The sequence below is a fragment of the Prionailurus bengalensis genome, chromosome B4, assembly GCF_016509475.1.
Source record: "Prionailurus bengalensis isolate Pbe53 chromosome B4, Fcat_Pben_1.1_paternal_pri, whole genome shotgun sequence".
Lineage (NCBI taxonomy): Eukaryota > Metazoa > Chordata > Mammalia > Carnivora > Felidae > Prionailurus > Prionailurus bengalensis.
This window is the reverse complement of record NC_057358.1, coordinates 109,205,557-109,277,645: the sequence shown is the minus strand read 5'-3', so window position 1 is coordinate 109,277,645 and position 72,089 is coordinate 109,205,557. Positions and strand designations below refer to the sequence as shown.

At 34.1% G+C, this 72,089-nt stretch overlaps 1 long non-coding RNA gene and 1 pseudogene across 1 annotated transcript; both read right to left on the bottom strand.

The window, feature by feature from the left end:
* Positions 1-37,108: 37,108 nt before the first annotated feature.
* On the bottom strand, positions 37,109-37,321 carry LOC122474205 (annotated as a pseudogene).
* A 3,183-nt stretch (positions 37,322-40,504) lies between these two features.
* Positions 40,505-42,030, bottom strand: LOC122473031. Its single transcript, XR_006294580.1, has 2 exons — positions 41,901-42,030; positions 40,505-40,610 (listed from the first exon to the last, which is right to left on the bottom strand). It is a non-coding gene; the product is annotated as an uncharacterized LOC122473031 (long non-coding RNA).
* Positions 42,031-72,089: the final 30,059 nt, after the last annotated feature.

Here is a 72,089-nt window from a genome sequence, read left to right as displayed (position 1 = left end):
AAGCAAGAAAGTAGGGGAAACAGGATGTGTTTTATAAAATCCCTAAAAAGGAGAATCCCCGAATATACATTAATGACTTGTGAGCCTGGTATGCCTCTACTGTGGCTTTTGTAGTTCAGTGCCTTTTCCCCCTCTCACCCAGATGCCCCTGAAGCTCTTAATCATTCCTGTTCTTCCCTATGGTCCTTAGACATGTTGGACCCAGGTATCTCCTCCTGAGGGCAGGCAGGGACCAAATCTTTGTGTCTTCAGTGCCTGACACTCCAACAATATTACAGCCCTTCTAGATACATTTTTATGTGTTTTTGTTTTTAATAATTTATTCTCAAGTTAGATAACATACAGTGTATACAGTTTAGTCTTTGCTTTGGGAGTAGATTCCCATGATTCACACTTACATACAACACCCAGTGCTCATCCCAACAAGTGCCATCCTCAATACCCATCTCCCATTTTCTCTGCCCTCTCAACCCCCCACCCTTATCAACCCTCAGTTAATTCTCTATATTTAAGAGTCTCTTATGGTTTTCCTCTCTCTCTGTTTGTAACTTATTTTTCTTTCTCTTCCCCTATGGTCTTCTGTTAAGTTTCTCAAATTCCACATATGAGTGAAAACATATGATATCTGTCTTTTTCATATGATGGCACTAACATGACTGACTTATTTTATTTAGCATAATACCCTCCAGTTCTATCCACATTGTTGCAAATGGCACGATTTCATTCTTTTCCATCACTGAGTAGTATTCCATTCTATGTATATGTATCACATCTTCTTTATCCATTTATCAGTTGGTAGACATTTGGGCTATTTACATAATTTGACTATTGTTGATAGTTCTGCTATAAACATTGGGGTATATGTGTCCCACAAATCAGCACTCCTATATCCTTTGAATAAATTCCTAGTGGTGCTATTGCTGGGTCATAGGGTAATTCTATTTTAAATTTTTGGAGGAATTTCCACACTGTTTTCTAGAGTGGCTACACAAGTTTGCATTCCCACCAACAGTGCAAGAGTGTTCCCTTTTCTCCATATCCTCATCAACATCTTTTGTTTCCTGAGTTCTTATTTTAGCCACTCTGACTGGTATGAGGTGATATCTCACTGTGATTTTTTTGTATTTCCCTGATGATGAGTGATGTTGAGCATCTTTCAGTGTGTCTATTTGCCATCTGGATGTCTTCTTTGGAAAAGTGTCTATTTATGTATTTTGCCCATTTCTTCACTAGATTATTTTGGGGGGGTTATTCAGTTTGGTAAGTTCTTTATAGATTTTTGATACTAACCCTTTTCTGGTATGTCATTTGCAAATATCTTCTCCCATTATGTTGTTTTCCTTTTAGTTTTCTTGATTGTTTCCTTTGCTGTGCAGACGCTTTTTATCTTGATGGGGTTCCAATAGTTCAAAATGGATGAAAGACCTAAATGTGAGACAGGAAACCATCAAAATCCTAGAGGAGAAAACAGGCAACAATGTCTGACCTCAGCTGCAGCAACTTCTTACTTGACATCTCTCCAAAGCCAAGGGAAATAAAAGAAGTATTCTTTAAATGTCAATTAGGGGTGCCTGGGTGGCTCAGTTGGTTAAGCATCCGACTTCAGCTTAGGTCATGATCTCACAGTCCATGAGTTCGATCCCTGCATCAGGCTCTGTGCTAACAGCTCAGAGCCTGGAGCCTGCTTCAGATTCTGTGTCTCCCTCTCTCTCTGCCCCTCCCCTGCTCATGCTCTGTCTCTGTCTCAAAAATAAATAAAACATTAATTTTTTTAATCTTATAAAAATGCCAATTAGATTTAGCTGATGATGGTACTGTCCATAACTATGTCCTTGGTGATTTACTGCCTGCTGAATCTGGAATTACTGAGAGATTGGTATGGAAGTCACCAAATATAGTAGTGGTTTCACCTATTTTTTCTTGCACTTCTAACATTTTGGTCTCACATATTTTTACTCTCTGCTTTTAGGTTCATGCACATTGTGAATCTTTAAGTCTTTTTGGATACTTAACCCCTTTATGTTATGTAGAGCCCTTTCTATATCTGAAAATTTTCCTTGCCATTAAGTTGGATTTGTCTTAAATGAATATATTTTCTACAGATTTCCTCTGACTAGTCATAGCATGGTATATGTTTTTTCTTTCTATTCCTTTACTTTTTATCTATTTTTTCCTTTCATTAAGGTAGATTTCTTATAAACAACATCTAGTTAATTCTGTTTTCTTCTTCTTCTTTTTTTTTAAATCCACTGTGACTTGTCTCTTTTAATTGGTGAACTTACATCACTGGCATTTAAATGATTATTGATATAATAGGTTTCTAACCTATTTTTAAACTGTATTCTGATTCTTGGCCCTTTTTATCCCACTATTTTCTGTCTCCTCTAATTTTAATTTGGTATTTTATATGACTCCACTTTTTTTCTCATTTCTTATCATCTCAGTTATACATCTTTCATTATGGTTTTTGTTGCCCTAGTATGTGAAAGATACATTTACAACTAATAATTTCACTTTTGAATATTACTATACTATTTCATGGATAGTGCAATTACTTTATAACTGTTACCTCAGTTTCTCCTCCTAGTCACTTAAAATTGCTGTCATTCATTTCACTTAATCTATAAACTGTAATCACCTAATACATCAGTGCTGTGATTATTTTGAGCAATCATGGTTATGAAGAGTGAGAAGAGTATTGGGTATATAAAGCTCATTTGAAGTCTCAAAGAAATTGAGTAGCTTAACATCTGGTCTAGCAAACAAATTTATTACTACAAATTAAACTTTTATATACACTTTTATCATAGTCATCACTCTATTCAACAACATCAAGCATCAAAAATCATCAATAGGATTTAAATTAAAAAAAAAAACAACCTCCTGTTCTCTTAGGATATTCGTAGGAGCATTAAAAAGCATACAAGGTTTTTTTGTGTACCTCAAATTATCACTTTTGATTTTTTCTTTAAAAATAATTTTTTTAGCATTTATTTTTGAGAGATAGAGAAAGACAGAGCACGAGTGGGGGGAGGGTCAGAGAGAGGGGGTACACAGGATCCAAAGCAGGCTCCAGGCTCTGAGCTGTCAGCACAGAGCCTGATGCGGGGCTCAAACTCATGGACTGCAAGATCATGACCTGAGCTGAAGTCAGGTGCTTAACTGACTGAGCCACCTAGGTGCCCTTTGATTATTTCTTTTTAAAACAAAACATGACTTTTCATAAAATAGCAATAACACTTCTGATAAGAGTATTAATAGTACTGATTTTAGTCATATGTAGTGGAGTGGTGAATTTGAAATTAGTTACTAGTTTTAAAATTTGGTAACAGATGCTTGAAGTGCACTTGCAATTAAGGTCAGGTGTGATTCTCAGGCATCTGTGTGATAACCTACTTTTTTTTGTTTGTTTTTATGGTCATAGTATGAACATATCAATCAAGATAATCGAGAAAATGAAACCCAGAAAATGGTCACAAGTTAGGAACAGTTCATAGAATCCCTAACTCTATCAAATAATCATTTCAGTATCTATTTATATTTTATTAGCACCTGATAGGTTTTTTCTGAGATATTTTTCTTACAGATGATTGGAAAAATTTTTTTTCTGGTTTGTATATAAACCTTACAATCCCAGATGTAGACAGATAATTTCCAAAGAAACTTTAAAAAAAAAATATGTATGCTTTTCACATTCTGATTCAAGTGAAATGCAGTGCAATCTTACCCAGAAAATATGCAAAAGAGTTAAAGTTTTTGGCAACCAAATATTAGAGTAGAAAAAATGTTATGTAACAACCATTTTTTTTAAGTTTATTTATTTTGAGTGGGAGAGCAGGGGAAGGGCAGAGAGGGAGACACAGAATCCTAAGCAGACTCTGTATTGACAGCAGAGGGGCTCAAACTCACAAACCCTGAGATGATGACCTGAGCCAAGATTGAGTCAGATGCTCAACAGACTGAGCCACCCAGGTGCCTTCCAACTGTTTATTTTTAATTTTCACCTGGCTTCCCTAGCTGAGAAACCATTTCAGAAATCATTAAGTCTTTCTCTTTTAAGTTCTAGCTTTCATTTGATTTATAGGGATGGTACTTCTATTTCAGTGTTAGGTCACTGCACAAATATTTATTATGCAGGTAAATATCTCATAAATAATTCTGTATAATTAACCCTAATGGTAGCTTTAGATGTATGTTTTAGCATGTCTTTTGGTTTCCAGATTTTATAAAAGGAGTAAATAAAATAATGGCAACAAGTTTTGTCATACTTTTGAATACTGTGGTGATTATTTAACAAACTATGATGCAAGACCCAACTACTGTGAGCCAAGAACATAATGTGTCACCAGGGAGAATTATGGCAAATTAATTACATAGTAGATTATAACTTTACAATAAAGAATAATTATTGTTTTATTCCTCTGGTCCATGACTCAATATTAGCTCATAAAGTGGGGCTCTATTGAGTGTAAAATAATGTTTTTGTTTCTTTAATAATAAAAATCCATTTAGAATAATATCTCATGTAAATTAAATAAGATATAGGAAAATGCTTAACACAGTAATGTCCACATTCATATTCTGTAACTACAACTGTTTAGTGATACTTTATTAGAACACTTCAGCTTTTCATTGAAATATGTTTTTTCCCAGATTTTTATCCATAGTAAAAGAAAATTATATTTTCAATATAAAAAGATAATCTGGTCATTGAAGAAATACCAAACTAATTTAGTACAGAAGAAAAGTATTTTATAATTCATGAATTTTAACACCATTTTGAAATGTAGAAGAGGAAATTCTCCAGTCTACTCTTTCAGAGCTAATTTTGCTTTCCTGAAAGTTTTAGTGAATAGAGCACTTGTGGTTTATCGGTTACATTATCCTTGTTCTTGCCAAACATATCCAGTATTTTCAGCAGCATTACTGCCTTGGAAATCTCGGAAAAATGTAAGTCACACCTTATGCATATGGTTTTGATTTTCCTGCTCCTTTTGTTTGGTGTTTGTGACAAAAGAAAAACCATGTTTTCTCCGAACATATTTTGTGTTTCTCCTGGGCAAACAGGAACATTATATTTACCAGTCTCTACCCTTTCTTTTCATGGAGTTAGGCAGTATGTGACCAATGTCACTTAACAGAATGTGGAGAAAAGGGATGTGTAACACAATGAAATTTGGATTGTGATCTTTTTGTTTTCTGTCACCCACTCTCTGCTAATACCTTGTGGGCATATGTTAAGGAGGTCACCTTCACAAGATAAAGAGACAAGGTATGATTTCCTAATGGCAACCATATTGGATTTTGAGATATATTGAAAGTTGAGTAACCAACTCTCAATGTTAATTCACTGAGATTTGTTTTTCTGATATAAAAGTTTGCATTATGTACACAAATCCTATAAACCTCATTAATTTATATAACATTTTATATTCAATATAATAGGATGTAATGCACTCAGTGTGTTTAGGAGACGTACTTTAAATTGAACTTTAAAATTATGTGTTGCAAGGAAAGTTTAGTTAAGTATAAAAACACCTAGTTTTTGGTCAGTACTATAACACAAAATACATGTTATCCTATAATTATAGTATTACATGTATCTGTTATATAGTGAAGCTATGCAAACACTGTACTATGACCAAAAATTCTCCGTATGTGTAACTCAAAGATAAACACAGATTAAATTTGCTGGTCTGCTTCTATTTTAACTAAAGGAGAGGTCCTTTTAAGGATTATAAAATAGTTAAATATAAAACTACATCTTATTCCTATAATTTTAATAAATGGATTAAATCCTAATATACAACCTTGGAAACATTTTTGGTTCGTTTTCAAAGCTTAACGTCCTCAATAATGAAGAATTAGAGTTATTTTGTATACTTGAATGCTATCTTTAGCTTACCAATTTATTTACATAGATAAGTGTTACTAACAAATCAATTGTATTTATGTTTGAGATACCATTGATAGGTCCTCAATTTAATAAATTTAATGTAAGGCTTAGGGGATTATATAATATGGGCATTTCGTATGAGAAATAATAAATTTACCATATATTGTAGAAATAAATCAGAGATAGGTAAGTTTTAATGGCAGTAAAAGGGCTAGCTATTTCAGTAGGGATTTTCTTACCAGTAAATGTGAATTTTAGTCTCAATAATTCTGTATAGGTAATAAATGTAATCATCAATGTAATAAAATATATTTTCAATAAAATAAATGTAAAAATCAATGTAATAAAATATATTTTCAATTTTATAATGTTTATAGAGAAAATACCAATACATTTAGTTGTATGTCTGTTTAGGCCATAATGCTGTGAATGTTCATTATGCAGTGTAAGCTGCTCAGCCACATATCGTAGGTCCAATATATATATATGATACTGTTCAATATATTATCAATTATAAATACATACATAAAATCTTGTTAGTAAAGGCTTACCAAAATTAACAAATGGGTATATTTCTACAGCCAATTTTGTGCTGAGCAGGCCAAATCATATTTCTGTCTTAATTAGATAGAAGAAGGGACAGGATGTGCTCTGATTTAAAAACAACATTCTCTATGGAATAAAAAAAGGATCTTGCACCAGGCAATTAGGCATATTTCCATCACTGGAATGGCTCTAAAAATTGATCTGGGGTACTGGTAAATGAAAATTCTTCCACATAACATCAGCTAAAAAAACCCTTTAGTTACAAATAATACAGACACTAAAAGCTATGTCATGTCCATATTTATTTTCCAAAAAGTTACGTAGTTTTTTTTCACAAGGCAGAGACACTGTGTAAAAAAGCTTTTTCTTTCACACTTTACCATGAGTATGAAGTCTAATTATAATATTGTCTCTTTTTCTATTTGAATGTGTCAGTTTTCATATTATGACTTTCACACCTGTACTAGCTAAGATTAAACAGCCATGTCATCTGAGACCACCCGACAACTAAACTGTGAAAATTAATTTCAATTTCACCTAAGCTCAACCTCATGCTGTTTTCCCATTATTCCCATACCAGGATATATGTGACTTTTGCCTACCAAATGGCTTACTTATTATTATAGACAATACTCTAAAGACTTGTAGTGATGAACTCTATCTCATAATTCTGTATAACTTTAATAAACACATTTTATGTTTGATGGAAGCATATTATGAAAGCATTATTCTTGTTTCTCATTGACAAATATTTAACTGAAAACCTCCTAATGATAAATATTAAACTCTAAAAACTGTTTAGGCTAGCTGGTAATATGTGTGATATTATTATAAAATAAACATATAAATGACTTATCTAAGTAGTGTTTTGAGAAAGAGTTTAAAAATAAATGAAGTAAACACTGAAAACACCAAAAGAAAAAGTAGAAAAGTCTAAAATCACAGTTGGAGATGTAATATTCTTTATTAAGTCATAGAACAAAACAAGACAATAACATTACAAGGAAACTACAGCCTGATAGTGTGTGTGAGTATGTGTATGAATATCTATGAAGATTTTATAAAAGTATTAGCATTTAGAATCTACCGATGTACAAAAATGGTATTACATCATGATTAAATAGAGTTTATCCCTGGAATTCAAGACTACTTTAACTTTGATAACAATCAATGCAATCTGTCATATTGATAAAATCCAAAAAAAGTCATAATTTCACTAAAAACAGATAAATTATCTGACAGAATTCATCAATATTCATAAGAATTCTCAGATAAGAAAGGAACTCCCTCAACTTGAGAAAATGTAGCCTAAAAAATGAAGCTAACATTATACTCAGTGATAAATATGAAATTCTGTCCCCTGATGATCAGGAGCAAGTCAAGGATGAATGTCTTCACACCATTTCTAATAAATTTGCACCATGGTCATAGACAATACAATAGACCAGGGAGAGGGAGAGGTGGAAAAAGAAAGGGATGGAGGAGACAGGGACATTAAAGAAGATGGGAGACTGAGGGAGAGAGAATGGGAAAAGAGAGAGAGAGAAAAAAGAGACAGAGCATGCAGTTTGTAACAAAGCAGTAAATTTATTTACAGGGGATATGATCAAGTATATAAGAAATCTAAGGAATATACAAAATTGTTGCTAGATTTAATAAACTCTAATATGAGTTTACCAAGTCATAAAATGTTAGTTCAGCATATCAAAAGCAATTTTTATGTATATAAACAATTGAAAATTGAATTTAAAAATATCATGTAGATTTTAATGATATGATATATTTAGGAATATATATATATACACATATATTTAGGTATATATATATATATACACACACATATATTTAGGTAAATATATATATATATATTTAGGTATATAGGTATGTATATATACACATACATATATACACACATTTATATGTGTGTGTGTGTGTGTGTGTGTATATAGTTCTGGAAACTGGAAACTACAAAATACTGTTGAAAGAAAGTATACACATACACATTTAATTTTATACATTTTAAATTATATGTATACTTGTATCCTCTATTTAAAATCTTACAACTTAACAGCACAACTAAGTTATAAATAGACAAATGCTTTGAATAGATACTTGATAAAAATGGATACATTATTAGCTAATGCTTATGAAAAAACTCAATAGTTTTAGTCATAGGTAAATGCAGATTAAAATTATAATGACATAAAACTATAAACCTATTAGAATAGCAAAAATTAAAAAGATGGGCAATATCAAGGGTTGATAAGGTTATGAAGTAACTACAACCTTTGAAACCATTTGGAAGTTTCTTTTAATATTGAATATACACTTAATATTAAATATACAACCTAGTAATTCTGCTAGATATTTATTCAGAAGAGATGAAAATGTATATCCATAAAAAATGAACACATACTAGACGACTCCATTAATGTAAGTTTTAGAACTGGGAAAACTAATCTATAGTAATTGAAATGAAATCACTGGTTTATTGGCCAAGGAGTTGATGAGTAGCAAGGCAGGGTGGTAGGGAGTGGGGTGACTAGTCTTAAAATGGACAAGAGGGAATAAATTATTTGAGTTGATGGAATTCTTTATATGTTGATTTTGGTGATGCTTGCTTGGATATGTAAATTTGTCACAACTAAATGTATGTGCAAATGCGTTCATTTGACTCAGCCAATATATTATATATGTATGAAATACCAAAGTGAGAGCAGACTTCAAAGGTGATTTTCAATGAAACCAGTTTCACAACTTTTAAACAGTAAAATTTACACACACCAGAAAGGAATGAAGAATATCGAGTAAGAGATGATTTTATTGGGAAGTGTAGGAGTAGAAAACTTTCTCTTTCTTTCATTCTAGGTTCTTAGACATGTCTGATAACTAAATTGACATAACAGATTAATAGGAGAAAAACAAGTTTTGTACATACAGGAGCCCTATAAAAATATGAAGCTTTTTAGCAGTCAAGTAATGGAGACTTAAATACCATCCTGACCTAAGGGACCTAGGTCTCAAAAGGCAGGAAGAAAATCCATAGGAAGATGAGAAGAGCAAATGTTTGGCAAACAAATGATTGTCATGCCCTGCAGATAAGTCTGTCTGATATAAAGAGTTATCCCTGATAATAGTTGTCTTGCTGGGACAATCCCCCTTTCTAAGTTATTTTAGGCAATTAAAGGGAGGGTAAAAGCACTTCTTGAGTCTGTTGGGCCTTGATTATCTTCAGCTTGAAATAATGCACATACCAAAGTGGCACATTCTGGGGTGGCATAGTCTGCTCCCCTTGAAATTATTTAAAGGAAATTATTCCTATATTGTAAGCCCCTCTCCTACCACCACATCCACACACTAAGGAGAAAATAGGTGGTGTGAGTGTTTGTAAATGTGGAGGGAAGGAGACCATTTGAAGAGCTTAGTTAGATGTTGTTATGGGTTGAATTGAGTCTCCAAAAAGTTATGTTGAAATCCTAACCACAGGTACTTATGGGTGTGACTTTGTTTGAAATAGGGTCTTTTGCAGATGTAGTCACATTAAGATGGGGGTCATGAAGGTGGGTTCTAATTCACTGTGAGTGTTACCTCTATATGAAGTGAAGAGGGACATATGGCCACAGGATGGAAGACTGTCATGTGATAACACAGGCGGAGATTGATGTGCTGAAGCTGTAAGTCTGGGGATGCCAAGGATTGCTGGCAAATTATCAGAAGGTAGGAAAAGGCAAGGATGGATTGTCCCTAAATGTTTCAGAGGGAACATGACCCTTCCAACACCTCAGTTTCAGAATTCTATCCTCCAGAGTAGTGAGACAATAAATTTCTATGGTTCTAAGCCACCCAATTTGTGGTGCAGTGTTCACTAACACTAGGAAACTATTAGCAATAATCGCACCTTGGATAAACCTCATTGGCTACAATACTGCCACTGTGCAAAGCTAACACTAGGAAATTAATACAGATGTTTTCATTAACCAAGATTGTGACTTTCAAAAAGGAAAATAGAGAATGAAATATTTTGGCTAGCTTTTCCAATGACTGGAGTAAGGGACAAGATGCTTCTGTGTTGCATTTAGCCTGTGCTCTCTTATTTTCTCAGGCCAAAAATTGTATAAATGTTTCCTATGGACCACATGTAGTCCTTTTGGGAGATAGCCAGGATGGAATTAAGTCCTACCCAAGCCAAAAATATTGTCTTCAGGGAAGACATAGAAATTGTGTGGAGTGGATTGCTAGAAAGCCACACTTGGGAAAAGAATTGCCAGCTGAAGGACCATCATGGTCAACATCAGGTCAATGGAGTTTTAGTTGATAGGCCCAGAGTGGATATGTGAGAGGAGTGAACTTTGCCAAGCACACAATGTGCTAAGCTTTTTCACAAGAGGAGCTACCAAGTAGAAATTTCCCTATGTCCCTTTACTTTTCTTTCTCGTTTTTGCTCTGATCCTGGAGGGTCAGAAATAGCAGCTAATGAGTGGCAAACAAAGAAAGCAAGAAAGAATGAAGGCTCCAAGTATTTGCTCCTTTTAAAGGGCAGAAAACCTGCCCTTTCTTACTTGCACTAGTTAGGAGAAGGACAAAAAAATAAGTCTAACTTGTTCAATTCGGATTGAAGAGCTGAGTAATAATATCAAAGTGTATATAAGATTATTTCTAAATCAAGGCTGTGTTTTCTGACATAAAGTGATAGAAAATTCTAAATTCCTTAAGAGGATACTAGAAAATCATGAGATTTGCTCAAGTTTTTATCCAGGGGCAGAGGAGATATCTACAGAATATTTTTAAAGAATGTGACAGAATGAAAATAAAGGTTCTGCTATGATTACATCCCATGGGTCCTCATTTTTTGTACACAAATCTTAGAGACAGAGATCAAAACTTGAATGAAGTCAGGCATTTCTGGTCTGCTTATTATATCGTGACAAGGTATCTTGTGAAAACAATGTATTCAATGGCGATTTTTAACCCCATCAGATACTACCTCTGGAGGAATTTAAACAAAAGAGGTGGTGTGGTGCTAAGAGAGTCATAGGTGCAGAAGTCAAAAATTGCAGTTATTAGTAAGCACAATCTGTACGGTAGGAAGATAGAATTGGTAATAGGATTTAACATATGTGAAAACTGTGGAATGGCTCTGTGTCTAGATAGAATAAGTAGCAACAGATTTCTTTAAAGTCTTGAATGCTCAATTTCCTTTTGGGATACAGGAGTTGTCATTGTATTCAGAATAACAAAGAACAATAATCACTGTCTGGAGACTCAGGTTGTGTTACCAAGGAGAAGCTCTGTGTGTGTGTGTGTGTGTGTGTGTGTGTGTGTGTGTGTGTTTACCATGATGTTTTCTTAATATCAGCTTTCATCTCTAGAGATAATCTCCCGAGATGGCCCAGTTTTTTACATTATACATACATAATTTAACCACTTATTGGTAAACAGTATATAAAAATAACATATTTATATTGCTTATCAAAATATTGTTTTCTAATCTCTCTCTCTCTCTGCATACACAGAGTGATATTTGTAAACACATATCTTTAGCAAAGGTGGTGAATGCATAATATACCAGAATTTAATTAGCAATTTGTTTTAATAAACATTTAAATTGTTTCCAATTCCTTTGTTATTATCAGCAATTGTTCACAGATACTTATACATAAATATTTGTACCTGTTACTTTTTTTCATGAGACATATATAGAGAAATTGTATTACCCCAACAAAGATTCTCACAGAAATTGTAACCAAACTCAAGGGGCTCACAACTTGGGATACATCAATTTTTTCATGGAAGTTTTGAAAGCAAATAACTTTTTATTACTTGTTACAAGTGAGGAGATCAGGAGATATCTCTCAAAGTACTGTCTCCCTGTAGGGTTAGTATAGGAAGCTTTTATTCAGAGTTATACTAGAGGGCAGGGGCAGGAGGCTTGCACAGGCATCTTGGTTCAATTGTGCATGCCTAGCATGTCAACATGCTGGCACATACATCTTCTGTTCAAAAAATGGCAGAAAACTCTGCCCATAGGAGGAGATCATAATATTATAATGAGCTATAAGTAACTTCAGGACAACTGTGAAGGGGGTTCTGTGTAGGTGTTCAGCACCAAACCACCTCAGACTGGTTGGAACTTCTGGTTGTGCAAAATGAAACACATTCTTTCCCTGCTTTTGTCCCTTCCTTTCCTCCCTCCTGCTGAGAGCTTTCAGACCCCTTAGAAGTTGTGTAAACTTCCCCTTGTGACCTAGCTAACAAAATGGTGGAACAGTTGGCACACACACTAGTAGATTCTTATTCTCTGAGAACCTCTGTTTCTTTAGCCACATGAAACTGTATGAACAGGGGCAGCTGGGTGGCAAGATTGGTTAAAGCAACTGACTCTTGATTTTGCGTTAGGTCATGATCTCACAGTTGGAGCCTGGTATCAGGCTCAGCTGACAATGCAGAGACAGCTTGGGATTTTCTCTCCCTCTCTCTCCCTGTCCCTCTCCCACTTGCTTGTTCTCTCTCAAAATAAGTAAATAAACTTAAAAAAACAACAACTGTGTGAACAAACTTATATAAAGTCACACCATCTAAAGTTTCAGATGACCTGAAGTGGTTACAAATAGTAAAAATAAAATAAATACATTACTAATAAAAATATTTAAAACAAATTAAAAGCAATGTAAATCAATTATATCTAGTACAAAGATCATATAAATGATATTCTATAATCAACATATGACATTTGGGCCTTAAAATTCTAATTGAAACTGTATTTGAGAAACGATGTATTTGACAAATAGATTATAATTATGTAAAATTCTAAGTAACCTTTATATTTCATAGTCATATTTAAAAATATGTAAATAATAACTCACCTTTAAACATGTTTGACCTATAATTTAAAAGTATTATGGAGTCAAGATTTTATACTCCTGGGTAATTTGAATGCTCCTTCCCTTTTAGGTACAAGAACTAAAATTAGAAACTTTTGATATTGTATTATTTGAAAGAGCATCCCTAGAAAGTGTTGAGTTGGAGTGTAACATATATACACACACAAATTGTGCAGGAAATAGTCACACAAACAACAACGTAATACACACAAAGATAAACCTTTGCCTTAATTGCACTTTTCAGTGACTAAGAAATATATAATATTTGCACATAAATATTAACTTTCTATATTTCTGTTATGAGTAATAGCTTTTATCTTGGGTAAAACATTTAGATGAGAAAAACAAGTTGTTAGAACACCAACTTGGTACATCTTAAAGTTATCTATTCATAGAAAAATATATTCTGATATGAATCATAGACACATATGTATATGTATATGAACACCCTAAAGTAGTCATCTTTCCATATTTTAAAACTTTTGAGGGAAAGATGTAGGGTATGTAACTTAGGAGTCTCAGTTGGATTAAGTTATTTAGAGTTAAGAAGTTGAGTTATTTACTTTCTAAGTGCCTCACTTTTATGTGTTGTGATAGGAACTAAATACAAAAATGACTTGGTGGTAACCCAAAATGGAAGAAGTCTAATGCTTTCTGATAAATGTAAGTTTGATTTGCTTTTAATTGATTTATCTCGTTCAATATGGAATCTTTGCCCAAAAGATCTATACACTAGAAAAATATAAAAGACTTAAGAAGGTCTTATCCATATTAAAAGTAGCATTTCCTTTTGGAATATTAAAATAGGATTAATATTTACTAAAATTCAACTAGCTTTTTCCTTTGTGACTTTCATCCTCCCTTCCCTTTCTTTCCTTTTTTCTTGTCAAAAGAGAGGATAATGTGATATATTTGAAAGAGAACATATATATAGGCATTGGTCTTAGAACAAAATATAACATATTTTTAAATATTGTTATATACTTGCTAGAAAACAAAAAGTAAGTAGCCTCTCCACCAAAAAAAAAGAGCAGCTCTAATTGAAGTTTTAAATCATTTTATTTTAATTCTTTGACCAGATGTGCTGAGATTCAGAATCCTCTCCCTTGACTTCCTTGAGTTACGTGCGATTTTCATTTTAATGAAGTTACAACTATTTTGTCTTAAGAGGAAGTGTTCTACATTATACATTTTTTAAGTGTCAGAAAATTGGGGGGTAAATGAGAGAAATATCAGTCTTTCCTAAACATACCCAAGATTCTTACAAGCCAATGAACTGCCATGTATATTTCCAGGTAGCTGTATGTTGAATTGCTGGGTTGACCAAGAGGATCCTATTAACTGTCAATGAACACAGATAAATTTTCATAGAGTGAGCCAATAAAATTAGAATGATTGGTGCTATAGTAAACTTTGGAGAGAGAGGAGGAAAAAAGTATATACACAATAAGCATGGCATGTTAGTGTAAATACCATAATTTTTATTTTAATTATGATAGCTTATTTTTATTTTTTAAAAGTTTATTTATTTTGGGACACCTGGGTGGCTCAGTCGGTTAAGCGTCCGACTTTGGCTCAGGTCGTGATCTTGTAGTCCGTGAGTTCAAGCCCTGCATCGGGCTCTTCGCTGACAGCTCAAAGCCTGGAAACTGTTTCAGATTCTGTGTCTCCCTCTCTCTCTGACCCTCTGTCTCTCTCTGTCTCAAAAATAAATAAACATTAAAAAAAAAGTTTATTTATTTTGAGAGAGAGAGCAAGCAGGGGAGAAACAGAGAGAGGAAGGGAGAGATAATCCCAAGCAGGCTCCGTGTTGTCAGTATAAAGCTCAACATTGGTCTGGTTCTCACAAATCTGAGAGATCATGACCTGGGCTGAAACCAAGAGTTGGACACTTAACAGACTGAACCACCCACGTACCCCATTTATTTTAATTTTTTAAATGATGACTACTATTTATTTTTAGTTCATATTAAGTTCCAGCCCAATTGGATAGATGCTATTATTGTCCCCATTTCATAGGCAGGAAAACTGGGAATTGAAAGATTAAGTAACTTGTCTAAGACTACATAGGGAGAAGAGCTGGGATTCACACCAAAGCAATATACCATAATTTAATTTAAATTTTTTTTCTCAGAAATATCTTTATCTTGATAGATAAAACAGTTTAACCCAAAGTGGTGCAACTTTAGAGTTTGATATCTAGATTTTTTTTAGCTTTCAGAGGTACATACATAAATAAATATTAACTTTTAAATATTTACTTATTTGTTTTTGAGAGACAGAGAGAGAGCAAGAGCAAGAGTGAGAGAGAGCGAGAGCACACATACTGGGGAGGGGCAGAGAGGGAGACACAGTATCTCAAGTAAGCTCCATGCTCTGAGCTGTCAGCTCAGAGCCCAAGAGGGGGCTCAAACCCAGGAACCATGAGATCATGACCTGAGCTGAAGTCATTTTCTTAACTGACTGAGCCACCCAGGTGCCCCAAAATTCACTTTTTTAATTGTAGAGTTTGATTCTGATCATTGTATCCAATTAAATCCTCTCCATAGAAAAATGCTTGAGAGGTATTATCTCCCTAAAAAGTCTTCCCCAATCCCTTTGAAATTGATACCCCACTCTGATGAGCTGAATTGTACCTCCCCCCCAATTCATGCATTGAATGATGAAGTCTTAAATCCCAATACCTCAGAATGTGATAGTATTGGACATAAAACCTTTGAAGTGGTAATTAGGTTAAAATGCACCCTATTTTATAGGCCCTAATCAGATATGTCTGGTGTCCTTAAGGAGGATGCCAGATGGGATGAGCACAGAGAAACATACAGAGGAAAGACCATGTGATGAAAAGGGAGAAGGCAGATATCTAACAAGCCAAGAAGAGAGGACTCAGAAATTGATTCTAGTGACAATGCCTTGATCTCACCACTGTCCTACCTTCCAAACCTGTTAGAAAATACATTGCTGTTGCTTAAGAGTCCCAGTCTGTGGTACCTCATTATGGCAACCCCAGCAACCTAAACTATCCACTTTCGACTGAAAGCTCAATGAATAATCTACATGGTATAATTTTGACCTTTCTCAAATTTCATATAAATGGAATGATCCAATGTGTAACATTTAATTAAGCATTTGAATTTTTTTTTACTTACCATAATATTTTTGAGATTTATCCACGTTGTTGCTGTATTTACATTTTGTTCCTTTTTTATGACTAAGGAGTTTTCCATAGAATGAATAGAATGTAATTTCTTCCTCTAGTGGATGTGGTGTTATGAAATAATACCCCTGTAAACACTGATATATGTTCAGGTGCAGGCATAGAAAAGTACCTAGAAGTGGGATGGCTAGATTCTATAATAACTAAACTTATAATGTACTGGCCCTCTGTGCTCAGAAGTTGGTATCTGTATCATTTTGCATATCGACAGCAAGACAGGAATTACTGTTACTCACCGTTCTTGTAAGCACATGGTTGTATTGCTCATTTGGTCTTAACTATTCTAGAGATGTGTTGGGTATGTTATTGCAACTTTAATTTGAACTTCTCTGATGACTAGTGATATTTGCCATCATTTTATGTGCATATTTGCCAGTCTTATATCTTTTATTATGAAGTGAATATTCAAATTGTCTGGCCCTATTAATCTAGTTTCTTGTTTTCTTATTGATGAGTTTTGAAACTTCTTTATGTATTCTGTATACAAGTCCTTTATCTGGGATATATTTTTAAAAAACCATTTGAATATTTTCACAGAGTCTGTAGTTTGTCTTTTATTTTACTGAAAGGCTGAAGGTTTTAAATCTTGGTTAAAACCTATTATTATTATCATTACTATTTTTATTTCCAGGCTGACTTTTTTATATCTTATTGGATAATTTTTTTTCTAAATCAAAGTCACAAAGATTTTGTTCTGTTCTCTTTTAGAAGGTTAACAATTTTATTTCTGACATTTTCATAGTATGATCCTTTTGGATTTTTGTTTTAATGATATAACATATATGTCAATTAATTTTTTTTAATTTTATTTTTAATTTAAAAAAAATTACATCCAAATTAGCATATAGTGCAACAATGATTTCAGGAGTAGATTACTTACTGCCCCTTACCCATTTAGCCCATCCCCCCTCCCACAACCCATCCAGTAATCCTCAGTTTCTTCTCCATATTTATGAGTCTCTTCTGTTTTGTCCCCCTCCCGGTTTTTATGTTTTATATTTTTGTACTATGTAATATATGTTTATATATTTTTGTTTTCCTTCATGTTCATCTGTTTTGTCTTTTAAAGTCCTCATATGAGTGAAAACATATGATTTTTGTCTTTATATGACTGACTAATTTCACTTTGCATAATACACTCCAGTTCCATCCACGTAGTTGCAAATGGCAAGATTTCATTCTTTTTGATTGCCGAGTAATACTCCTTTATATATGTATACCACATCTTCTTTATCCACTCATCCATTAATGGACATTTGGGCCATTTCCATACTTTGGCTATTGTTGATAGTGCTGCTGTAAACATAGGGGTGCATGTGTCCCTTCAAAACAGCACACCTACATCCCTAGGATAAATGCATAGTAGTATAATTCCTGGGTCGTAGGGTAGTTCTATTTTTAATTTTTTGAGGAACCTCCATACTGTTTTCCAGAGTGGCTGCACCAGCTTGCATTCCCACCAACAATGCAAAAGAGCTCCTCTTTCTCCACATCCCTGACAACATCTGTTGTTGCCTGAGTTGTTAATGTTAGCTATTCTGACAAGTGTAAGGTGGTATCTCATTGTGGTTTTGATTTGTGTTTCCCTGATGATGAGTGATGTGGAGCATTTTTTCATGTGTCGGTTAGCCATCTGGATGTCTTCTTTGGAGAAGTGTCTATTCATGTCTATGGCTCATTTTCTCAAAGGATTATTTGGTTTTTGGGTGTTGAGTTTCATAAGTTCTTTATACATTTTGGATACTAACCCTTTATCTGACATGTCATTCGCAAATATCTTCTCCCATTCTGTCAGTTGCCTTTTAGTTTTGCTGATTGTTTCCTTTGCTGTGCAGAAGCTTTTTATTTTGATGAGGTCCCAATAGTTCATTTTTGCTTTTGTTTCCCTTGCTTCCAGAGACGTGTTGAGTAAGAAGTTGCTGTGGCCAATATCAAAGAGTTTTTTGCCTGCTTTCTCCTCGAGGATTTTGATGGCTTCCTGTCTTACATTTAGGTCTTTCATTCATTTTGAGTTTATTTTTGTGTATGGTGTAAGAAAGTGGTCCAGGTTCATTCTTCTGCATGTCGCTGTCCAGTTTTCCCAGCACCACTTGCTAAAGAGACTGTCTTTATTCCATTGGATATTCTTTCCTGCTTTGTCAAAGATTAGTTGGCCATACATTTGTGGGTCCATTTCTGGGTTCTGTATTCTGTTCCCTTGATCTGAGTGTCTGTTCTTGTGCCAGTACCATACTGTCTTGATGATTACAGCTTTGTAGTATAGCTTGAAGTCTGGGATTGTGATGCCTCCTGCTTTGGTTTTCTTTTTTAAGATTGCTTTGGCTATTCAGGGTCTTATTTGGTTCCATACAAATTTTAGGATTATTTGTTCTAGCTCTGTGAAGAATGCTGGTGTTGTTTTGATAGGGATTGCATTGAATATGTGGATTGCTTTGGGTAGTATTGACATTTTAACAATATTTGTTCTTCTTCTCCAGGTGCATGGAATCTTTTTCAATTTTTTTGTGTCTTTTTCAATTTCTTTCATAAATTTTCTGTAGTTTTCAGTGTATAGATTTTTCACCTCTTTGGTTAGATTTATTCCTAGGTATTTTATGGTTTTTGGTACAACTGTAAATGGGATCAATTCCTTTATTTCTCTTTTTGTCACCTCATTGTTGGTGTGTAGGAATGCAACCGATTTCTGTGCGTTGATTTTATATCCTGCAACTTTGCTGAATTCATGAATCAATTCTAGCAGTTTTTTGGTGGAATCTTTTGGGTTTTCCATATAGAGTATCATGTGATCTGTGCAGAGTGAAAGTTTGACCTTGTCCTGGTTTATTCGGATGCATTTTATTTCTTTTGTTGTCTGATTGCTGAGGCTAAGACATCCAATACTATGTTGAATAACAGTGGTGAAAGTGGACATCCCTGTCTTGTTCCTGACCTTATGGGGAAAGCTCTCAGTTTTTCCTCAGTGGGAAAATGATATTAGCATCAGCTCATTCATATATGGCTTTTATGATCTCAAGGTTTGCTCCTTCTGTCCCTACTTTCTTGAGGGTTTTTATTAAGAAAGGATGCTTTATTTTGTCTAATGCTTTCTCTGCATCTATTGAGAGGATCATATGGTTGTGTCCTTTCTTCTATTGATGTGATGAATCACGTTAATTATTTTGCGGATATTGAACCAGCACTGCAACCCAGGAAAAAAACTCACTTCGTTGTGGTGAATAAAATTTTTTAATGTATTGATGGATCCAGTTGGCTAATATCTTGTTGAGGATTTTTGCATCCATGTTCATCAGGGTAATTGGTCTATAGTTCTCCTTTTTAGTGGTGTCTGTCTGGTTTTGGAATCAAGATAATGCTGGCTTCATGCTGGCTTCATAGAGTTTGGAAGTTTTCCTTCCATTTCTATTTATTGGAACACCTTCAAGAGAATAGGTGTTAACTCTTCCTTAAATGTTTGTTAGAATTCCCCTGGAAAGCCATCTGGCCCTGGACTCTTATTTTTTTGGGAGATTTTTGATTACTAATTCGATTTCCTTACTGGGTATGGGTCTGTTCAAATTTTCTATTTCTTCCTGTTTCAGTTTTGGTAGTGTATGTTTCTAGGAATTTGTCCATTTCTTCCATATTGTCCATTTTATTGGCTTATAATTGCTCATAATATTCTCTTATTATTGTTTGTATTTTTGCTGTGTTGGTTGTGATCTCTCCTCTTTCATTCTTGATTTTATTTATTTGGGTCTTTTCCTTTTTCTTTTTGGTCAAACTGAGTAGTGATTTATCAATTTTGTTAATTCTTTCAAAGAACAAGCTTCTGGTTTCATTATTCTGTTCTACTGGTTTTTGTTTTGTTTTGTTTTGTTTCCATAGCATTAATTTCTGCTCTAATCTTTATTATTTCCTGTCTTCTGCTGGTATTGGGTCTTATTTGCTGTTCTTTTTCCAGCTCCTTAAGACTTAAGGTTAGGTTGTGTATCTGAGACCTTTCTTCCTTCTTTAGGAAGGCCTAGGTTGCTATATACTTTCCTCTTATGAACGCCTTTCCTTTGTCCCAGAGGTTTTGGGTTGTGGTGTTATCATTTTCATTGACTTCCATATACTTTTTAATTTCCTCTTTAACTTCTTGGTTAGCCCATTCATTCTTTAGTAGGATGTTCTTCAGTTTCCAGGTATTTGTTACCTTTTCAAATTTTTTCTTGTGGTTGATTTTGAGTTTCATAGTGTTGTGGTCTGAAAATATGTTCGGTATCTTTTTGTATTTGTTGAGGGCTGATTTGTTTCCTAGTATATGGTGTATTCTGGAGAATATTCCATGTGCGCTGGAGAAGAATGTATATTCTGTTGCTTTAGCATGAAATGTTCTGAATATATCTGTTAAGTCCATCTGGTCCAGTGTGTCATTCAAAGCCATTATTTCCTTGTTGATTTTTTGATTAGATGATGTGTCCATTGCTGAGTGGGGTGTTGAAGTCTCCTACTATTATGGTATTACTATCGATAAGTTTCTTTATATTTGTGATTATTTGATTTATGTATTTGGGTTTTGCCACATTTGATGCAAAAATGTTTACAATTATGATATAATGCCCTTTTTCATCACTGGTACAGTCTTTATTTTAAATTCTAGATTGTCTGATATAAGTATGGCTACTCCAGCTTTCTTTTCTTGACTATTAGCATGATAGATTGTTCTCCATCCCCTTATATTTAACATGAAGGTGTCTTTAGGTCTTAAGTGGGTCTCTTGTAAACAGCATATAGATGTGTCTTGTTTTCTTATCCATTCTGTTACCTTATGTCCTTTGATTGGAGCATTGAGTCCATTGGCATTTAGAGTGAATACTGAAAGATATGAATTTATTGTCATGATGCTTGTAGAGTTGGAGTTTCTGGTGGTGTTGTCTCGTCCTTTCTAGTCTTTGTTGCTTTTGGTATATATATTCATCTTTTCTCCCCTCAGACAGTCGTCCTTAAAATTTCTTGCAGGGCTGGGTTAGTGGTCACAAACACTTTCAATTTTTGTTTGTCTGGGAAACTTTTAATCTCTCCTTCTATTTTGAATGACAGTCTTGCTGTATAAAGAATTTTTGGCTGTATATTTTTCTGATTCAGCACATTGAATATATCCTGCCATTCCCTTCTGGCCTGCCAAGTTTCTGTGGATAGGTCTTCTGCAAGCCTAATCTGTCTTCCCTTGTAGGTTAGGAATGTTTTTCCCTTGCTGCTTTCATGATTCTCTCCTTGCCTGAATATTTTGTGAATTTGACTATGATATGCCTTGTTGATGGTCTGTTTTTATTGAATCTAATGGGGGTTCTCTGTGCTTCCTGGATTTTGATGTCTGTGTCTTTCCCCAAGTTAGGAAAGTTTTCTGCTATTTCTCTCTCTTCCTCTTCTGGGACTCCTATGATTCTGATGTTGTTCCTTTTTAATGTGTCACTGACTTCTCTAATTCTTAAATCGCACTCTATTGCCTTCTCTCATTTTTTCTGCTTCATTATTCTCTATAAGTTTGTCCTCTATATCACTGATTCTCTGTTCTGCCTCATCCATCCTTGCCACCGCAGCATCCTTCCATGATTGCAACTCAGTTATAGCATTTTTAATTTCAGTCTGACTAGTTTTTACTTCTTTTATCTCTGCAGAATGGGATTCAAATCTATTTTCGACTCCAGCTCATATTCTTATTATTGTGATTTTAAATTATGGTTCAGATATCTTGCTTGTATCTGTGTTGGTTAAATCCCTGGCTGTCATTTCTTCATGCTCTTTCTTTTGGGGTGAATTTCTTCGTTTTGTCATTTTGAAGGGAGAAAAGGAATTAATGAGGTAGAAATATTAAAGTTAAAAAAATGTTAAAATTAAAAAATTAAAAACACACACACACAAAAATCAAATAAATGATGCTAGACCCTAGGTGTATTTTGGTCTGGGTGTTGAAAGTGGTTTGACAGATTAGAGAAAAGAAAATGTGGAATAAAAGAAAAAAAAAGGCAATCGTTTGAGAATTTGAAAAAAATGAATACACTAATGTAGACTAAAATGAGATGATGGGAGTAAAATAGAATTTGAGGAAATATACACAAAAGTAAAGAGTATAGTAGAAACAAGCTAAAGAAAAATATTTTTAATAAAAATTGAAAATAACAATGAATTTTTCCCCTTTGGTATTCAAGAAGAAGAAAACAAATGAAAAAGAAAAGGAAAAAATAAAAGGAAATTGTTTGGAAATTTGAAAAAGTGAAAACAACTAGTAGACTCAAATAAAATGATGGAAGAAAAATCGAATTTGAAAATATAGTAAAAAAATAAAATATATAGTGAAAATTAAAAAAAATATAGTAAAAACGTAGTAAACATTTTAAAAATATAGTAAAAAGAAAATTAAAAAATATAGTAAAAAATTAGAGAAAATATATTAATGGAAAGTGAAAGTAAAAATGAAGTTTTTCTCTTTCTGCATTCATGAAAAAGAAAAGAAACGGAAAAGAGAAAAAAAAAAAGAAAAAAAAGGAAATTGTTTGAAAATTTGGAAAAGTGAATACACTGAAGCGGACTAAAATAAAATGATGGAAGTAATATGAAGTTTGAAAAAAATTACACAAACATAAAAAATATAGTAAAAAAATTACAGAAATTTATTTTTAATAGAAGTTGAAAATAAAAATGATTTTTTTTTCTTTCTGTATTCAAGAAAAAGAAAGTGAAAAAGAGAAAAAAAAGAAAGAAAATTGGATAGACCTGTTAACAAATGGAAATAGGACTGAAATTACTGCGTTTTCCCCTGGAAGTCAGACTATGAAGGACTTTATAGTCCATAAACTAAGTAGGTGGTGAGACTTGTGTTCTTGAAGAGCGAGGTTGTCCCACTTGGGCGGGGCTCGGTGTAACAGCTCCGTTCTCCACTAGATGGTGCTGCTAGCCTACTGGGTTGGAATGTTTGGAGCTCCTAGGTGAATATGCACATGCGCGGGAGCAGTGAAAATGGCGTCACCCAGCTACCCAGTCTCTAGTATGAGAACTCTGTTCTTCCCAATCAGCAATCGTGCACCTGTCATCTGTCTTCAGCTTTCATCCAATCCCTGCTTTTTCACTGTCTGTGACCAAGCCCCAGGCAGTACCTCTCACCTGAGTTTTGTCTCAGATACGGCTGTTTTCCCCGGCCCCTTACTTCCGAAGGACTGCGGCTTTGACCCGTTCCGCCCCTCTGCAGGAGGTTCTCACGGAGCAATGGCCGAATGAGCAATGGCTGAATGTCGGCGGCAGCCAGGAACGCTTGCTGGACCCTGTTGCTTCCGGTGTCCCGAGACTGCGGCCAGGAGCCAGCCCGCCCCAGAAAAAGTTGGTGAGATAGTGTAGCAGAAGCATTTCAGGGATTATGGAAAATCACAACACATATCTGGCACCAGGCTTCACCCTTAATGACCTTGTTCCAGCACCAGTGAATGTCGCTGTTTTCTGGGGTCTGCTGGGACCAGGTGGCTTCAACAGTCTCTACCAAATGTCCTTCCAGCAGTGGAACCGCTTTTCCCCATGTGGCCTGAGAACCTCCCAGCTCCCACTCTGTTTCTGGGGATTTGCCCTTTCCACCAGAGTGCCTCCAGGTATTGAGCTGCGGAGTTGCAGACTTTTTGCTCCCCTTGTTTACAGTCTTAATGGAATTTAAACCCTCTCCTTTCTCCTTTCTCCATTTTTAGTTTAGTCCCTATGGCTGTTTCCAATTTTCTACTTTCTCTCCAGCTGCTTTTGGGGAGGGGTGCTTTTCCTGTATTCTTCCCCCCACCCTGTCTCTGTCCTCTCTCACCCACAAAAGCATCTCCCTTCCCATGGCTTCTCGCTCCCCAATTTTACCTCTCCTCACTGAGTACCTGCTGAATTCTGTGGTTCAGGTTGTGCAGATTGTTGTCTTAATCCTCCAATCAGTTTTCTAGGTGTGCAGGATGGTTTAGTGTTCGCCTGGCTGTATTTCATGGATGCAAGACACACAAATAACTTCCATGCTGTTCCACCATCTTGGCTCCTCCAGTGTCAATTAATTTTTATACACACACACACACACACAAACACAATTATATTCCAGTTGAATAACTTTGGTACTTTTGTCAGGTCAATTAAGCAAAGAAGTGTAGATTTATCTGAGCTATTGTGTTCCATTCATCCAACCTTACTCTAATATGACAATGCTGCTTTAATATAAGTCTTGAAATTAGAAATATTAGTTTTCTATAATTTTTCTTCTTTTTCAAGATTTTTTTCTTGGTCTTTTGCCTTTGCATATAGACTTTAAATCAGCTTTTCAATTTACTAAGGAAAAAAATCTGCTAATATTTTGATTGGAATTGCATTGAATCCAGAAAAACTAGAGGAAAATTATAATCTTAATAATAGTGAATTTTCCATTTAATGAATTCAGTGTATCCCTTGATTGAGGCTTTCATAGAAATGTCTTTGTGATATTTTGTAGTTTTCAGCATGCAGGTCTGTACCACTTTCTTTTCTTTTTTTTTTTAATTTATTTTTTTTATTGAGGTAAAATCAGTATGTAACATTATATTATTTTCAGGTGCACAATGCAATAATTTGATTCTTGTACATATTAATTTATGATCCCATAAGTCTAGATGCTATCTGTCACCATATAATTGACTCTCTCACCTATTTCTCCAATCCTTACTCCTTTTACCTCTGATAAACCCCTCTAATAATGACCAATCTGTTATGTGTATTTATGTGTGTGTGTGTGTTTCAATTCTCATATAAGTGAAATGATATGATATTTTTCCTTGTCTGAGTTATTTCACTTGACATAATGCCTTCAAGGTCCAATAAGGTGGTTGCAAATGGCAAGATTTCCTTTTTTGTGGCTAAGTAGTATTCCATTGTATGTGTGTATGTATGTATGTATGTGTGTGTGTATATATATAAATATATGTGTGTATATACATATATACATCCCATATATTCTCTATCCATTTATCTATCAATGAATACTTAGGTTGTTTCCATATTTTGACTATTGCAAATAATGCTGCAATGAACATAGGTGTGCATATATATTTGAATTAGTGTTTTATTTTCTTTGGATAAAGAGAAGTGGGATAGATGGATCATATGGTAGTTCTTTTTTTAATTTTTTGAGGAACTTCCATAATGTTTTCCATATTGGCTTTACCAATTTACATTTTTACCAAGAGTGTGCAAGAGTTCCCTTTTCTCCGCATCCACCCCAACACTTATTATTTCTTGTCTTTGTGATAATAGCCTTACCTGTGGGAGGTGATATCTCACTGTTGTTTTGATTTGCATTTCCCTGATAATTAGTGACTATGAGCATCTTTTATGTGTCTGTTGGTCATCTGTATGTCTTCTTTGGAAAAATGTTTTTTTAGGTCCTCTGCCCATTTTTAAATATTATTGTTTCATTTCTGTTGTTGAGTTTTTTGAGTTCCTTATATATTTTAGCTATTAACCCTTTATCAGATACATGGTTTGCAAACATTTTCTCCCATTCAGTAGATTGTCTGTCCACATTACTGATGATTTCCTTCACTGTGGAGAATCTTCTTAGTTTAACATAGTCCTATGTGTTTATTTTTGCTTTTGTTGCCATTGCAAGGCAACAAGTAAGGTCTAAAAATTCAACATCAAGGCCTCTATCAAGGAGATTACTACATATGTTTTACTAACTATTTACTAACTATTACTACATATGTTTTATATATTCAGGTCTTAAATTCAAGTCTTTAATTCATTTTGCATTAATTTTTGTGAATGGCATAAAATAGTGGTCTAGTTTCATTCTTTTGTATGTGGCTGTCCAGATTTCCCAATGCCATTTAATTGAAGAGACTGTCCTTTCTCCACTGTATAATTTTGGCTCCATTATTGTAAATTAATTGACTATATATGTGTGGCTCTCTATTTATTCTTGGGCTTTCTATTCTGTTCCATTGATATATGCATCTATTTTTATGCCAGTACTATACTGTTTTAATTACTATAGATTTGTAGTATTGCTTGAGATCAGAAGGTATAATGCCTCCAGGTTTGTTTTTCTGTCTTAAGATTGTTTTGGCTATTCAGTGTCTTTTGTGGTTCCATCCAAATTAGAAGTATTTGTTCTAGTTTTGTGAAAGATACAGTAGGAATTTCAATAAGGATTGCATTGACTGTGTAGATTGCTTTGGGTAGTATGGACATTTTAATAATATCGATTCTTCCAGGGGCACCTGGGTGGCTCAGTTGGTTAAGCGTCTGAGTCTTGATTTAGGCGCAAGTCATGATCTCATGGTCTTGAGATTGAGCCTACATTGGGCTCTGTGCTGACAGTGGGGAGCCTGCTTCAGGTTCTCTCTCTCCCTTTCTCTCTGCCTCTCCCCTGCTTGCACATTCTCTCTCTTTTTCTATCAAAACAAATAAATAATTATATATATGAATAAAATGTCAATTATTCCAATCCACAAACACAGGGTATCTTTCGATATATTTGTATATTCTTCAAGTTCTTTCATCAACATCTAGATTTTATTGTTTAGGTCTTTCACCTCCTTGGTTAAATTTATTCCAAGTATTTTATTCTTTTCACTGCAATTATAAATGGGATTGTTTTCTTAATTTCTCTTTCTGCTAGTTCATTATTATGGTATAGAAATGCAATGTATTTCTCTATGTCAATTTTATATCCTTCATCTTTACTGAACTCACTTATTCTAACAATTTTTAGTGGAGTTTTTAGGATTTTCTAATATATAGTATTGTGTCATCTGCAAGTAGAGACAATTTTACTTTTTCCTTTTCAACGCTGATATCTTTTATTTATTTATTTATTTTTTCCATTTGCTGTGACTATGACTTCCAATACAAATGCAAAAATGGCACTTGGCAGTGCCCTCATCCCCCAGAGTCCCACTAGTCCATGCCCCTCCAGCAGATGCTTTAAGATTTAGCCAATGAATCTTCTTCATATATAATCCCATAATTCTCAAACTGCTGGGTGAATGACTCTGCACATGAACCCCATAAAAGGAATATGTCATATTCCTACAGTTCCCCCAGATCTTCTGTACATAAGACCCACTGGTTTCCAAAGCTAGGGTCTTTTGGGGTCTTGTCTCTCTGGTGCAGATCCCTAGGATTAGGGTGGCTAATGTGAGATGCAAACCCCTCACTCTTCAGGGAGAGTTTTGAGACCCATGAGGTTCTTCCTTATTGAGGATTACTGTTTATAGGGGCGGTAAGTATTTTGATGAGACCACATCTCTGCCTCTCCTACCTATCTGGATTTGGCCATTTTATCCCTTGTTGTGGATGGAGCTGTTCAGCTAGTTTGTATTATTTTTAAATGGCTATTATTCCATATATAGTAGATTTGGCATATCTATGGAAGAAGGTCAGTTCAGGTCTCTCTATGCTGCTATCTAGGACTATCATGACTTCTAGTCCTGAACATTTTATTAAGTTTATTTCTAAGCATTTCATTTTTTATTCTAAGTGGGTTCATTGTTTGCTTATTTTCTTTTCTAAAATTTCATTTCTGTTATTTGGAAAAAATAATTTTTGTATATTAATGTATAACCTTATAAACTTTTTAAATTTACTTATTAGTTCCTATGGCCATTTTAAAATAAGATTCTCTTCCATCCATAAGTATTTCCTACTTATGGAAAGACCTAATTGATGCCATTAAGTAGTAAGAGGCAGCATAATATACAGATAGCCTCTGCGTGCAGACGTGGCCACGTTGAATGAAGCTTTATTTCTTAAGTGTTCTATAAACATTGGCCTTTGTTTTCTAGTCTGTTAAATGTACATAGTTATTTTCCTATTCAAGATACTAGTATAGAGTTAGTCAAAAGGGTGTTTTTGTTCCTACTATTATTAAGTCTAAAGTGTCCTTTCACCCAAGACATTTGCATTTTTTTATTAAAATTTTTTTTCATGGTTATTTATTTTTGAGAGACAGAGAGTGACAGAGTGTGAGTGGTGGAGGGGTAGAGAGAGAGGGAGACAGAATCTGAAGCAGGTTCTGGGTGCAGAACTGTCAGCACAGCTGACAGGAACCCTGAGATCCTGACCTGAGCTGAGGTCTGATGCTTAACTGACTGAGTGACCCAGGTGCCCCAACACATTTGCATTTTAACTATGATTTTCAATGGCTTAACTCAAATGAATTATCATATTAAGCACCATGATTGTTCATTTGGTACCTTACTTTCAGTCATAAATCTCCTCCCCTCTCCAATATTAAAATTTAAATATTACTGATTTTTCTAGATATGAGACAACACCTACTGTCACACAGAGAGTAAACATTGGCAGCTAAGCTTATTGTCAGCTTTGTAGAGAATTGATAACTGTACAATTACAATAAAGTGATAAAAATGAAATATTGCTTTGTCTAAAAATACAAGATTAATTTAATTCAGGGAGTTTTAAATTTTTTAAGAACTGTTCAATCTCTGCTGGCCTATGATACACACATACCTACTCCTTAGGGAGGAGTAGTGCTGAGAAGCTATAAAAAGTCTAATATCTGAAAGGTTAAATTAGATTTGGGAAAGCTACAGGATTCTCAAGTGTTTAAATGATGTAATTATTGTAGAAACAAACTTGATTGTACCTGATAACATAGAGGATTCTTTATATGATGTTTCTGCCATTGGAGATATTATATCACCATAAAAATTCTTTTGCAAACCTATCCAAATGTATTACGTTAGAAAATATTTAGTAGTTGTTTAATTTAACTCGTAAAAAAACCCATAAATAAGTATCAGCTTCCTTGTTGAGGATAAAACACCATGACCAATAATAGCGTTTAATGCTTTATGAAATGTAACCCTATGAAAAATGCAGTGTAATTACATTTAGTGACATTCTGCAATTTAATTAGGGTTAATTAAATTGAACTATTGGCAATTTTTGCTTATTTGCATTATTTTTTTAAAAATACTGTGATTTAAAGGTTAATTGCAGTATTTATAAGACAATAAAATTGCTTCTCCATCAACTTTTTTTTCATATAAATACAGATGGATAATTTTGCCACTCTGTAAATAAATTTGTAGTTTTATTATTTAATATTATGAGTTGAACACAACTAAAACAAATGGACAACTTAAACTATGAATATAAAAATTTATTATAAACTAATGACTACCAGGTTGGTGCTTTTGGTTTTTAATTCAGAAGGATGATTCAGGAGGATGGTCTTCTGTGCTTAAGGAGCCTTCTTTTGGGGTTGTCTTTTTGGTGTCACTCATGAGAATATTTCACTTGTGCCTGTTTTTATTCATACCAGTGCTTCTGGTATACTCTCCAACTTGTTGATTTGTTTTACAACTCTTTATATCACTTTCAAAGATCTCAACCTAAACCCTCAAACTTCATCAAGCTGAGTCACTACTGTTTTAATTGCCTTGAGTTTTGCTGCTTCTCTAGTAGGAACCCTTATTTTTCACAACCTGTCAGTTGTATTACTTCCATCTGTCACCAGCATTTCATCACCTCTGAGCAGCACGGCCTGCCCTTTGTTAAATCATCTGTTTTTTCAAAACTTCAGTATAAACAGTGAACCATTCCAATTACCAGTATGGCATAAGGGGGAGAACTGCAGACTACCTCAGGATGTCTGAGTTTGAATTGTAGGTCTACCATTTAGCATCTGTATGACATTGGGAGGTATAGTTAACAGCTCTAATCCTCAATATCTTTACCTGTAAAATGGGAGTAGTAGTAATGCTGTTTAAAGATGCAGTGAGATAATGTAACTAGACCATGCTTTAATTCATATTAGTTTATATTTGTATTATTGGCTTTGGTCTTCTATACTTAGTTTCTCAATCAATTATTCATGTCTATTATCGTTACCATCAACCTGACAAAAACATGCCAATAATTGAAAACAACCATAGTGATGTGACACCTCAAAATCTACTCTAGATAAATGTATTCATTGGAAGGGGAGAAAATGTTTCTTTGGCCTGAAAGGCAGGTTAGATAGTAATGAAATTGATTATCAGTTATAAAGATGTATTTGCTTCTTTGCATTCTCTATATCCTCCCCCCAAGGTTGTGGCCCCTTGATCCCATGCAGCACCAACTCAGGAAAATTCTCAGTTATGGATATAAGTACACATGATCAGAGGATTCAAAGGAATGAAAATCAGGTACACTGGCACTCAGCTATTCTATTTGGGCAGTCTCTGGCTAGACAGGAGAGTACATCATTCCAGAGAATGTAGTTTAAGGAAATGCGTAAGGCCTTTGGGAATAGAAAATCTATGTCTTAATTATGATTGGTCTTTTTACTTTTTTTTATTTTTTTTAACATATATTTATTTTTGAGACAGAGAGAGACAGAGCATGAGTCTTTTTATTTTTTAATATAAATAAGATTCTAGATGTTTATTATTTTTCTGCAAGGGCAGTCATAACATTTCATAGTTCAAGCTCATATTTTTCATTTTTAGCCTATAATCACGTGCCACAGAGTAGAAAATTTAATATTGAAACACACTGAGCTAAGTGTTACAATTCATTTTTCAATAATGATAAGACAAAATCTCATATTCTCTGTCCTGGGGTTTTGTTTTATAGTTCTTATAAATTAGAGTGTTTTGGAAATTCATTGGGAAGACTTGTACTGTGAAAAGATAATCTTTTCATTTCATATCATCTTTTACTGATATACTTAAAATTTCTAACATCATGATTTGATCTTTTCAAATTTATTTCAGTCACTATTCTTTCACTCTATACTTTCCAGATATGAAAATACTATTGAAATAATCGTAAACATGTGAAAGATACAAAAATGATTCTTTTTAAAACCACTTTCATTAAAAGGTTCTAATGAAATCCATCCTTCTCATTTAATAACTTTAATATAAAACTGAAATAAGTTGTATCTGCTTAATATTTTCACTAATACTAAATACATTTAGTATTAATACTAAATACATTTAGTTGTATCTGCTTAATATTTTCACTAATACTAAATACATTTAGCATTAATACTAAATACATTTAGCATTAATACTAAATACATTTAGCATTAATACTAAATACATTTAGCATTAATACTAAATACATTTAGCATTAATACTAAATACATTTAGTATTAATACTAAATACTAAATACATTTTACTAAATACACACACTAGATGTGAACAAATTAACAGTGAAAAGCAAACATTTGACAGTATTTGAAATATAATATGTCTCTTTTTAAAAATCCATTTCTCATTTGAGAAAAGACATTATTATGATTTAGAATTTTCTCAGTGGCTTATGCACCTAAATATTTATCCTAATAACATTGTATTTTTTTAAATTTTTTTGATGTTTATTCATTTTTGAGAGATGAAGAGAGACACAGCGTGAGTGTGGGAGGGGCAGAGAGAGAGGGAGACACAGAAACCAAAGCAGGCCCAGGCTCTGAGCTGTCAGCACACAGCCCGATGCGGGCTTGAACTCACAGACTGCGAGATCATGACCTGAGCCGAAGTCAGATGCTCAACTGACTGAGCCACCCAGGCACCCCACATTGTATTTTAAATTATAGATTTTAAAGCAGATAATAATCTGTACAAGGAAAAGAGACACAAAATATTTATTTCATGGGTACATAAGTATGTATGTACTTAGACTAATTGATTTAGAATAACACAAGTGGGTAAAAATATGAAATTGTTTTGCAACTCGTGTTTTAAATAATGCAAATGTAGAAAATTATGACCTTCCCTTCTAATGTACCATAGATATTTTAGTGCAGCTTCCAATTTTAAAATAGCATGAAGTGATTAATATTCATCAAAAGGAAGTGGGAAGAGAAGCATCATTTTATTTTCAATTAATAGAAAACATGGCATTGTCTATTTTTAGTCTCCTAGCTATTTATCCATTCCCTACGGAAGTGAATGGGCTTCCACACTCCTTGTCTGCTTTTTTGCTAAAAGTGCTTGCCTGGGCTGCCAAGCTCACCACGCAGTTTCTATCTGGCATTGAAGCGCTATCTTTTTCAGCCATGCAAGTCTGTGTTTTGTGATAAAGTGCCGTTATGGGCAGCCTTGCTGACTCTACCCTGCTTCAGAAAGAACTCGTGTGCACTACAGGATTCCATTTGAAAACTCTCTCTTCTGATGCTTGACTTTCTTCTGAAATTGTACTTGCAATCCTAATGGTTCTCTTTTTAATATTTTGACTCATTTTACTTGTTTAATATGAACTAGATATTTAATTCTACATAGAACAGCGAGGAGGTTTCTGACTGCTACAGAAAGTAAATTTTATAAGAGATAAACTACAATTTATAACTTGATTTTACCTAGCATGTATCACTTTAAATGCACAGATGGAGAGTTTTCAGGCCACTATGGGGGTAATCTGACTTGAGATATGTTGGTCTATTCATTTCACATTCCACAAGATCCACCGTGATTATTTCAGTCCATGTGATGGCATAGTGGCTGTATCACTGTCAATTTTTCAGCATGAGAAAAGAAAGCATTGGTTGTATTACCAGCCATTTATTTAATGTGTGTATAGGCATCATCTTGGAACATCCATTTCTGATGTTTTATAGGCACTTGACACCGTCTGCTTCAAACACATAGAAATGAAGGATATATAGTAACTGAGTGTATCTACTTATAAGTTTAACTAACAAAGCTTTAAATATTTTTTAACCTGAATTTATAAATTAGATATATTCAGTTTTTAGGAATCACACAAGCAGGACAGAGAAAACTCACACTATAGTAGGGAAATCTCTCCCAAAACTGCTTAAAGAATTTTCATAAATTCAAACTTATAAATTCGTAAGTTAAATTCCCTTAACAATTCTAACACTGTTAACAGAAAATAAAGTCATCCTAGACATTTTAGCTATAAGTATCAAATATACCATGTTCCCCTAAATATCATACCCACTTTCATTAAAAAAAAAAGACACTGCTATTGTAAACTTAATAATGAAGTGTTAGTGATTTAGACTTGGCTCCCTTCATTATATCTTAACTTAATTACCTTTTAACTTACTCTCTAATGGGCATGCTGAGGTTACTTGGTGGAAAATTAAAAATCATTGTACTGTTTGCTATGCCAGGTTTGCTGTAATTATTGGTATATTTGTTTATCATTCACAAACTTGAAATCACTTTATGAGAACTATATGTGTGCCCTGGATTCCTCCCAGGATGCTGATTAGACAGGTGGGGCCATTTTTAAAGCTGTCTGATTTGGTTGATGGAATTTCCTACTCCCTTTAATTTACTACCTAATTGAAATCTATTTCTTCCCATGATCTTCTCCTGTTACAATTCAGCACTGCTGCAATTCTAAAATTTTTAAATGCCATCCATTGGGTTTCAAAATTCACTTATCTTTGTCTTCTGAAGCTATAATTCTGACGTTAGGCTAATGACATTTTGGAAACAAAAGAGAGGGAAAATTATGAATAGCAGAAAAGGGGATAGGTATTTGTTTCTTTTCTCCTCAATTACAGATTATTTTTTCTGTCTTCATGTATTTATTAAATTGGCTTTTAATTCCTCATTTTATTGAAGAATAGCAAATTTAACATTCCTATTCATGTAGAAAGGGCAAATGTCAGCTAGTCATTGATACTTTAGGCAATATCAATGTCTAATTTCAGCTGGGACCTAAAGTTACAACGTAGACTAGTGTGGAAAGAACTTGGGTTTTAGTGATTAGACATGGGTACTAATCTGACTTTACCAATCATCATCTGTATGATGTTGAACATGTTACTTAATTTTTAATGTCAGTTTCCGTATCTTTACATCTGGGGTAACTAAACAAACCACACCAATTTATTGTGAAAATAAAATCACATCTCTAAAGTACATTTTAACATGCCTGACACCTAGGTAACACTTATTAAATTATAGTTGCAATTAGTTAATCTATCAAAATAATCTTACATATGCTAGGGTGGAGTGGTTCATTACTGATATTAAATGTAGCTTTGAAAATAGATTTTACTTTTAAACTCACTAGGGCAAAGAATTTAATTTAAAATCTGCCATGTTTCATACAGATGTCAAGATCTGTGAAGGGACTGAGATCTGAGATCTGAGATTTTGCCCTCTGTGTTAGCTAATAAGTTATCCTGTCGAAAGTTCACCTACATCGATAAAGACAAAAGATGCTTGCATGAGACAAAGGACAGTTTATGACTCACAGCAATAGCAGTGGTCAGCATTATATTGTTTACACTAGTTCTCCAAGCCCTAATTCCCACATGCCACCTGGTGACATGACAAGGTCTGGGTGATGCCTGTACACACTGTGGGTTATGTTAAAGGAGAAAAAAAAAAACCTGAGTTTAAAAACCCTAATTTTTTATAAGGAGACTGTGAGCAAATCTACCCAAACTTTGCCCTGGAAAGAGACATTGTAATTATTAATGTGAACAGCAAACCAATATGCCTTCTGTTCTGGAAGACACTCTCTAACTTCCAAAGCTATTTGCTTTATGAACAATCTTGAAAGATGATATAGAACAAAACTGTTAATGCCCCTGCTCAGCAGACAGAAGTACATGGAGAATTGAATCCCCACAGTGGGATAATGGAAACTATGGACCTTCTAGTATAAAAATCAGGAGAAAATTTTATGAACATAATTTTAATTCAGTCATTCAAAGTGCTGAATTCTATCCAAACCATTTGTTGACAGGTGTGGTAGAGGAGATCAGTTACTTGTGAATGTCTTAATAGTATTTTAGAGAGGAAAAAGAAAAATTGGGATATTTATGAGGTTTTTGGATACAGTAGAAAGCATGTATTTCAATGTGAGGTCTTAATTAGGACTGGTTCACGATGTAGTAGTGGACGATGAGTGGACCAGGCAAAGCTAAGGTTTTGAGAAAACAGTTCCAAAGTGAGTGTTATGTATTGAAAGTTAGCAGACGAATGTTCATATTAATGAGTTTTTCAAAAGTCCTTGAAAGGAACAATAATGTTATTTGTATCTTTTATCTTTTTGGATTGGGTTTTCTGGAAGAGCAAGAATAAGTGTAACATTAGTGAAGTCTTGATAATACAGAGATTAAGCAGTGTGATATAGATGATTTTGCTTCTTCAAAGCCAAATGACATTTATCCAAAGCCTGTCATTATTTGTATATGAATCTGGATTTGTGGCATAGAGACATCTACTCACGTTTAATAGGTTTTGTATCTTGAAGACAATATGGGGAAAAGGGTAGAAAACAGAATATACCAAAAGGAGAAATTAAAAACAAAATGACCATGGTGTGGGAAAATGACCAATTTAAGGTAAAAAAAAAAACAAAAAACAAAAAAAACAAAACTGTAGAGAGGGCACCTGGGTGGCTCAGTGGGTTAAGTGTCTGACTGCGGCTCAGGTCTTGATCTCACCATTCGCGAGTTGTTTTATTTTTTTTAATTTTTTTTTTAACGTTTATCTATATTTGAGACAGAGAGAGACAGAGCATGAACAGGGGAGGGGCAGGGAGAGAGGGAGACACAGAATCTGAAACTGGCTCCAGGCTCTGAGCCATCAGCACGGAGCCCGACGCGGGGCTCGAACTCAGGAACTGTGAGATCATGACCTGGGCCGAGGTTGGCCGCTTAACCGACCAAGCCACCCAGGCGCCCCTCACCACTCACGAGTTTGAGCCCCACATCCAGGTCTGCGCTGACAGCTCTGAGCCTGGCACCTGATTTGGATTCTGTGTCTCCCTTTCTCTTTCTGCCCCTCCCCCACTAATGTTCTGTCACTCTCTCTCAAAAATAAATAAACATTAAAATTAAAAAAGAAATATATATATATATATATATATATATATATATATATATATGGATAGAGAGAGAGAGAGAGAGGGGCACTTGGGTGGTTCAGTCAGTTAAGTGTCTGACTTTGGCTCAGGTCATGATCTCATGGTTTGTGGGTTCAAGTCCCATGTCAGCCTCTGTGCTGACAGCTCAGAGCCTGGAGCTTACTTCAGATTCTGTGTCTCCCCATCTCATCCCCTCCCCCACTCGTGCTCTCTTTCTCAAAAATAAACCTTAAAATTTTTTTTTTTAATGTACAGGAAACAAACAGGGAAGAAATGTTAAACACACAGAAGAATTCTAACAGTACACTAGCATCTGCCCTAAGAATGAATATAAGATTAGAGTCACATTATTATAAAAAAGATATCTTCCTTGCACTTAGGACAATAGAGAAAAATGAGTCCAATCAGAATATCTGATCTAAGTGTGTGTATATATATATATATATATATATATATATATATATTAATCTTATTATAGAAAATACTTGATTGAGCTATATTTTTAAGATGATTAAAATGACTCACAACTTGTAGCCAGCTGAAAGTTTTTCCAGGTGTTCTTATTTGTTCTTTCTTTCTTTTCTGTTTTGGTCTAGATTTGATATTTCCAAAGTCAAAAGTTACATAAGTCCCTGTAGACAAGGGGTGATTTATAAGCAAAGAGGGTCATCAAGATTAGGATGGAGTTCAAAAGAAGCAATAAGAGAGAAACCACTTGAGAAAACAGAAGTCATTTTATGTTCCAATAAGAATTCCCCAAGCCTATCATTCTCAAAGCAGGCTGTCCAGAAAATAAAACCTTTTCTTAAAAATAAACTTTCAGGTTTGAAAAATATTTTTTGGTGCAAATGATAAAGTTAGAGCTTTCTGACCAATGGGCTTCCATTTTCCAGGGATAATTATTAAACTGATAAGGACAGATACCATACTTGATCTTAGCCAAAAGACCAAGAAGCGATTACAGACAATTATTAAAATATGAGAAAATGAGGCAGTAATACTAGAGGTAAATTTAAAACGTTTAGTTCTTCCTAAACAGAGAATTGACATCTGTTCAGACAGTTTGGTGGGCTGCTTTTTTTATTATTATTATTACATTCTGGTTTATATTTCAGTTTCTCTCTAGAAAGATTTGCTCTGATGCATTAATAGGAAACCTATTATTAAAATTAACCAAAGCTGCAGGAGTCACCTGTATCCATAGTAAAGATACAGGATTCACCTGTATCCATAGTAAAGATGACATTTCACCTCCATCATTCTGCCTTTTTTGTTCATTGAACTTATTTGATATGGAAAAAGAATGCAATAACATATATTGAAGGAGGACACAGGAGAAGAAAGAGAAAACTGGAATGACTCCTTCAGAGGGAGCTAAGATTTGCTGCAAAATTGGCATGTGGCCCCTTAACGCAGCAGATTGAGATCCAATAGCCATTGAGGAACAACCATTTAAGTATCGTGACAGCTGTATTCAGCCGTCAAAGAAAAGTTGGACAGACTTCATGGCGGATGACTGGACAGATCAATGTAAAAACTTGAAACATTACATTTGAGTTTCAAGGTAAATACTTTTCCTAGGTAGAGACACTGGTATTTCCTGTGTTTTCATGAAAAATGCCTGATAAATTAATACAATTTGCTTCTAAGGAAAGACACAGACAGGATGACATATTAAATGTTCTTTAGCTCAAGGTCTACTCAGAAAACAGAACCCAACTCAAAGCTTGTGTGAGGCTAGTTTATTATTATTATTACTATTACTATTATTTTTAGTTTATTTTTTTGAGAGAGAGAAAGAAAGCAGGGGAGGGGCAGAGAGATAGAGAAAGAGAATCCCAAATAGGCTCCGCACTGTCAGCATAGAGCCCAATGTGGGCTCGAAACCATGAACCGTGAGATCATGACCTTAACCAACTGAGCCACCCAGGCAGCCCAAGGCTAGTTTATTTTAGCATGTGATCCCAGGTAGGAGATGGAATGCAGGGCAGTGAGAATGGAATAGGGAAGGAGGAACCGCCAATGCAAGGATGTCATGGAGTTGGATGTTCTCCAGGCAACCGTTACCCATTCCCACGGAGACCTTCTGAGGACCTTATAAAATGGACCCACAGAATTATCTACCCAAAGATGAAACAGGGAGATATGTGTCCAATACTTTTTGGCCCTGTTGGCCCAGGGTGGCCCTGTTGGCATTAATTGTTTATACTTCCAGATCACGAGTCAGTCTGACTAGATGACATTCCCCACATGGGTCTTACAGGAACTCCAGGGCAACACTCACATTGCAAGATCCTCAGCTTGAGGCAATGCTTTTGGAGGTTGCACCTGAAAAAGCTCTCTAAAGTTTGCGTGATGCTGACTGCTGCGACCAGAGGATTTTCAAATAGTGTACAAGTTGTGTCCAAGGTAAAGGATAGTGAGAACGATAATACTAAATTGAGTCTGGGATGGGATTAGTCTGATGAAAGACAATTTGGTCAGAGATTTAATGATTCTAGTGATACAAAAGGCAGTGTGCCATACTAGTGCATTTGATTCCCAGAACTAATCCCTTTTTATTACTTTTTTCCTTTATATGATGAAGTTATTTTCAGAAATAATCATGAATTTAAATAACTAATAATAATGGTCAAATAAAGCCTACAGTGATTTTTTTTTTCTTTTGTTGAATTCTGTACTTCTAATAATACAAGTAAAATAATATAAATATTAATAATATAAAATAATGTAAATAATATAAGACAAAAATTAAGACATTTTAATTTTAAAAATCTGTGTTTTTATAAAATATTTAAAACCCATAGTTTTATATCTATATACTGGTCTATCACAGAAATGAATGATAACATTACATTTTAGTTTTGAGCCTTAAGTTCTGAAAACTTATCAAAGGGTTTGTCAAAATCTATATTCTTCATATATTGATGTTTAATAAATAGCATAGCCACGTTCCATTTTTCATTCATGATTGATAAAGTATTTTTAATGTTTTTTTAATTTCAAAAGGTTGTTTCACTTGATGTGGCAATTATACAAAATAAATTCTTTAAAAAAAATTTTTTTTATTTAGAGAGAGAAACCATGAGTGGGGGAGGGGCAGAGAGAGAATCCCAAATGCAGAGAATCCCTGCACTCTCAGTGCAGATCCCAATATGGGGCTCAGTCTCACGAACCATGAGATCATAACCTGAGCCGAGGTCAGATGCTTAATCGACTGAGCCATGCAGGTGCCCCTACAAAAGAAATTCTTAAATATAATAGTTTGTTGGAGATTCATAAAAAGTAAATTTTGCAATAAAATCCAGACATTCCCATGATGTCTATGTATTTATTTCTTCAGGACTGATTCTGGCAGATTTTCAGTATTTCTATAGTTCAAAAATATTTTCACCAAATAATTCATCATACATTTCTGTTACATTTGATAAAAATATATTTGAAGTTTTCTTCTTCAGAGAAAACTCTCTACATATAAGTGTACATTGACTTTATTTGATCTACTAATTTAGAATAATTGCCCAGTTGTTAATGAAAATAATTGAGACATTCAAATACTGTATCTTTGACTTTTTTCTGATGACCTAACACCATTATCCTTTATCATTTCTTTTGGCATTTATCTTCTGCAAATATTCATTTCCTTACATTTTATTGTTGCAAAGTTAGTAACCTCCATTGTTTTCTGAATCAATCTTCAAGTGTTAATTTAAAACTTGATGTTTCACTCTAGATAATTCAAATCTTACTCTGGTTGTTTGCAATATTTGTGTCACTTTAATATTTACATTTCAAATTTCACTTTCAAATGAGGTAACTCAGAAAAGACATAGACAGCAGAAGACAATATGTGAGCTGATGTTTGTGTGTCCCTTTTTCCTTTGAATCAACCAGTATTTCATGGATTGAATTAACTTTCAAAATGTGTCTTTCCTATGCACTCAGCTTCATAATGAGCACTACATCTTTTAAGAAACTCCTTAGTGATAATATCTACATTCTGCAGCCTTTGCTATTGATCAGGTGAACCTGAAAGGATAGGTTTATTTTTCACAAATTCCAAAATACATTTTCCTGAGGAAATCTTCTAAAAGAGTGAATTCTCTTAAGCTTTGGGGGAAAAAATGTGCTCAAGGAGCAAATGAGAATTAAGGATTAATTTATTTCACATTTTTCCATCATTTGTTTTGGCCACAGTTATACTGTTGTCATATTCTTGACCATTGGGCAGTCGTTTCAGGGAATTTCCTGGAAAGGAGAGAAAAAGCTCAAAATTAATTTCTTTATCTTGACCATCTTCAAGATTGATGTATTTGATCAACTTGTATAAATGAACAGAGTATAAAGCTTTGGGAATGTTAAAGAATTTCAAACTACTTTGCATTTTTAATGCAACTATCTGTTCTTTGAGGTAATTTTCCAGAAGATGAATATAATTATTTAGACCATAGAAAAAAAAAACTAGCATGGTAATACATGACTGCATAGTAAAACATTACAAAATGTTCCTTTGACTTTGGGTCATAATTTGAGAGTAATTTCTTCAACTTCAAAACAGTGTTCTTGGGGCTCCTGGGTGGCGCAGTGGGTTAAGCGTCCGACTTCAGCCAGGTCACGATCTCACGGTCCGTGAGTTCGAGCCCCGCGTCAGGCTCTGGGCTGATGGCCAGAGCCTGGAGCCTGTTTCTATTTCTGTGTCTCCCTCTCTCTCTGCCCCTCCTCTGTTCATGCTCTGTGTCTCTCTGTCCCAAAAATAAATAAACGTTGAAAAAAAATTTTTTTTTAAAAAAAACAGTGTTCTTTATTTGCTAATGACATATGGTTTTTATGATCAGGGAAAGGATATTTTATTTGGCTGAAAGCATTATTAACTCTAAATAGGATCTAAAAAGTCATTTTTTATTCATACACATACACACAAACATATATCTACATGTGTGCATATGTATGTATATATGTGTGCATATATGCATATATATGTTTTTGTATGTGGTGTAAAAATCTTCCATTTTGTAAGAAGATAAATATTGTTCAGATGTCTTAATATCAGGGACTTTAGAATATACTTTCCAGCAGGTTTTAAAATGATTTATTAAGCTGGACATGCCAGGTTTTGTTTCATTACCAGTAAACTAATAAAATATATAATTTTTTCAGTTTCTAAACAACTCACATAAACTCTCAATTTTCCACTATATGGAAAATATATAAAGAGTCTAAAAACCATCAAGTTGACAAGAGTTGACTTCCCTCCTTTGTTCTTTTCTCATTCTCATTCAATTGTATAACAACATTTATTATAATATGGTTCACTTCTTTTAAACGGGTTTAATCTCAATCACCTGGAACAAATATTGACTAAGTAGTGAAATCATAGTACATTAAAATTTCACTTATCATATCTTTTCCTTCAAAGGCTTAGCCAAGCATCTCCTTATCATCATCATTATCATCATCACTATTAGTGTTGACTTTTGATGATACTTTCTGTTCAAAATTATCAAACTTGAGAGAAAAATATTCAAATTCATCCTTTACCTGTATCACTTAAGCATTAGTCTTTCTTGTATGGGTTCTTAGGATTGTATGTGCAATCCTGATTTTCCGATAATTGAAGAACTGTAGAGTATGTTCAATGATTCAATTACTTCCTGTATTGACTTCTATTTTCTTGTTTTACTCCACTAGAATGTTATCACTTCATGTTGACAAGGTACCTCACATTAAAGTTCTTTACAGAACTTTACAGAACGTAGAATTATTATGGTTTCACAATAATATAGAAAATGACTTTAAGCTACTCCAAATTCCCGGAGAGGGAAAAAACCTCAAAACACAAAAAAACTATGTAGATAAAGTTTTATAACAAGTGAATGTCAAACTTTGGTTAGTTTGATATAATTATTTAAATTACTTTTTATATGTTAATAAGTTTATTTTCTCACAACCAAACATAAAATGTTTATTTTGAGTAAGAACTCAATTGCTCCACTGGTGCACATTTTATTTTTATGACTTGTTTTCTGTTTTAAAACAAAAATTAATTAAAATAGAATAATAAAATCCAATTTTAAGTATGTTATTAAAATCAATAAAATATTACATATGTGGCTTAATATGAACTTTTCAAACAAAAATTATGCACTTCAGAGTTCATATATTATTTCACTCAGGTCTTAAAATAAAAATTTCAGCAGTCACATGGAATGACAAAATTGACCTAATTCAAATTCCATTTCTTTATCTGTACATTCATTGTGCTGACACTGTTTATTCTGTGTCCACCTTTGGAAAAAAAAAGCTTGAGCTTTTTTCTGCCTAGATACCCTTAATGAAATATTCTATATTTTTAATAAAATAAAAAATGAAAAATATATAGATATTAATCTTATTATCATTATTTTGTCTGAAAAATGAAACATATAATATTTATAGTAATCAAATGAACATAACTTAGCTATCTAATTGAATGACTGATAGGGAAATTTAACTGGTACAGAGGATTACCATTTTGGGATTTTTAAAAATATTCTAATATAAAATAACATGTGCTACCTATAAAATAAATTTCAACTAGAGGATAATAGAAAAATATAGCTGCATGTTATTGATCCTTTCTGAAATGAGTATCTTTAAAATGAGCTAGACTTTAAGAAGAATATTTATGAAATTCTTTTACACATTTCCTTGTAAGGAGAGGAAAAATAATATGTAGTGCCACATTGGTTGGAGACACACTGTACCTGATGATATTTAGAAAACAATGACTATAACTGGGTCCACATGTGTTGGGGGCTTACTGTACAACTGAGAGTTCTCTGAATTAACTTCCATATAGTGTACAATATTTAATAGAGGACACAATAAAATATGTGAATTGGAAGCACATATATGTTTTTTTTTTAACTTGACTGTAACTATGACATTTTTTGAACTTTAACAAATTATTCTCTGAGGAAAGAATAATTTTTTACTGACATTATTTAAAATTGCTGAATCATGGTGATAATAAAAATATAGAACACCTTTTATTTTGATATTTTATTATTTTTATAAAATATGTAAAGTCATGTACCCCCTTACTGCCTGCTCCTAGGCAGAATGCTACCTCTTTACTGCCCATAATGTGATATAATGGAAAAGTGACACTGAATAGAATTTTCTGTAATAATCAATGATTTGGCAAACCTGATACTTATTGACTTCTTATTTCTCACTATAGGAAGCCTATAAGACTGACTTTAGAGAAAGTTAGAAAAAAGAAGTATCTGAGTCAGAAAGTAATAAGAAAGAAACAAGAAAGATAGTATTAGAACTGGTTAACATTACCAATTTAAGGAGCAATTCAAGTAGACTAATTTGAGAAGCATGTTTGACTTTTGTGAAATTAGCCCATCCTTTCTCATAGGATCAGGAAAAGGCAAAGAAATGAAAACAAAACAAAAAACAAAAACAAAACACTTGGAAGATGTTTGTTTGTTTAGGAAAGTTGGCTTCTTAAGCCTAAGAAATTCCATGATAACATATAATGGTGGCAGTCCCCATTTTGCCTTCCTTTGAGTAGACAATTTTGTTTTTTCTCTTGTGACTTAAGTACTTCAAATGATGTTTACCAAGTGGAATGCCTAGCATCTCATAAGCATTCTAAAATGGTATCCATCCATGGTCTGATAATAATAATTATGATTATAACTTTCAACAGATTCTATATTGTATTAAGTTGTTCAATATGAGGTAATCAGCTTAAACTGATGCCATATACATCATAATCATTTTTACAAACAACTCATTCTTAGCTGTATTTCTCATTTTCAAGTGTGTTGATTAATTGAACAGAAGTATCTCATCAGATCTTTTTCTATTTCACCTTTTTCATACGTTCAGTCTTCATTTAAATGCAGTGAGGCATGCTTGATATACGCCTAAGTGGAGCTTGCACATTTTTTACTCTGTTCACTGAGCTTAAACAGCTCTCCCTGAAATTGGGTTGCATTTTTTTTATTGTTGATTCTCTTCTTCTCTTCTTAACTACTGTACTGCTTCAAAGCCTTCTTACAATCTATGTGTCACTGCCATCAAAAATGAAAGTTGAGCTATGAATTTGGGAGTTTGCCATCCTTATGAGGAACAGAGAAAGACTTCAAAGAGCCATTGCTAGGAAGCTAGGAAGGAATGCTATGAAAATGGTATATTTTTATACTTGATACAGATTATAGCTCCCAAATAGATGGTATTTAGAGATCAAAATATTTAGAGGATAAATGAATACCTATTATTTCATAATTGTTGGTGATAATTATGTGTTAATAAGCCAAGGAATTTCTTAATTTGCTACATTTCACTTATTCTTCACTCTTTCTTTCTTTTTAGGACTTACTTCTGAATCCTAAGCTAAGAAGATGAAAATATCTGAAATTGTCCATGATAAACTTCTTCACTTCTAGCATACTCTTTAATTGCATATACCTAGAAGAGTATTGTAAGGTCTCTAGTAGCCTGGAATACAAGAGAAAAAGTTAAATTGAGATAAGCTCACAGTTGAGGTTTTCTACACTGTAGACTTAATGAAGCTTATTTTAGTTCCATACATGGACCATGCTCTTTTCTCACTTCCAGACTTCAACATTGTGGTCTCTTTAATTCTGTAGACCCTTCTTCCCCACTTTTGATTTAAAAGTATATTAGAAATTTGCTTTCTCCTGAATGTCTTCCAGAACTCTTATACTAATATATCCCCTTATTTTGTGCTTCTGTCTTACCCCATACTTTTCTCTATTGTTCAAATGTTTTTAAGTGTCTGTTTCACATCTGAGAACCTGTAAGCAATATGAAGGCTGAGATCTTACCTCTGATGATAAGTGGCGATAGCTCTTGAACAGGTATTTAAATGAATGAATAACAATGGAGAACACATATTGAGGGTTCACACAACTTGGAGTGGCAATGACTGATAAAAACCAAGTTTTCTTATTTTTAGTACAATTCCTATTCTGTCGCAGTACATTGACCTAATTAATCATGATCCTCTGAGTATGTAAGTTATCAAAAACTGAGAAAGAAAAAGAAAAAGATGTTTTAATAAGCCATTTTTCTAAAATCCATTTTGGGGTTAATATCCATATTCATTTTTACTGACTTTAGTAATTCAAGTGCATTAAACTTGCTCTAGAATTTGTTACTTATTTTTTTTCTCATTTACATCTCTAAAGAGAAAGAATTCTATCAATGAATAGTGAATCACAAGAGCTGCACTTTTATTGCTAAGCAGATATATATATAGTGCTATAAATAAATCAATATTTTTATTTGTGTGCTATGGCCACAGTATTTTTTCTCTGTTAAATTAAGCCTTAATGAATTTTGTAAGTGATCTTGGACTTCGATAAAAAGTTCATCAACAGACTACAAAAGTATTCCTTCATGAGGTATTAAAATAGAAAAATAGCAATGGTAGATAACCTGCTTTATAGAAGGAAAAACACCCAGATTTTAAAGATCCTATTTTAAAACCTTTTTTTTTCAACGTTTATTTATTTTTGGGACAGAGAGAGACAGAGCATGAAGGGGGGAGGGGCAGAGAGAGAGGGAGACACAGAATCTGAAACGGGCTCCGGGCTCTGAGCTGCCGGCACAGAGCCCGACTCCGGGCTGGAACTCACGGACCGCGAGATTGTGACCTGGCTGAAGTCGGAGGCTTAACCGACTGCGCCACCCAGGCGCCCCATCCTATTTTGATCTCATTCTCTGACTATGCTTCCAGAAAACTTCTGAGGACTAGAGTAGAATAACGCAATGTTATGGAAGAGAGACAGTATGGGTGTAAGAGCAGTAGAGAAATAATGCAGCATCCCACCAAAGAGAAAAGAAAGGGAAGCATACTCTCTTAAGTTGGGACACTTATACTAGCTAATAAGTGCTTCCTTTAAATATACAACTTCTCTCATAAAGAGGAAATAAAAATACTGTAAGTCAAGAGAAAAAGGTCAGAAAGGGTATTTCTTATTTTTTTCCTCTCCTTGCAAGGAAATATGTAAAAGAATTTCATAAATATTCTTCTTAAAGGCTAGCACATTTTAAAGATACTTATTTCAGAAAGGATCACTAACAGACAATTATATTTTTTTCTTATTATCCTCTAGTTGAAATTTATTTTGTAGGTAGCACATGTTATTTTATATTATTAGAATATAAAAAAAAAATCCCAATATGGTACTCCTCTGTACCACTTAAATTTCCCTATCAGTCATTTGATTAGATAGCTAAGTTATGTTCATTTGATTACTGTGAATTTTATAAGTTTCATTTTCCAGACAAAATAATGAAAACAAGATTAATATCTAAATATTTTCCTTTTTTATTTTATTAAAAATATTTGATTAGATAGCTAAGTTATGTTTATTTGATTACTATAAATTTTATAGGTTTCATTTTCCAGACAAAATAATGAAAACAAGATTAATATGTCAATATTTTTCCTTTATTATTTTATTAAAAATACAGAATATTTTGTTAAGGGTATCTAGGCAGAAAACAGATGTTATTTATAAAGGATCCAATATTAGCTTAATTTCATGCTTTTTTCCCTGAAACTATTTTAATAAAAGGCAGTGGCACAATTTCCTCAGAGGTTGTAGAAAGATGTTTGTTCCTCAATACTTATATAGATAGCTCTACTTTATTTGAAAGAATGAGATGGACTCAGACCAGTAACAACGACAAAAATAATTAAATTGTAACTGAACACTATATATATATATTTATTTAAATTAATTTTGATAGTGATTAGATTATTGAATCATTAAATTTTCTAAAGAAAAACCAGGAAACTTGACTTTAATAATGAAAGCACACTAACAATATTAAAATTACAAGTTAATTTTTGGAAATGTTATTTTTTGGAAAAAATTAGTCTTCTGTTTTTTAAATTTACCTTAGCCATTGGAACAAATTAAAGGCATGAATTACATATGTTTCTAAGACTTGAATGGTTTGTTACTAGAACCCCAGGGGACTCAAGTCTGCAAAAGTAGTGTGTGTCCTCTGTGTCTTAACCACATCCCCACTAATGTAGGAAGAAATGGTGACCTAAATTAGTGTGGAGAAAATGCTCGGTTATCCATGATGTCCTGTCTATGGTGAAGGTGAGGTGAGGATTCTGCTGGTGGTTTGGTTCCCTTTGTCACTCACATTTCTCTGAAACATCATACTTCTGGCTTGATTATCTAGTCCACTGCCCTTTTACATCATCTTCTACAAGTGAATGGAAATATTAAACTGAATTTATTCTTTCAAAATACATTTGTGAATATCTACTCCACATCATGCATATTGAAGTATTAATGAGAACTACTTTGCTCTTTCCTAGATATGGAAACATATCAAATAAATAATTATATGTAGCAACTGAATTTTTCATAAGAGCTATCCCATAAAGAATACCAGAGGGAAATGGAATTTAAAATAGCAAGGTGGAAAGGGGAGATAGAATCTATAGCTCTTGTTAATTATGTAGATATATCAAAGTTTAAAGTTAAGTAGAGCAGAAAAGAAAAATAGGCCCAGCAAGTGGAAGAACATTTTCCTGAGAGGAAAATTGGGAAAAACTATATTTAATTCTATATTCATATTGGATTTTTTTAACATTTAAAAGAAAGTGGTACCCAAATAAATAAGGCGTTGGATTTAAAGTTATTTGAACTCTGACCTCCTCTTATTATATAGAACTTTTATTGCCCTGTGGTCATATCCCCTTTTACAGTAAAGACAAATACATCTGTTTTGCTAAAATCTCTAGGAGTTTATGTCAGAGTTTAATGTACCAAAAAAATTATTCATAATATAACATATGTTAGATCTGACCTAAATAGTTTCAGAAAGCCTTTCTAAATTTGACAAATTAAAACTATTGTGAGTTAAATTCCTAGATGCAGCAGGACTGTCCAGAAGGGTGTAATTTTTATGTGTGTTTTAAAAAGAAGTTCTGCACTATGTGGTAGACATTTTGGTAACTGGATATTTTTTTCTTTAATATATATATATTATATTAATTATATTATATTATAATTATATATATTATATTAATATATAATATATATATAATAATTAATATATGTATATATTGATTATAATTACACATGCCCACACACATACCTCTCTCTCTCAAATGGTTTCTAACTCAGATGACATTATTTGAGACTCTTTTTGGATTATTTATGAATTTGTGGTTAGAATCACCAGTTTGAATTTTCTTACTAGTTTCATCATTGTCATCATAATGTCACTATCTTCCAAGCCAATGCCTTCTATCTCAATCTCTGATTTAAATAGTTTTTAACTTGGGTATGTGATAGATATTAATTTCACATCATTTTTAAAAAGTATTTTCCCACCTTTTATTTTTAATTGATCACTTATGTTTCTGGCCATTGCTGTGCTGACAGCTCAGAGCCTGAAGCCTGCTTCAGATTTGTGTCTCCCTCTCTGTCCGCCTCTCCCACACTTGTGCTCTTTCTTTAAAAAAAAAAAATAGGGGCGCCTGGGTGGCTCAGTCAGTTGAGCATCTGACTTCGGCTCAGGTCATGATCTCGCGGTCCGTGAGTTTGAGCCCCACGTCGGGCTCTGTGCTGACAGCTCAGAGCCTGGAGCCTGTTTCAGGTTCTGTGTCTCCCTCTCTCTCTGACCCTCCCCCGTTCATGCTCTATCTCTCTCTGTCTCAAAAATAAATAAATGTTAAAAAAAATAAAAAAAATAATAAAAAAATAAAATAATAAAATAAATAAATAAAAATTCCTGTATTTCTGGCCTGACATGAATGATAAATTGAATATGAAGTGAAGAACACTGCTGCAAATTTGCACACATGGAAGAAGCCATGTGGTGGAGTAGAGAAACCATGGGATTCATCATATATTTGTTCCTGATTTTTTACTTACTACCTTTATGGCCTTGAACAAGTCACAGTGTATATTGATCTTCACAGTATTATGGTGAAGAAAATATGATAATCCAAGTTTTAGTGATGCATAAAGTATTTTACATTTCAAAGGTTATAAAAATGGAAAAGTGATTTCTTTATTAAAATACCCACATGAAAGTTCCCCGGAAAACATTTTTTTTCTCACTTGGGAATAATTAAGAGTCACTGTTATTGCCATAGTGATGGCCCTCATGACCTCCATTAAAGTATTTATTTTGAACATGGAGAATATAGTATATATTAGGTCCTATTGAAAACCTGGTAATTGGTCCAGAGTCCGTAGGATATAACGGTTAATGGCTCAGACTCCCCAGAATCAAGCTGAGTATCAATGCTTTACCACTAATGAACTTTGTAACCTTAGCCAAATTACTGCATATCTCAGAGCATAATCTATAAAATATGTTTGATATGTTTGATAATATATTTAGAGTTTAAGCAGTATCTGTCATAGGGTAAGAGTCAACACTGTTAGTATTGTTTTTTGTTGTTGATGTCATTATTATTAAAGTTTTTCAGGGACAAAAAAAATCTAGATTTGAAAATGACCTTCCTTGGAAATTTAGGAAATCATATATCTGCTACAGCTTATCAATTAATAAATCACATTAAAATTAATTAAATTCTTTCAAGTAACAACGGCTTATCTCATTGAATTCCAAAGAATAGCTTATAACTTGGTACTCTACAACTAAATGTGAAACATTTTCCAAATTTCAAGTGGATAATGCAGAAAGAGACGATATTTAGAATGTTTTATAGATCCTTGGGGATTTTATTTGAAGAAATAATTGATTCAATATTCACTTAACTATGTCCAGAACTTAAAATACTTTGATCATTCTTGGATTTAATGAGGGCTCATTTTGCTGTACTACATTCAACCATATTATAAAGTAGAATATCTTTAAATTTCCAATTAGACAATAGTACAGATAATTACCCCTTAAAAGCTTATATGAATACAGAATATGAATATTTGAGTCCAACTCCTAAGTATTCAAATCAAATTTTATTATATGTAGAAAAGTCATTTATAAATAAATTAGACATAACACTTTTTTTCATCTAAATGTTATGTCTTTCCCAGTTGATGTTTATTGTTCTTGAGACTGCTTTCTTGAAATGAGAATATATAACTTTTCTAAAAGGAATATGTTTTGAATGTCATTTTTTTTTCTCTGTGGAAAGTCCTATACATTTATTTCCTATGCTAGCAAAGATGGTATTAGACAAGAGAGTTGAAAATGCTACACTCTTATATAAATTGTAGTTTGGATTTTTTAATTAAAATCTGAGATTTCTTTGTTTAAAAATAAGGGCAAGGAAGTAATGTAATTTGTTAAATAAAAATTCTTCTAGGAAAGGGTTTTGTCCCTGAAACCTTTTACTTTATAAAAACTGGTATTAATAGTTTCATACTTGTTAACAAAAAATTACTGGGTTTCTACTATGAACAGCCTAAAAAAGATTAAGAGAATGAGACTGAATATCATTACATCTACATTAAATCATCTAGCTCCAAGTGTACATGGCCTACATAAGACTGAAGAGAGAATAGAAGAATTAAGAATCCCTCTCTGTCCTCAGCAGTAGTCAAATACTAGGGATGAGGCAAGAGCATGGAGGGGTTCCCTCCGTACCATGCAGGGACTGCTGAAAATAGGGCAGAAACATGAAAAAAAACTACCAATCCAATCCCAACATAAAACATAAAGGAATTCTAAGGAATGCCGTAGGAATTTGAAGTCAGATGTGCACTTAAGAGCCTAAATCAACCAAAAAACCCAAATCCAACTCATGTATTGACTCAACACTCATAAGAAGTTCCCACAAGAAAAAGAGGCATGGGATGCCTGGGTGACTCAATCAGTTAAACATCTGAGTTCGGCTCAGGTCATGATCTCGAGGTTCTGTTCTTGAGTTTGAGCCCAGAGTGGGGCTCTATGCTCCTCAGCACAGAGTGTCTCCCTCTCTCTCTGCCCTTCCCCCATTCACGCTCTCACTCTCTCTCTCTCTCTCTCAAAAAATAAACATTAAAATTTTTTTTTTTTTAAATTTTTTTTTCAACGTTTATTTATTTTTGGGACAGAGAGAGACAGAGCATGAACGGGGGAGGGTCAGAGAGAGAGGGAGACACAGAATCGGAAACAGCCTCCAGGCTCTGAGCCATCAGCCCAGAGCCCGACGCGGGGCTCGAACTCACGGACCGCAAGATCGTGACCTGGCTGAAGTCGGACGCTTAACCGACTGCGCCACCCAGGCGCCCCTAAAAATTTTTAAAAAGAAAATTAAAAAAAAGAAAAAGGAATGACCATTTTTAAGCATAAATGCTGTTTATCTTATATGATACATTAGAATAGTAGTAGATGGTGATAAGAATAAAAATGTGCAAAACCTTATGGATAAAATTTTAAGACTATAAAAAAATCTTAAATATCAAAATATACCATTCACTTAAACGAAAAAGCTTAATCATAGAGCATATTTTAATTCTCCCCAAATTGATCTATAGATTCAATGAAATCACTTTAAAATTACAAATATATTTTGCAGTATTTGACATATTTTTCAATGTTTATTTATTTTTGATGACATATTTCTTAAATTTTAATGCAAATACAAATGTCCACAAATAGCCAAGTGACACTTAAAAGAGTACTTTTAACGGTACTTGATAAGACAAAGATGGAGTTGGACAGAGAAACAAAGGCCATCTCTTTATTTCTTGTTTTTATTCTAAGTATCTGGTGATAGCATGAGAAAATATGGAATTGAATCCTTACATCACAAAATATACATTTAAAATTCAAATAAAATATGTAAATATATAAGTATGTTAAATGTTTAAATAAAACAAACCCTATTTGTAATATTTATAAGGATTGCTTATACCGGATAAAAAAAATAAGCAGAAGAAAATACTCATAAATTATCCAACATTAACATTACAAAACTTCTATTATTAAACAAATCTCTCAGGAAAGTGAAAAGAAATGCCACAAACTCTCTTGGGACACATTAATTATTGAAGGATTAGTTACTTTATAGAAAATAAAATGAACATTTATAATCAACATGAAAAGAAAAAAAACACTAGAAAAATAGTAAAATAAAAATAATTTTGAAGAGAAAGTGCACATTGCCTATAAACTTTGACATATAGGTGGAGATAGAGATGGATGGACGGACAGACGGATGGGTGGATGGATGGATGGATGGATGGAGATAGATGTATCAAGAATCAGAGTAATGTAACAGAAGCCATTATTTTGTACTCACTAAATGAGCATTCTTTAGAAAACAGATGTTGGTAATGATTACATGTGGGTTAGCAAGCACTCAGTCACTGCAGGTGGAGGGTTAGTTGGTACAACTACTTTGGAAAACTGTACATACTTTCCTTGAAACCTAAGGATTCCATTTCTAGATATCTGGCCCAGAGGACCCCTATACCTCTACAAATGCAAATGTCAGCATTTGTGTTTGTTCTAGCGCTAAATTTGAATAGCTCTTCTTGACCTACATACCACCATATAGCTACTTTTATAAGGCTATATTTTATTATGTTTCTTTTAACAATACAGACACATTTCTATATATTCCTTATATGTTTGCTACTATCATTTTTTAAAATTTTAATCACATTTGGTGATTCTTTTACACAATACTATACTTGCTTACATATTTTTTTGTATAAATATGTACATTTACATAAATTATGCTCATTTACATACATGTATCTACAAACATTTTAGCTACAAATTAATATATCAATATTTTAATAAATTTTCAAAAGTATACTTTAATATAAATATACTTTGTATTAAATAGTACTTAAATATATACTTGTATATCAAATAAAATTAAAATAAGCGTATGAAATTATAAAAGCTTTCTTTTGTAGTTAATTTATATTGAATTGTGTACTAAGTGCAAGGATTATTGGCATATATTGGTATATAGGCACATAGAATTCAGTGTAAAATACAATTCAAAATTTAAAAACTAAAAGGATTAGATATATTTAACAGCAGCTGAACAAAAGACGCTTTTAACACTAGTTATTATAGTGATAATAAAGAGATTCATATATCTGTTATTTGACATAGGTGTAGGTATGTCATCTGATAATGACATAGAAAGATGTCATTTTACTTTAAGAGGGCTTAGAGTTTTAATTATATACATTTATTCCTTGTAGCTTTCAAAATGTGTGATGATTATTCAGACATTATTTGTCATGGATATCTCATATAGAATCCTCTAGCACATTCATATATTTTTTCTTTAGTGAAATAGTCTGAAAGATGTAAGGTTAGCTAAAAATTCTTTATAAAATGAATAGATTTGGGGCTAGAAATCTGACATGAGTTGTAAAGGTATTACTAGAAATGGAAGCAGGATAAATCAGATGGACGAGGCCAGAGTTTGAGGAAACTGCTATGTGAACTCCCACAAAAAACGTGTCACGCTGACTATCGTGAAAGAAATAATCTGGGTTTTGTGGGTGACAGCTGTGGGTGTGGATAGAGGAAACAATTTTCAAAATATTACATGTTCTACCAATAAAATTATTCTACAAGTGCTAAGGAATCCTTCTGGATATGGTAATGGGACTTGACTATAAAAAATTATTGAGCATAAGAATAAATGCATACAAATACCCACACAGTCCTTCTGTGTTATTTCCTTAGACTGATACACGGATAATAATTGTTACAAAACACATAGGCTATACGTCTGCAGTGCCATATGAGAACACTTTCAAAATGTAGAACTACATGTCATTTCCTTAGTGGAGAAAATAAGGCTCTCTCTTTATCCCAGGTCCCTCCTGTGTGGCTAGCCCCTCACACACCAGTAGCAGGGATGTGCCCCCAATCAGCATGCATAGTATAGTAATAGGATTGGGGGATTGAACTGAGTATTTTGGTATCATTGCCAATGCTTTTTGGTTGTGAAAATTTACCAAATAGCTGTAAGTGATATTTAATAAGGAAGTATTTTCTTACTTCCTTATTCGGTGCAGCTTGTTTAAAGAAGCTTTGAAATATAGCATCTCTGTGTTACTCCATGGATCCTATTTTGTAGCACCGCACTCTTCATCCCATGCTCCTCAATGTTTCTCTAGGGTGTTAGAAGCTCTGCTCGCAAAAGCAAACGATTGCCCCCTGTATATACTGGCCAAGCGGGGAAGGGCAATCTAGACTTTTCTCGTAAGAGGTAGAAAAATGTTTCCGAAAGGCAGAATCAAGTACAATGTCAGTGTTTATTGGGGTCTTCTCTAGCAACAGCACACTTCTTAAACGGTCTTAATTAAAATGTAGCTCAAAGGACAAAGTTATAATTTATAAACTACGACAACGTGGGATATAAGTATTTGATGCACCTAAAAATAAAAACATCAGTGAACCGGATTGTAAAAGAAACGATATTTATTTTTTAGCAGCAGAAGTATAGGTGGCAAAATGCATGACAAAAAACACACATACATACAACAGTAATAGTTTGAAATGAGAGTAATGATTTAAAATATAACTTAAGTTTACCATGAAAAACTAATGTTATAGCTGATGAAAATTTCCTTTCAGTAACTTGGAATATAATGATGAACACAAATTGGTATTAATTTGATGTGTGTGACAGGTTTTTTTACCCACATAAGGAAATATTATCATATTAGAATTCCTTTTTTCATATACTAGAGATAAACACTGAAGTCATAAGACAAACTCAATATATCACATAGTTATATAGGTGTGTGCGTGTATATGAATGCAATCCCCACATGTGCACATATGATATGTTACTCTCTCTGATGCAAAAAACATAATATTCTATGTAATACAAGCTCTTTCTAAGTAAACTCCGGTGCTTATCAGGCACATAATTATTTCTGGAATGTATTCTTAAAATGTTTCAAGAAGTTTCATAATCTTGTGACCTGTGAAAATTCCTTTATATACTTAAGATTATAATCATATAAAAACAAATGACATATTCACATGTGTTTTATCAAAAATATCACGTACAATAAATTGATTTTTTAATGAGAAAAATCTTTTTTAGGAGCGACACAATATCAAATTTTGAATGAGAATTCTGGTGAAATTGTGAAAAAACATACTTTTAAAATATTTTTATGTAAAGATTATGTTTATTGTGTTGTTATTAAAAATTAGGGCATTCAGAAATGTGATTTGAAAAGTGGTCTGAGATAGGAGATTAAAAAAACCTTTAATATTCAGCCACGTGTAGTGTGCTAATTAAACTGCATAATCAAGTAATGTCAAGGATTTAAAGATTATTATACAGCTGCTTCAGAGTAAGTGTGGAAAATGAGTGAGGATTAGTTACTGTTTACTCCTTTTTAACTCCTTTAAACCTTACATATATTCAAGCTGGAGGTGGCAAGCAAGAACATAAGAAGAAATTACTGTAGGCTAGCCATCTTCCCACTTACAAACTCCTCTCTCCACCTTAAGTCAGTCTTCTCATTTCAGTCTACTTTAATTTTTTCTTTTTTTAGTGCAAATCCATATTTCACCAAATTTTGTCACTGGCAATACTTCTTAGTTTGAAACTCCAAAAATATGGCTATTTCAAGACAGTAGACTCTATGTCCTACTTGAAGCCCGCCAGTATACCCTCAGGACAATATTCCTTTACATATATAGAACACAAGATAAAAGCAAAGTGCATGGGATACTGTTTTAGCGAAATCATCTCTTTCCGCTTGCTTTAAATGTTATAGTGAATTTTTCTTTTTTATTTGGGATGTAGTGATCCTTATTAAAATATTATCTTTTTATTTTTATTTTTTAATGTTTTGAGTGTTTGTTTATTTTTGAGAGAGAGAGAGAGAGACAGAGACAGAGTGTGAGTGGGGAAGAGAGAGAGAGGGAGACACAGAATCTAAAGCAAGCTCCAGGCTCTGAGCTGTCAGCACAGAGTATGACGTGGGGCTCAAACTCACAGACTGAGAGATCATGACCTGAGCCAAAGTCAGATGCTTAACCGACTGAGCCACCCAGGCTCCCTAAAATATTATCTTTTTAAATACAAAGCAGAATTTCTGTGTTATATGCAGTTATGAAAATATTGGTTACATTCTGCCTTAGCCATTCTAGGATTGAATATTTTTGTTCCCCAAATTTTATTCACATTCATGGAAAGGTGGACTGCATAGAAGGTTCACATCATCTTTGATTTCCTCCTCCAGAATGACTAAATGCCAAATAATAATTGTAAGCAAAGAACTTCTGCAGTGTAAGAAGGGCAATATTCAACGAGAAGAGCATTTGTGTACACCGAACTGTAAGCTTTGGATGAGAAAGAGCCCTTTCTGTCATATTTCTGTCATATATAATGCTGTAACTTCTCTGCATGACCTACTACCTAGAATATAGTTGTCACTCAATGGATATTTGTCATATTAAGTGATAGAAGATGATATAAGATAGGAACTTTAGTGATAATATCTTATTTCTAGAGAAACTTTTGGTGTGCCATTCTCATTATTGGTGATGATGGTAGCAAATATTACTGATATCTTACAGTAGTTTAACAAATAGTATGCACTGACTGTGTACTGTGCTAGTGTCAGCTGTTGAAGACTGATTCTGGATATTCCTTTGCAAAGACTTTGGTTTGAAGTGTGCGAAAATATGCATGTCTGATAGTTCCATCTGTATTTCCTTAAAATGACCATGAATTTTTGCATCTTATTTAATTCCTTTAGCAGATCTTTAAAATATGTATGTCAAATTGCTTATGAATGAAGATTTTTACACAGACCACTATTTAAAAAATGAGTGAACTTTTATTTTTGAAAACTCTTCTCTGTGAAAACGCTTTCTTTGACAGGCTAATATCCATTTTACTTTATATGCTATTATGTTAGCATGGGAAAATAGAACAGAAATAATGATTTACAATTAAAAGTATGTTACATTGCATACAAAAAAATCAAATATAATTTCATTGTAAATTTGAATCACATTCATAGAAAGTGAAACCATCTCTTCTCCTTTATTATTATTTCACCCCTTATGATCCACTTTATTTATATTTTAATACTTTTAAAAATCTTATAAAAGGAGATGTTATTGCAATGTTGCATTCTAGCAAACATTTTAAAATCTGAAATATGAAACACATATTTAATGATTGGAGTCATAAAAAAGAAACAGAAAGGATTTCTGGTTTCAGCTCTAGCTTATAAAAAGCTTGAAAGTTGCCAGCTCCTGTTGTTATAAAACAACAACAACAACAACACAACTGAACAAAATGAAAATGAAGGAAGGAATTGTGTTGAATCCATCAGATATATGAGATTGTGGGGCAAACTATCACCCTGAAATCCGGAGAGAGAATGAATGCTTAGACTCACAGCCAAGATCTGTTTACCTGGAACAGAAGTCACATTGGAACTACAAGGGTCAGGAACACTTAATTGGTTTTTGGATGAACTGTTGAAGGCTAAAAGTAGACCAACTAGCTTCAGACTGGGAAACTTCTGGAACTACAGTCTTAGGAGACAGCTTTTGTGGGTTTTATCTTCAGGAATCTCACCAGGTTCTCAAGGTACAGGGTCAAGAAAGATCCTCTTGTGGCTTTGGCAGGGGTAGAAAAACAAAACAACTTCTTTGTCTTTCACAGAGAGAGAGAGACAGAAAGTGAGTAGGGGAGAGGGGCAGAGGGAGAGAGAGAGAAAGAGAGAGTGACAGAGAGAGAGAGAGAGAGAGAGAGAGAGAGAATCCCAGGCAGGCTCCACACTCAGCAGAAAGCCCGACACTGTGGTAGGGTCCCCTCACTAAGTAAAGGAAAAAAAAAACCCTCAAGCAACCTGGTTATACACATACATGAAACATCTCTCATGAATTTGCAACATGAGACCACTTAATCAGATTACACGTTTGTGTGTTACCATATATGGGAGACAAAGAAGTAGAAAATATGTAAAAAACTATGCCACATGGCGTTTGGGGCTCAACTCTTCAGGTACAAACCCAACTGAGCCATGCTGGCAGGAATAAAGTTGCTTCCCAGAAAAAGAACACTTAGAGTAATGACTCTGTGCAAGAATCCTGCTGCGACGTAAGGCTCAATCCTAGGACTGGGAATCATGAGCTGAGGTGAAATCAAGAGTCAGACATTCAACTGACTGAACCACCCAGACACCCCATAAACCTTCATATGATAAGTCTAATTGCCTTAGTTCCTATCACTCAATATATCTGGCTTTTACCAAAATATTACGAGGTATGCTAAAAGTCAAGAAAAGACGTAGTCTGAAGAGACAAAAGATATATAGAAGAAAGTATATATGAACTGGAGTTTATTAATGAGTTTTTAGCTATAACACCAAAGTAAAATCGATGGAAGAAAATTTGACAAGTTGTTTATATATATATATATATATATATATATATATATATATATATGGAATTTATGTTCACTTTTTTATTCTTTTTTTTTCAATTTTACTTTTTAGTTTACATCCAAAATTAGCATATTCTGCAATGATGATTTCAGCAGTAGATTCCTTAATGCCCCTTACCCATTTAGCCCATTCCCCCTCCCACAACCTCTCCAGTAACCATCTGTTTGTTCTCCATATTTAAGAGTCTCTTATGTTTTGTCCCCCTCCATGTTTTTGCTTCCTTTCCCTTACGTTCATCTGTTCTGTGTCTTAAGTCTTTCTCTGACTGACTAATTTCACTTAGCATAATACCCTCTAGTTCCATCCATGTAGTTGCAAATGGAAAGATTTCATTCTTTTTGATTGCTGAGTAATACTCCTTTGTGTGTGTGTGTATACACACATGCATCTTCATTATCCATTCACCCATCGATGGACACTTGGGCTCTTTCCATACTTTGGCTATTGTGGATAGTGCTGCTATAAAAACTGGGGTGTATGTGTCCCTTCGAAACAGCATACCTGTATCCCTTGGATAAATACCTAGTAGTGCAATTGCTGGGTCGTAGGGTAGTTCTATTTTTAATTTTTTGAGGAAACTCCATACTGTTTTCCAGAGTGGCTGCACCAGCTTGCATTCCCACCAACAATGCAATTGAGCTCCTCTTTCTCTGCATCCTTGCCAACATCTGTTGTTGACTGAGTTGTTAATGTTAGCCATTTTGACAGGTGTGAGGTGGTATCTCATTGTGGTTTTGATTTGTGTTTCCCTGATGGTGAGTGATGTGGAGCATGTTTTCATGTGTTGTTTGGCCATCTGGATGTCTTCTTTGGAGCAGTGTCTATTCATGTCTATGGCTCATTTTCTCAAAGGATTATTTGGTTTTTGGGTGTTGAGTTTCATAAGTTCTTTATACATTTTGGATACTAACCCTTTATCTGACATGTCATTCGCAAATATCTTCTCCCATTCTGTCGGTTGCCTTTTAGTTTTGCTGATTGTTTCCTTTGCTGTGCAGAAGCTTTTTATTTTGATGAGATCCCAATAGTTCATTTTTGCTTTTGTTTCCCTTGCTTCCAGAGACGTGTTGAGTAAGAAGTTGCTGTGGCCAATATCAAAGAGTTTTTTGCCTGCTTTCTCCTCGAGGATTTTGATGGCTTCCTGTCTTACATTTAGGTCTTTCATTCATTTTGAGTTTATTTTTGTGTATGGTGTAAGAAAGTGGTCCAGGTTCATTCTTCTGCATGTCGCTGTCCAGTTTTCCCAGCACCACTTGCTAAAGAGACTGTCTTTATTCCATTGGATATTCTTTCCTGCTTTGTCAAAGATTAGTTGGCCATACATTTGTGGGTCCATTTCTGGGTTCTGTATTCTGTTCCCTTGATCTGAGTGTCTGTTCTTGTGCCAGTACCATACTGTCTTGATGATTACAGCTTTGTAGTATAGCTTGAAGTCTGGGATTGTGATGCCTCCTGCTTTGGTTTTCTTTTTCCAGATTGCTTTGGCTATTCCTGGTCTTTTCTGGTTCCATACAAATTTTAAGATTATTTGTTCTAGCTCTGTGAAGAATGCTGGTGTTGTTTTGATAGGGATTGCATTGAATATGTAGATTGCTTTGGGTTGTATTGACATTTTAACAATATTTGTTCTTCCTACCCAGGTGCATGGAATATTTTTCCTTTTTTGTGTGTCTATGTCTTCAATTTCTTTCATGAGCTTTCTGTAGTTTTCAGTGTATAGATTTTTCACCTCTTTGGTTAGATTTATTCCTAGGTATTTTATGGTTTTTGGTGCAACTGTAAATGGGATCAATTCCTTGATTTCTTTTTCTGTTGCTTCATTGTTGGTGTATAGGAATGCAACTGATTTCTGTGCATTGATTTTATATCCTGCAACTTTTCTGAATTCATGAATCAGTTCTAGCAGTCTTTTGGTGGAATCTTTTCCCTTTTCCATATAGAATATCATGTAATCTGTGAAGAGTGAAAGTTTGACCTCCTCCTAGTCGATTTGGATACCTTTTATTTCTTTGTGTTGTCTGAATGCAGAGGCTAATACTTCTAATACTATGTTGAATAACAGTGGTGAGAGTGTACGTACCTGTCTTGTTCCTGACCTTAGGGGGAAAGCTCTCAGTTTTTCCCCATTGAGGATGATATTAGTGGTGGTTCTTTCATATATGGCTTTTATGATCTCGAGGTATGATCCTTCTATCCGTACTTTATTGGGGGTTTTTATCAAGAAATGATGCTTACTTTGGTCAAATTCTTTCTCTGCATCTATTGAGAGGATCATGTGATTCTTGTCCTTTTTTTTATTGATGTCATATATCACATTGATTGTTTTGTGGATATTGTACTAGCCCTGCATCTCAGGTATAAATCCCACTTGGTCTGGTGAATAATTTTTTTTAACGTATTGTTGGATCTGGTTGGCTAGTATCTCATTGAGGATTTTTGTGTCCATGTTCATTAGGGAAATTGGTCTATAGTTCTTTTTAGTGGGGTCTTTGCCTAGTTTTGGAATCAAGGTAATTCTGGCTTCATAGAAAGATTTTGGGAATTTTCCTCCATTTGTATTTTTTGGAACAGATTCAAGAGAATAGGTGTTAACTCTTCTTTAAATGCTTGGTAGAATTCCCCTGGAAAACCATCTGTCCCTGGACTCCTGGTTTTTGGGAGATTTTTGATTACTAATTAGATCTCTTTACTGATTGTGGGTCTGTTCAAATTTTCTATTTCTTCCTGTTTCAATTTTGGTAGTGTATATGTTTCTAGGAATTTGTCCATTTCTTCCCAAATTGCCCAATTTATTGGCATATAACTGCTCATAATATTCTCATTATTGTTTGTATTTCTGCAGTGTTGGTTGTGACCTCTCCTCTCATTCTCGATTTTATTTATTTAGGTCCTTTCCTTTTTCTTTTTGATCAAACTGGCTAGGGGTTTATCAATTTTGTTAATTCTTTCAAAGAACCAACTTCTGTTTTCATTGATCTGTTCTACATTTTTTTTTCTTAGTTTCAATAGCATTAATTTCTGCTGTAATCCTGTCTTCTGATATTTTTGGGTTGTATTTGCTGTTATTTTTGCAGCTCCTTAAGGCATAAGGTTAGGTTGTGTATCTGAGATCTTTCTTCCTTCTTTAGGAATGCCTGGATTGCTATATACTTTCCTCTTATGACCGCCTTTCCTGCATCCTAGAGGTTTTGGGTTGTGGTGTTATCATTTTCATTGGCTTCCATGAACTTTTTTATTTCTTCTTTAACTTCTTGGTTAGCCCATTCATTCTTTAGTAGGATGTTCTTTAGTCTCCAAGTATTTGTTACCTTTCCAGTTTTTTTCTTGTGGTTGATTTTGAGTTTCATATCATTGTGGTCTGAAAATACACACAGTATGATCTCGATCTTTTTGTAGTTGTTGAGGGCTGATTTGTCTCCCAGTATGTGGTCTATTCTGGAGAATGTTCCATGTGCATTGGAGAAGAATGTATATTCTGCTGCTTTAGCATGAAATTTTTTGAATATATCTGTTAATCTATCTGGTCCAGTGTGTCATTCAAAGCCATTGTTTCCTTGTTGATTTTTTGATTAGATGATCTGTCCATTGCTGTGAGTGAGATGTTGAAGTCCCCTACTAATGTGGTATTACTATCAATTAGTTTCTTTGTGTTTGTGATTAATTGATTTATATATTTGGATGCTACCACACTTAGCACATAAATGTTTACAATTGTTAGGTCTTACTGTGGATAGACCTCTTAATTATGATATAATACCCTTTTTCATCACTGGTACAGTCTTTATTTTAAAGTCTAGATTGTCTGATATAAGTATGGCTACTCCTGCTTTCTTTTGTTGACCATTAGCGTGATAGATTGTTCTCTATCCCCTTACTTTCAGTCTGAAGTTATCTTTAAATCTTAACTGGGTCTCATGTAAACAGCATATATATGGATCTTGTTTTCTTATCCATTCTGTTACCCTATGTCTTTTGATTGAAGCATTTAGTCCATGGACCTTTAGAGTGAGTACTGGAAAATATGAATTTATTGCCATTATGTTGCTTGTGGAGTTGGAGTTTCTGGTGGTGTTCTCTGGTCCCTTCTAGTCTTTGTTGCTTTTGGTCTTTATTTATTTATTCTTTTCATCTTTTCTCCCCTCAGAGAGTCCCCCTTAAAATTTCTTGCAGGGCTGGTTTAGTGGTCACAAACACCTTCAATTTTTGTTTGTCTGGGAAATTTTAATGTCTCCTTCTCTTTTGAATGACAGCCTTGCTGGATAAAGAATTCTTGGCTGCATATTTTTCTGATTCAGCACATTGAATATATTCTGCCACTCCTTTCTAGCCTGCCAAGTTTCTGTGGATAGGTCTTCTACAAGCCTGATCTGTCTTCCCTTATAGGTTAGGGACATTTTTTACCCTTTGCTGCATTCATGATTCTCTCCTTGCCTGAGTAATTGTGAATTTGAGTATGATATGCTTTGTTGATGGTCGGATTTTGTTGAATCAAATGGGAGTCCTCTGTGCTTCCTGGATTTTGATATCTGTCTTTCCCCAGGTTAGGAAAGTTTTCCGCTGTGATTTGCTCACATAAACCTTCTACCCCTATTTCTCTCTCTTCCTCTCTGGGACCCCTATGATTCTGATGTTGTTCCTTTTTAATGAGTCACTGATTTCTCTAATTCTTTTTTTTTAATTTTTTTTAACGTTCATTCACTTTTGAGACAGAGAGAGACAGAACATGAATGGGGGAGGGTCAGAGAAAGGGAGACACAGAATCTGAAACAGGCTCAAGGCTCTGAGCTGTCAGCACAGAGCCTGACGCGGGGCTTGAACTCACGGACCACGAGATCATGACCTGAGCCGAAGTCGGACGCTTAACCAACTGAGCCACCCAGGTGCCTCATGATTTCTCTAATTCTTAAATTGTGCTCTTTTGCCTTAATATCCCTCTTTTTTTTATGCTCTTATCTGCATAAATTTGTCCTCTTATCACTGATTCTCTGTTCTGCCTCATCCATCCTGGCCGCTGTGGCATCCATTCGAGATTGCACCTGAGTTATACCATTTTTTATTTCATTCTGACTAGGTTTTACTTCTTTTATCTCCACAAAAAGGGATTATAATCTATTTTCAATTAAGCTCATATTATTATCGTGTTTCTAAATTCTGGTTCGGACATCTTGCTTGTATCTGTGTGGGTTAAGTCCCTGACTGTCGTTTCTTCCTGCTTTTTCTTTTGTGGTAAATCCTTCATTTTGTCATTTTGAAGGGAGAAAAGGAATTAATGAGGTAAAAGAAAAGAAAATTATAAAAAATTAAAATTAAAAAAATACACACACACACAGAATCGAAAAATGATGCTAGATGCTAGGTGTGTTTTGGTCTGGGTGTTGAAAGGGACTTAACAGATTAGAGAAAAAAGGGGAAAGAAAAGAAAAAGAAAAAGGAAAATCATTAGAAAATTTGAAAAAATGAACATACTGAAGTAGACTAAAAAGAAATGATTGAAGTAAAATAGAATTTGAAAAAAATGTACACAAAAGTAAAATATATAGTAGAAAAAATTAAAGAAAGCATTTTTAATAAAAATTTAAAAAAATGAATCTTTTCTCTTTCTGTATTCAAGAAAAAGAAAAAGGAAAAAGGAAAAAAGAAAAAAGAAAAAAAATAAAGAAAATTGAATAGATGGAACGGCGAACAGACTGAAATATGACTGAAATTACTTCATTTTCCCCTAGAAGTAAAACTATGAAGTGCTCTATAGTCCATAAACTAAGCAGGCAGAGAGACTTGTGTTCCCTGAAAAGCGAGATTGGCAGAGTTGCGCGGGGCATAGTGTAATGGCTCCGTTTTCCACTAGATGGTGCTGCTTAGCTTACTGCGGTGGATTGTTGTGGTGCTTGTAAGTGCGCATTCACATGCGTGGGAACTGTGAAGATGGCATTACCCAGGTACCCAGTCTGTAGTATCGGAACTCTGTTCTCCCTGATCAGCAATCCCATACCCATCCTTTGTCTTTGGCTTCCGTCCACTTCCTGCTTTTACACAGTCAGTGACCAAGCCCCAGGCAGCAACTCCTTCCTGAGTTCTGTCTCTGATGTGTCTGTTTTTCTCAACCCCATACTTCTGAGGGACTGCGGCTTCGACTCATTCTGCCCATCTGCAGAAGGTTCTTACCAAGCAATGAGTTGGTGCCAGCCACACCCAGGAACGTTTGTGAGACCATGCTGCTTCCAATGCCCAGAGACTGCTGCCAGATGCCAGCCCACCCCAGAAAAAGTTTGTGAGATAGTGTAGCAGCAGTGTCTCAGGGATTATGGAAAATCACAATACACATCTGGCACCAGGCTTCACCCTTAATGACCCTGTTCCAGCACCAGTGAATGTGGTTGTTCTCCTGGGTCCACTGGGGCCTTGCCTTTGGGGGACCCACACAGTCTCTACCAGGTGTCTTCTCAGCAGGGGAATCACCCCTCCCTGTTTTGCCTGAAGAACCCCCGACTCCACTCTGCTCCTGGGGATTCACCCTTCCCACCAGAGCACCGACAGGTATCAAGCTGTGGAGTTTCTGACTCTGTGTTCCCCCTGTTTATAGTCTTAATGGAATTTAAACCCTCTTCTTTTTCCTTTCTCCTTTCTCCCTTTTTAGTTCAGTCCCTGAGGCTGTTTCCACTTTTTCACTTTCTCTCCAGCTGCTTTTGGGGGGATGCTTTTCCAATATTCTCCCCTCCCCCCCGTCTCCGTCCTCTCTGCACGCAAAAGCATCTCTCTGATCTCAGCGGCTTCTCTCTCCCCCAGTTCACCTCTCTGCACTGTGTACCTGCTGAATTCTGTGGTTCAGCTTGTGCAGATTGTTGTGTTAATCCTCAGATCAGTTTTCTAGGTGTGCAGGATGATTTGGTGTTGGTCTGGCTGTATTTCATGGATCTGAGACACAGGAAAAACTTCCATGCTGTTCCACCATCTTGGTCCCCCAAGTTGTTCTTTATTAATATTAAATAAGTAAGACACTGTTAAGAGAATAAAAATATAATCCATGCACTGGGATAAATACTTTGAAAAAAATATGTTTTTAATGTTTATTTATTTTTGAGAGAGAGAGAGAGAGAGAGACAGGGACAGAGTGTGAGTCGGGAAGGGAGAGAGAAGGAGACACAGAATCTGAAGCAGGCTCCAGGCTCTGAGCTGTCAACACAGAGGAGCTCGAATTCACAAGCTATGAGATCATGACCCCAAGCCAAAGCCAGATGCTCACCAACCCAGGCACCCAGGAAAAATACTTTTAAAGCACATATGTGATAAAACTTTATATGTAAAAGTTGTAAACAAACAAACAAAAAACCCTTTAAAATCTATAAGAAAAAAACCAAACAGCCCAATTTTTAACAGGGCACAAGATTTGAATAGCCATTTCAGCAAAAAAAGATATACAGGTGGTGAGCAAGCACATGAGAAGATGCTTAAAATCATTTGTTATTAGGGAATTGTAAATTAAAACAGCAATGAACTAGTACAACACGCATATTAGAATGGCTAAAATCCAAAAAGTTTACAATATAAATCACTAGTGAAGGTATAAGCATTAGAAACTCTTATTCATTATTGGTGAGAATGCAAATGATGCAGACACATTGGCAGACCATTGTACATGGATTTACAAAGCTAAAAATGATCCAGAAATTGCACTTGTTGGTATTTACCCAACTGGTTTGAAAAATCATGTCCCTGTGAAAACCAGCATGTAAATCTTTATAGAAGTTTTACTTTACAGTTTTATATTTTTATAGAAGCTTTATTTTATAATTTTATAATTTTATAATTTTATAATTAATACAAAATGGAAGCAACCAATACGTCCTTCAGTTGGTATTGAATGAATAAACAAACTATGGATGCATCAATACAGTGGAATAATACCCAGTGATAGAATGCAATGAGCTGTCAAAATATGAAAAGACATGGGTGAATCATAAATGCATATTGCTACATGAGAGATGCCAGTATGAAGAGAATACATGCTGTATGATTCTGGCAAGGCAAAATTATAAACTGTAGAAACATCACTGGTTTATTGGGTTTCAGGGGGAAAGAGAAGAGGTGGGGTTTTGTTTTTAGGACAGTGAAGCTATTATTTGTAATTCTTTAATGGTGAATGCATATCACTATACATTTGCTAACACAATAGAAATTTACATTACATAGTGAACCCTAATATATACAAGCATAATTTTATTTTTTAGAGGTCAGGCATCCCAGGATATAATGTGGAAGGGACAAACAATCTAACTCTATTGCAAATTTATGAAACAGTCTCACTCAAAGAGGGGTGGAGGTAAAACATTCTGACCTAATTAATTCTGGAGATAATTAGAGTCTGTACGTGAGCACTGTACTTTAGATGATAAATTTGTCTCCATTGGGGTACTTACTAACAACTCTGATACCACTATCCATGTATAATGGATTTAAACAATTAAATGAATGAATGGCTAATGGTTGGTGTCAAGAATATCATGATTGGAGTTTGAGTTGACAGATGAGCAAAGGTCTGCTTACCTGGACCAGGTGAGAGAGTGATAGAATAAACCATTTGGTAATGGAGTGTAGTAGAAGGAATCTGTATAAACTCATCTGTAGTTTATTGTGGGCACAGATTACTACATTTCTTGTATAGATATGTTCTAGATGTGTGTATATACCTGGGTTAGAATGCACATATATATTTCTTTGCTCAGTTAGCTTAGAGTGCTAAGAGGCAAGAAAATCTCAGTAATGATGAGCACCTTTAGCACCCAGATATTATTTTTAAATATTGTTCTTCACCAGGTATCCTTGGAAAAAAATGCTGATTGTAGGATAGAGTAGGAAACATACAAATTAGTCTGGGGCATCTGATAGTTGTTAAAAATGAGGAAGTGTTAAAAAATCCCACAACAATGAGGGTATGTCAAATGGACACAGGAGGCAACTGAAAATGGTCCCATTGTCCAAAGCTGGGAAATTTAAACAATAAAATAATTGTTGGATTATAGGGATGCCTGGCTGGCTCAGTTGGTAGAGCATATGACTCTTGATCTTGGGGTTGTGAGCTCGAGCCCCATGTTGGATGTAGAGATTACTTAAAAAAATACCTCTTTAAAAATAAATGAATAAATGCTAGATGACAACTTGAAGTTTAAAATAAATATTTATGAGTCCATACTAACATAAATAATCAGCTAAAGATATAAACTGAGAAGAGAAAAAGCTGTGGGAAATTGCCACATAATTTATTTCGTACTCTACCCTCAAGGAGGTGCAGAATGACTCCATAAGTATAAGCTGTGCATGGTGAATTCATTCCAAAGAGTACACTAAAACAAGGAATTAAAAAACAAAAAACTTTAAAGAAATTTAGCAGTCCTTCTACCAGGTGATCAAGTTAATGTAAATGATGGTAAGTCATGTTATTTTATGCACTTTTGGTATGATGAGACAAAAATCCTACATTACCTAAGCCATCTATCTTGCAAAGCTCATAAGCCAATGCTAAATCATGAGAAAAACATTACACAAATACCAACTAAAGGACATTGTACCACCTGGCTAGTACTGCTCACAACTCTCAAGGCCATCAAGCAATGAAACTGTAAGAAACTGTCACAATCAAGGGGAGCCTAAGGAGGTACAGATAATATATGTAATGTGGGATGTTAGATGAGTTCTTAAAATTTAAAACAAGAAAAGAGCATTATATAAAAACTAAAGCAATATGAATAAATTATAGAAGTTAGTTAATAACTTCTATATTCCCTAATTACAATAAATATTACAATAAATATTACAATATTCCCTAATTAAAATGAGTATGCTATACTACTGTAAAACTTTAATAATAGAGAAATTAGTTGAGGTGGTATATGGGAACTGTAAAATTGTTAGTTTTTTATAAACCTAAAACTGGTCTAAAATATGAAATTTATCCAGGAAAGAAACAATATCCCATCTCCTTAATAAAATTATGAAAACAATTTTGTAGTTTTAATACTATGGGGTCTTTTACTCTCCTTATTGACAAATTAAGCAACATGCAGATGCTATAGATTTCTGAAAGGTGGTTTTTTTGAATGTGGGCTACCTTTCCAATTTTCTTATTATGGTTATAATCAGTTGTTTATTTAATTATTTTTGGATCAAATATTTATTCTTTTAGAGTACATTATTAATTAGAATGCTTGAGAAATTTTCCACTAATGATAGGTTAGGTGTATTTGGTTGGCCAGTAAAATTGAATTTGAAATGGCTTGGATAATAATTAAAACTTCCTGTAAGCATATTAAAATATTTAGAATGATGACTTGGGAGTGTATTCATAGTTCAAACGACTTCTATAGAAGGACTGATGGTTCTTATAGCCTAACTAGAGAGCATAAACTTGTTTGATAATCACTTTTTTCTTAATTTCATACTAATTTATTTATTTATTTATTTATTTATTTATTTATTTATTTATTTTTAAGTTTATTCATTTATTGTGAGAGAGAGAGGGAGAAAGAGAGAGCAAGTGGGGGAGGGACAGAGAGAGAGGGTGGAGAGAGAATTCCAAGCAGGCTCTGCTCAGCGTGGAGCCAGACATGGGGCTCAGTGCCATGACTGTGAGATCACGACCTGAGCTGATGACAAGAGTTGGATGCTGAACCAACTGAGCCACCCAGGTGCCCCATTTATTTAATACATTTTAAAATTGACTTGGTGGGGTGCCTGTGTGGTGCATTCAGTTGGGAATCTGACTCTCGATTTTGGCTCAGATGATGATCCCAGGGTCATGGGATCAAGCCCTATGTCAGGTTCCACACTTAGCGTGGAGTCTGCTTAAGATTCTCTCTCTCCCTCTGCTCCTCTCCCCCACTCACTCTCTCTAAAATAAAAGTTTAAAAAATTAAAAATAAATAAAAATGACTTGGTCATTTCAGATTTGGTATATTTCATTAAACCAACTACATGATTCACTGTGCAAACTGTAAAATGTTCTCTAGGGTTACTGGCATATCTACTTATACAGTTTCTTAGAGATTAACTTTTCATATTTGAGAACTTCTGCATGATTTTGTAAAGGCCTTTTGATGTTGTTCATAGCCTGTTGAATTTGGGAAATATGCTAGAGAACTAGAAGCATTTTAATAGTTTCTAAGTCCCTTGTGTGTTTTTCATGGCTATTTTCAAGAGACTGAATGAGACTTTCCCTAATATACTATGGTTCTTCACTCCACTGGTCAAAAATAGGTTTGACCTCGCTCTTTTAAGTAGGATATAGCCTGCTACCATTATTGAAGTAATTTTATTTTCTTCTCAAGTTTGCTGCTCCCCAATATATTTAGTGACTACCAAATCCCTGGTTTGAATTCTTTCTTTTTTTAAATATTTACTTATTGAGAAAGGAAGAGAGCTAGAGAGAAAGAGACACAGAGGGAAAGAGAGAATGAATCCCAAGCAGGCTGCGTTATGAGTGTGGAGCCGGATGTAGTGTTCGATCCCATGACCCTGGGATCATGACCTGACCCTAAACCAAGAGTAGGACACTGAAGTGACTGAGTCACCAGCTGTCTCCCTGGTTTGAATTCTTTTTCTTTTCTTTTTAAGTTTATTTTTGAGAGAGAAAGAGAGTGAGCAAGGAGGGAGGGGCAGAATCTGAAGCAGGCTCCAGGCTTTGAGCTGTCAGCACAGAGATTGATGTGGGGCTGGAACCCACAAACAGGGAGATCATGACCTGAGCCAAAGTCAGAGGCGTAATCGACTGAGCCACCCAGGTGCCCCTGAATTCTTAATTGCACTTTGTTTACAACTCTTTTATGTTATAGCATGGTTTGCCTTATGTGCAATTTTTACCTATTTGATTGATTTTAAGTTTCCTGTTGTATTTTCCAAGTTCTTATAGGAATGGTTAGTATTTTTTTTAAATTATCTTATCACTTGGAGTACCTCACACAATGATTTAACATAGTTATTAAAATTTTTGTGTGGTTGGATAACATGATATAAAAGTATACATATTTCTAGGCTTTTTCCACAGATGAAGGCATAGTTTGGTTTTATGAAATGAATACACACTGAAAATGTTGATTGTAGATTTTCTGTCAGTGACTTTGGGAAACACACCAAACAAGGGAGTAAAGAAAAAAAGGATTGAAGTGTATGATTTATGAAGTTGTTTTGTTTTGTTTTGTTTTTGTTTTTCACAAATTTAAATGTACATGGTTTTAAAACTCCCTCACCTCAAAAGAAATATCACACATCCTGTATTTCACTGGTGTCAAAAGACATTAAAAAATCTTAGAAAATACTATGAAATGGTTGTCCAGAAACTCTGCAGTCAGTAATTTGGCAATAGGGAAGAATATTTTGTTTTCATGATTATCACATTCAGCTTTCTTACCAGTCTAAGAGAAGATCCAGTAAGGTTGGCTATTGGTGTATAAATTTTAACACTTTTTTTCCACTCTCTATAATGAAATAAAACCTCTGCCTATTGCAAAGAATTCCTGCCCTGCATAATAACATGAAATTATTCCAAAGGTGTTTTTGGCCTTGAGCATGGCCTTGACATCATTTTATGTGAAATTACATTATTTGCCCACATGAGGTGCATAGTTTTTTTCTTACACATTTGTATTTTCTTAAATTTGAAAATTCACTGAAGTATTTTTTTGATCCATGAAAGAACATATATCACAAATTATTAAGTTTTTAAAGTTTACGCTAGAATGTTTGGTGCGTTGACAACATATTTGACAACAAATTAATTTATGTAATTGTCACTTTAGGGTTAAAAATACTATTTGTTTTAATATCTTTCATATCTGACTTAAAAGCTTACATCTAATATAAGCCTTATTGATATATTAACCCTTTAAACTACTTATTTCTATCCAGAAATGTATCAAAACATTCGTAGATGACATATAGAGCAGAGAGCAATTCTGAAAGCCAGAAGCAGTTCGAATCATTTGGGTTGGAAATTTGTTGCCATTATTTTCTACATATATGTATATATTTATTTTAATTTAGGAAGTGTATTGTTTATTTTTTATGTTGTGCTTTAATAGTTTGTGTACCTGCAAAAGGTGTATTATTCTGGCAATGGAGTTCAAGTGATCTCTTAAGTCATGTTTATTTAATTCATAAACTGTTAACATTAGTTAGAAAACACTTCTGAGTAGTTTAAGATTTTTTTAAATAATACTTTCTGGTATAACAGTTTATTGTTTATAATAAAATCAAATTCTCTTGAATCAAAGATGTCAGTGCTATTGGATTAGTATTAAATTTTTCTCAAGCCATT